The sequence below is a fragment of the Macaca fascicularis genome, chromosome X (genome assembly GCF_037993035.2).
Source record: "Macaca fascicularis isolate 582-1 chromosome X, T2T-MFA8v1.1".
Lineage (NCBI taxonomy): Eukaryota > Metazoa > Chordata > Mammalia > Primates > Cercopithecidae > Macaca > Macaca fascicularis.
The window spans coordinates 141525119-141596762 of record NC_088395.1 but is presented as its reverse complement, the minus strand read 5'-3'; the positions used below and the strand labels follow the sequence as shown (position 1 = coordinate 141596762).

At 41.0% G+C, this 71644-nt stretch overlaps 3 protein-coding genes and 1 pseudogene across 5 annotated transcripts; 3 read left to right on the top strand and 1 right to left on the bottom strand.

Moving 5' to 3' along the window:
• Positions 1-861: 861 nt before the first annotated feature.
• Positions 862-13598, bottom strand: LOC102122143 (cancer/testis antigen 55). The gene is made up of 6 exons (XM_005594654.5): positions 13505-13598; positions 12038-12222; positions 5011-5155; positions 2824-2936; positions 1622-1809; positions 862-1334 (listed from the first exon to the last, which is right to left on the bottom strand). The coding sequence occupies exons 1-6, from the start codon at positions 13596-13598 to the stop codon at positions 1265-1267; spliced, it is 795 nt and encodes a 264-aa protein (XP_005594711.1). The 3' UTR covers positions 862-1264.
• Positions 13599-23377: 9779 nt separating this feature from the next.
• On the top strand, positions 23378-48787 carry LOC123571231 (cancer/testis antigen 55-like). Of its 3 annotated transcripts, none has more exons than XM_045383990.3 (5): positions 23391-23830; positions 25296-25480; positions 38161-38305; positions 40415-40527; positions 41220-42171. In XM_045383990.3, exons 1-5 carry the CDS (start codon positions 23662-23664, stop codon positions 41409-41411), a joined length of 804 nt encoding a protein of 267 aa, XP_045239925.2. In that variant the 5' UTR covers positions 23391-23661; the 3' UTR covers positions 41412-42171. The 3 variants fall into 3 exon arrangements, with proteins under 3 accessions (XP_065394004.1, XP_045239925.2, XP_073885886.1); XM_074029785.1 differs by lacking the exons at positions 23391-23830; positions 25296-25480 and adding exons at positions 27364-28211; positions 35067-35117; XM_065537932.1 differs by lacking the exons at positions 40415-40527; positions 41220-42171 and adding an exon at positions 48072-48787 and having other exon boundaries at positions 23378-23830.
• A 1115-nt stretch (positions 48788-49902) lies between these two features.
• Positions 49903-52125, top strand: LOC135969087 (cancer/testis antigen 55-like). The gene is made up of 2 exons (XM_065537887.1): positions 49903-50514; positions 51806-52125. Exons 1-2 carry the CDS (start codon positions 50391-50393, stop codon positions 52003-52005), a joined length of 324 nt encoding a protein of 107 aa, XP_065393959.1. The 5' UTR covers positions 49903-50390; the 3' UTR covers positions 52006-52125.
• Positions 52126-61932: 9807 nt separating this feature from the next.
• On the top strand, positions 61933-62008 carry LOC123571549 (small nucleolar RNA U3; annotated as a pseudogene).
• Positions 62009-71644: the final 9636 nt, after the last annotated feature.

Genomic DNA, 71644 nt, shown 5'->3' with positions numbered 1-71644 from the left:
TGCATTATAACTCCCAGAGACCATTCTTCCACATCAACCAAACTGCAGAATTAAGTGGGAGGTAGTGAAGGTCATGGCCCTTGCATCTCTCAAGTCTAACGTGGACTGCTCTGTAATTCCACAGGGTGTGGGGCTGCTTTTGAATGACGACATTCACAGGCACCTGGTGTTGCCACATCTCCCGCTTGCCCCTTTCAATCATAGGAGCTACTGCTGCATGGGTCAGGAAGCCAAGGACGGTTAGGGGGTGGGGGCATTGAAAGAACACAAGTTCCATTAGGGCCTGGAATTTTGTCCTTTTGATTAAGGGTATAACTCTAGAGCCTCAACAGTGCCTGGCACATCAAAGAGAGTCAGTAGGATTTTGTAGAGTGAACCAATGAGTGAAAATGGGAATTTTACAAGACCTTCACCGTCCCTATCAAGTGGGAAACAAATCCCTGGATGACTGAGACGTCTCACTGGATCTGTAGTGTAAAGTAAAAACACAACTCTGTTTATTCAAGGACCAGTGGTAGTGGTGAAATTATGAATCACAGGACTCAGGGTAAGTTCACAACGACACTCAAGCTATGCTCAAAGGTCTGAATACATCCATTCCCCTGGGTCACAGCTACCTAGTTAAATGTTCTATTAGACGAAAGCATGAAGTTTCATGGGGTTTACTTGTGGAATTTTAGTATAACCTTTCCCAGTGGGTAAGTAGCTTATCCTTCCTTCGACGGGCTCTGTGTTTGTACGTTTCTTCGTGACTTCACATGAGCTGCACCCCTGCAGCAAAGTGGCTCACGGAGGCTCACGTACAGCAGAGTCGGCTTTCTATGGTTATTGGTGTTATTTAAAAATCGACAGAGGTCTTAATGCGTTGCTCAACAATTTTATTCCTAAGGAACCAGTGATGAATGAACCGCAGCTAAACATCATAGATGGCCCAATCATTCAGTCATAGAGCTTAATAACATTTTATGTTAGGCACTCTTCTAAGTGCTTGGAGATGCTTTAATGACAACAGAAAAAAAAAAGAACAACAACAACAACAACAAAAAGATCAAAACACATCCTGCCATTGTGGAGTTTACATTCTAGCATGGGGAATAAGGAACATATTGAAACAATAAACAGTGCGAGTTATGTGGGTGAAAGAAGATGAAAGAGACTATGGAACAATACAGATTGTACAGACAGCATAAAGGGGGCTCAAAACTGAAGTCAAATGGTAACTTTAAATCATGCCTTTAACATGCTGTCCCTGATGCCTTTTCAGTTAAATGCTTTGGCTCCGACGTTCCTTTTTGGGCCGTCCCAGGCCTCCATCATCCTGGAATCCGCTGCTGCTAATGGGAAATATGGAATTCAAATTTAATGGCAGTGTTCATTTTAATTAAGAACTCCTTTCCTCCAGTGACTAGCGAGCTATTTTCGCGTGGTTTTTAATTGATAAGGCACTTCCCTAAGCTGGGTTCATGGTCCAATTGAACTAGCCAGTATCTCAATTAGATTTACCAGAAAAGCCATATGTAAAATACTATTTAGGCTTATTAAGCTAACCTTTTCAGTTAAACCAGTCCCTTTACTGCTCATAAAAGGAAAGATAAACAGAATAAAAATGCTTTGTCATTACGATTTTTGAGCTGGGGTGACAGAAACCGCTCTCCAAATATAGCAGAACTGAATGCTCTCCACCATGACCACATTGACGATATCGTATACTTGAGGTATGTATCCATCAGGAAGTTTCACAGAATCCAAGGTGAAAAAGATAGTATAATCTATCACCCCATTTCTTCCATGTACGCTAGTAATGCAGACCTGTGAGTATAAATAATGGAAATGATTATGAGAAAGCCCAATAATCACTGTAACCAGCTTTGTACCTCCTCACTCTGGGTCCTGCGTGAGTGCAGGTCACTTCGATGCAAATCATTGATTTCCAAACTGGTTGGCCCGTCGCTAACACGAGGGGTGCTTTGTAAGAATACCCATGTCCACGCTCCACCTCAGAACAATTAAATCAGACTCTCTGGGAATGAGGCCTGGGTCTCAAATGAGAAATCCAGCTCTAAATATTACCAAAATATGTCCATTACCCTCTGTTGCCTTGAATTGCCTGCGCATATTCAGGCTTTAATACCCAAATCATCCTCAGCATTTACTGGTAAGCTCAAGTCCCACAACACATTCCGCTCATTCTTTCCCTAAAATTTTCTGGCACAAAGATTGTTTTTCTTCCTCCTGTCATTGGAAGATTCTAATAACACTTGGATATTGAGTAAAATGCACAATTTAGAACTTAATCAGGCCGGGCGCGGTGGCTCAAGCCTGTAATCCCAGCACTTTGGGAGGCCGAGACGGGTGGATCACGAGGTCAGGAAATCGAGACCATCCTGGCTAACACGGTGAAACCCCATCTCTACTAAAAAATACAAAAAACTAGCCGGGCGAGGTGGCGGGCGCCTGTAGTCCCAGCTACTCGGGAGGCTGAGGCAGGAGAATGGCGTAAACCCGGGAGGTGGAGCTTGCAGTGAGCTGAGATCCGGCCACTGCACCCCAGCCTGGGCGACAGAGCAAGACTCCGTCTCAAAAAAAAAAAAAAGAAAAAAAAAAAGAACTTAATCATGTGCTCGTTCTACGTAATTTTCTAATTATTTCCTTTGGAAGATCCTGCCTTTTCAATAAGAAAAGTGGCTCCTTTGTTGGCAAAGAATGTATTTCTTCATATTTTCTGTTATTCCCATTACACCCAACAGAATCCTGGTCACGTAAATTCTCACCAAAGGAAGGGTTATCAGAAACTGCTGACAGGAGCAACAGGAAAGAAATTACCTCTTCTGCATGAATACAACGGGTGGGCTTCACAGAAGTTGCCTTGATGTTTGAGATGCCTGGCTCAGTGGAATATTCAACTTCTAACAAGTCACCCTTATAAGGCACAAAATCTAAAACAGCCATGGAGAAATGTGAGTGTCATGATCTCTTAACTAGGTCACGTTTAATTTCACACGTTATTTGATAGTGTACTACTTTAAAGTCAGTTCTGCTAGAACTAAAGTCCATTTTGTGCATATTTAAACAGACACTGCAAATCTCTAAGTCCAAAAAGAAATTTATAATCCTTAGGCATTGATTCTCCTCTACTGATTTAACAAATTTAAATGGAGGAAAGTGTCAACTGTGCATCACAGCCAATCTGAGGGAGCGGCACAGGATTTACTAAACAACTGTTCGTGTTCACAATTGCTTAGTGAGAGGCAGTCAAACATGTAGGTAAGAGCACAAGTTTGACCCTGGCTACGTGGCTTCGAATCTTGACACTGCCACTCATTCAGTTTGCAACCTTAAGAAAGGTGGTTAAACTGTCTGTGCCTTGTTTTCTTCATCTATAAAATGAGAAGCACAGTAAGTAGCCTTCATGATACGCAGCTGCTGTGAGAATTAGTTGATATGTGCGATACACACAGAATCATTCCTGGTGCATAGTAACCACCAAATAACAGTTGATTGGTAGTAGTGGTAGCGGTACCACAAGAAAATGTTGTTACTTTCAGAATGAAGGAATTTCCCCTGGTGTTGTGTTCGGCTGATGAACTCTTAAGTATCTGCCTCACAGGTTACAGTTAAGACCACTGAGTTTCAAACAGAAGTTTGCAGTAAGTTAAAAGTGAGTCACAGGATAACAAAGTTACATGAAAGAATCTGGAGCAAATGGAAATCCCAACTGCAAGTGAGACAGTAAATTGCCACAATGACTCCAGAAAACTAGCAATATCAACAAAGTGAAACAATTCTCCACCTTAGGACCTAACACTGTAGAATGACACAGTGTTAGACCTCTTCTGTCTCTCTCTCTCTCTTTCTCTGATAATTTACATACATTTATTTTGTGTGGGTTTAACATATATCTATATGCTTATAACTCCAAAATGTATATACCTCCAGCTCTAACCAACCTCAGGATCAATTATCCTTATGCTTACACCAATCTAACATGTGTAAAGCTGAGTTGCTGGTATTCTCCGTATTCACCAACTTTTGTTTACTTCAGTCATCTACATCACAAACTGGCAACTCCACTCTCACCACTGCTCAAACCAAAAACTTTGGAGGTACCTTAGACTCATTTCTCCTCCACATCAAAGATCTAATCCATTACCTCCTGGGTTCTTCTCTAACTTCAAAATATATCCAGAGTCAACTCAATCCTTAGGTCCTCCACTTCTCCATTTTTCATTCACATCTCCATCATCTCTCACCAGGAATATTACAACATTTTCCTAACTGATTTCCTGACTCCACCCTTTCCCTCATAGTCTCTTCTCAACAAAGCAGACAGTGTCAACATCTTAAAACAAAATTCAGGTCAGAGTCCTGCTTTTGCACCTAAGAAAACAAACCAGTAAGCTGCCTGGGGAAGCAGAGCTAATCTCCCCATTTATACCCAAGCTATATGACAGCAGCAGTAGACAAAACAGACAAAAAAAATATCATTGGGTAGAAGCTAAATATTAGAATATATCTGCTGATTACAAAGAGAATTCAACAACAACAACACACACACACACACTCACAAGGCGCTATCTCCAATCCTAAATTTGAAGCATTTGAAGTGTATTCTTTTAAAATTTGGTAATCTACCCTGTCACTGAAACTTCTCTAGTAACCAACTACAGAAATGATCCCTTCAAGTATAGTCCTTGAAGGGTATTAAAAATAGTGTCTCTATGTACTTGTAGGATTGTTTCCATGATTAGAAATTAAATTCTTATGTGAATGAAAAATATATCCAGGCATTGCTGAGGGCATTGAACAAATGAACACACAATAGCCGACAGCACACAATTTATAATACTGTCTATTTGCCCCTATATTGTACCTAATTTTGATTGGAACGGTCTACTTCTAACATTGAAGAGCCATTGACTGAAGCCAAGTACACTGTAAAAGTTGTTCCAGGACTAAAATCCTCTCAAAAATTTAAGAATTAGATCGTATATCTCAAAATGTAAATCATACCTTCAGAAAAAATGTCTATGGAAAAATAAATGCTGTTACTAATATAAATAGTATCTTCACTTATAGAAGTAACACATCCAATTAAAACTCTGGTTCCTGAGTCTGAGGGTACAGCACCATAAAGGCGGTGAGGCACAACATCCACCTGTAAGATTTAGGAAAGAGTTACTTCAAAAATAATACAAATTTAAACATGGAAATTACATGATTAAAACACTTGTATTCAAAAATATTTTCAACAGCCATCCTAAACACTGGTGAATATAGTTCACTTGGCAAATGGACCATTGACTTGAGATGATGGTAAAAGTCATGTGTGTGCTTCAAGAATTGTGAAATGTATCCCAAAACATTAATTGCCTACCTGAGTTTAATGCTCCTGTACCATTAGATTCCAAGATTTAAAAAATACCGTCCTTAGCCTGCAGAAATTCACAATGAAATGACGGTAAAGTGGAAAGGTATGTAGTCATAAGCAGGTTGCGATGAAGGATATAAAACTAGTTCAAAATGGTTTCTGTGAATTATCTAGAGGGAGAACATTTCAGACAGGGAGAAAATAGGGGCATTGCTTGGGGGAAGTCAGATTTGTGCTGGGTTGTGAAAGAAGACAGAGGTGTAACCTTGTAAACAGGGGTAGAGGAGCACGGAGGCGGAGAGAAAAAAACAACAGAAGTTAGGAGCCTAGGGAGCAAAATCCTAACATTCGAGATCCAGGCCTAGGAGAGAGAAGCACAAGATAAAGTTGGAGCAATAACCTCAACTGGGGAAGGTTCAAAAAACCAAGCCAAATTAGGGCTTTACTTTATCTACAATAAAGAGGCATACAAACCTTTTTCCTTATTGGAAGTGCAATAGTCCTTATTTTATAATCCTTAAAACTAACAGAAATAATGCAAGTTCATTGTACTAAAAATAGGAAAAACAAAAACCAGATATGCAGACAGCAAAAGGCGGTTACCCCATAATCCATATTCCATTACCAAGAGACCACCAGGGACTACATTTTGGCAGTAACACTCATCCTGATGTTTTTGTCTGTGCACAAATATATATATACATATGTAAATGCCTGTTTTAAAAGCAAATTAGCATGGTATTCAGTATTAAAGTATCACATTAAATTAACACAAAGGTTTTTAAATAACAAGAAAGGACAGTAAGAGTCATAGGGAATCCCAATTAATGGATGTGCCATAATTTACTAACCCAATTCCACGTAATTAGACATTTCACTTGTATCCTAGCATTTGGGCTACTTGCCTGACTGAACTATAGGATAAACTCCTAGGGTTGGAATTTGCTGATCAAAGACTTCTGATGGAAACTTGAGCCACTGAGTTGTCAGTAATTTTTCATGGTTTTAAAAATAGCCTAGTTTGCTGCTATTCCCATTTCTTAACTGGTGCCTTTCCAACTGTCAATACCAATCTGATGTTTATTTTCCCCTCACCTACTATCATGAAGGAATGAGGCACCAGTCTCCTGCCCATGTATCTATCCCCACTTTTGACAGTATCCAAGTGGGTGATCCATAGGACCCTTGGACCTCTCTGAGCCTTGACTCCATGCCAACTCACAGACATATTGCAGACTAAAACTTTGCCCGCGTCTCATGGCTCCCAACTCTCTTTCTTATGCCTTGCAAATGCCACCAACACAACAGCAGGTACAAACAGATAATGTTGAGGGACAACTGAGTAGCCAGTAGTGAAACAAGATGTGGATCCTTCTCTCAGTCCTGCACATGAAAAGCAAACCCAGACTGGCTGTATGTTTAGATATAAATAAATGAATGACTTTCAGAAGAAAAGCTAAGTGAATACTCCTGTAAATTATGTCTTAGAATTAGCCTAAGGATACTTCCTGAACACAGAAGCCACGTGGACAAGATGGACATATTTATAGCATGTAAAAATTAAATAGATGGAGGAGGAGGGGAGCAAGAGGGAAAAATGGGACTCTCCAGTGATCGTCCTCCTGCAGAAACATCAATGTGAAAAACTATCCTTGTATGAAAATACCCTCATTTGACATAAGGAAACCAGATGAGAGACCATGGTACCCAGTTATAGCATGAAAATAAGAAAAGATGCATTGAAGAGGGTAGTAAGAACAGTTTTACATTACCCATATCACCCCTTCCCCGACCTTCAACAGCACAGCATAGAGAGAGATACCATCCACCCAGAGGAGAGAGATAGTAGCAAGCATAGGACATTGCCTGGGAACCCAATATCAGGTCACCACTTGACAGACGCCCATGGCCCCTGACTCTCAGATGGTACTTGTGGACAGAGTCTCTAGACCCACCCTGGCACCAGACAGAAAGCCACAACCACAGCAAAACAAACTCAATACCTGGTCTACATCTCTGTCGAGTGATTCCAGTGGCCTTATGCTCAGAATATTCTACAGCCACAGGGAGTTCTCAGTGAATGGAGGTTTGGATTCCAGTCTCACAAGGGACCAGCCTCCATAACCAAGGGAATCTCAGCCATTGTAGCATCTGTCGTTGTGTCCCTGGGAATAGGCAGCCCCCTAGGACTTCAATAGCTGCAGTGTTCACAAGCATAAGGACCAAAAGAGACCTATGTAGAGTTTCCGGACAGGCTTACTGCTAAAGGATGTCCCCTAAAAGCTAGACTGCAAAGACTGAAATGAATACCTACTTCTTCAATACACAGATACAAACACATGACCACAAAGATTAAGAACAATAAGGAAAACATGACATCACCAAACTGACAAAACAAGGCGCCAGTGATTGACCCTAGAGTGATAGGAATGTATGAGTTGTTTAACAAATAATTCAAAATATTTATTTTCCACATGCTATGTGAACCTTGAAAACAATTACACAGAAATGATTCGGAATTTATCAGAGTAATTTGAAAGAAAGATTGAAAGAATGTTTAAAAAACCAAGCAAATCCAGAAGTTGAAAAATACAATGAAGGAAGCACACAATAGAGAACATCCAAAGAACAACTGATCGAGCAAAATAAAGAATCTGGAAACTTGGAGATAGCTTCATTGAAAATATACAGTCAGAGGAGACAAAATTAAAAGGAATGGCACGGAAAGAAAAAAAAAAAAACTTACTGGATTTCTGGGACAGTATCAGAAGAGCAATAGTATGAGTCATTCACATTCAAGCGGGAGGAGTAAAAAGATCATTTAAAAAATAATAATGGAGAGCCATCCAATCTCAAATAATAATGGAGAGCCATCCAAACTCAGAGAAAGTTACAAACATCTAGGTACTGGATGACCAAAGTTCTGCATGCAGATACAATCCAAATAAGATTACCCCCTGACATGTTAAAATCAAACTGTCAAAGATGAAAAATAAAGAATCCCAAGAGCAGCAAGAAGAACGAAGAAAATCATATATAAGGCACTTCCAATATGCCTACCAGAAGACTTCTCAGCAGAAGCATAAAAGGCCAGGAAAGAGTGGGATAGTCTATTTTAGGAACGCAAGGAAAAAAATCTCTAACCAAGAATAATGTACCCAGAAGTGAAGGGGAGATAAAGACTTTTACAGAGAAATCACAGCTGAGAAACTTCCTCACCGCCACAACTGTCTTACAAGAAATGCTAAGGAGAGTTCTTCCAACTGGCATAAGGGACGCTAATGAGTAATGCAAAAACATTATATGAAGGTATAAAACTCACCAGTAAACGTAACTACACAAATTCAGAATATTCTAATAAGGTAATGGTGGTTTCCAGATCACTTATATCTTTCATGTAAAGGTTAAAGAACTGAACTAGTAAAAATAAAATAAGTACAATAATTAATTAAGGGATATAAAATATAAAAAATTGTAGTAAAGTGTGAAACAGAAAACCCAAAATCCATGGGTGGAGTTAAACGGTAGAGTGTTTGCATTTTGTGATCAAAGTTATGTTATCAGTAAAATAAACTGCTGTGATTATGTTTCTGTAAGCCTCATGCTATCCACAAAGAAAAAAATCCTATAATAGACACACTAAAACAAATAAAAAAGCAAAACATACTAATAGAGAAAAATCTCTTATCCATCAAGGAAAACAGTAAAAGAGGAAGAAAGGAAGAAATTACCTACAAAATAGGTAGAAAAAATTCTCTAAGTGACAACAGTAAATCCTTACCTATCAATAATTACCTTGATAGTAATGGATGACATCCTCCAACTAAAATGCACAGAGTAGCTGAATAAATTTAAAAAGCAACAACAGCAACAACCAAACCTATGAGAGACCCACTTCTCCTTAAAAGACATTTGTAAACTGAAAATGAAGGCATGAAAAAAGATATTCTTCCATGTAAAGGGAAACCAAAAGAGCGCAGGAGGTGCTAAACTGATTTCAAATAAAATAAGATTCATATCACAAACTGTAAAAAGAGATCAAGACCATTATATAATGATGAAGGAGTCAATTCATCAAGAGGATATAATGATTTCCAAAAATATGGACCCAACATAGCAGCACCTAAATATACAAAGCAGATATTAAGGTCTAAATGGTGAGGTAGAGTGCAATGCAATAATAGTAGGGGACTTCAACACCCAACTTGCAGCAATGAACAGATTGCCCCAACAGAACACTGACTCCACAAAAAGTGGAATTTATCTGCACTCTGGACCAAATGGACCTGACAGTCATTTACAGAACATTCCATCCAAATACTCCAAAACACATATTCTTTCCAACTGCATGTGGAACATTCTCGAGGATAGATTATGGGGCAGGCCATAAAACAGATACTAGCAAATTAAAGGAGTTTGAAATAAGATCAAATCAGTTCTCTAACCACAATGGTGAAGTATTAGAAATCAATAAAAGTAGGAACTGTGGAAACTTTAGAAGTGGATGGAAATTAAAAAACATGCTCCTAAATAACCAATGGATCAATGAAGAAATTAGAAGCAAAGTGTAAACATTTCTTGAGTTGAAGCAAAATGAAGGCACAACATATGAAAACCCATGAAATACAACAAAAGCAATTCTAAAAGTGAAATTTACATCAATTAAGCCTACCTCAAAAGAAAATATGCATCTTCAATAAACAACCTCACACTGCACCTTGAGGAACTAGACAAACAAGAAAAAATTGCAATGCAAAATTAGGGCCTAAATCATAAAGATCAGAGCAGAAATAAATGAAATAGAAATGAGAAGAACAATACAAATATCAATGAAACAATGACTTGGTTTCTTGAAGAGGTAAAGCAAATCAACAAAACTTTAGCTAGACTAAGGAAAAAAGAGAGAAGATTCAAATAACTAAAATCAAAGATGAAAAAGGAGACAGCACAACTGACATCACCAAAACAAAACGTATCATAAGGAAGATTATGAACAATCATCTGGCTACAAATAGGAGAAGTTAGAAGAAATGAATACATTCCTGGGCACATACAACCTGCCGAGATGTAATGGTGAATAAATAGAAAATCTGAACAGATCATTAATGAGTAAGGAAAGTGATTCAGTAATAAAAAATCCCCCATCAGTGAAGAGTCTAAGATAGAATGACTTCCCTTCCTAATACTACCAAATTTATATATAAAGAAGAATAATTAATAGCTATACTTTTAAACCTATTCCAAAAAAAAAAAAAAAAAAAAATGGGCAAGAGAGGAACACTTCCAAACTCATTCTGTCACAACGCATTACCCTGGTGGAAAACCCAGACAAGGAAACACAAAGAAGAGAAAACCGAAGAAAACTACATGCCAAAATTCCTGATCAACACAGTTGCAAAATCTTTAACAAAGTATTAGTAAAGCAAATTCCACAGCACATTAAAAAAATCATTCACCATGTTCTAGAGGGATTCAGCCCTGGGAAGCAAGGAATTTTCTACATACACAAATCAATAAATGTGCTATATCACATGAACAGAATAAAGGACAAAAGTCATAGGATCATTCCAATTTAAGCAGGATAAGAATTTGATCAAATTCCACACTCCTTCGTGATTAAAAACTCCACAAATTAGATATAGGAGGAGTGCACCTCAACACAATAAAGGTCATACATGATAAGCCCACAGGTAACAACATACTGAATGGGGAAATGTTCCAGGCTTTTCCTCTAAGACCGGGAACAGGACAGAAATGCCCACTTTTGCCCATTCTATCACACATACTTCTGGAAGTGCTAGCCAGAAAAATTAGGCAAGAAGAAACGAAAGGCATCCAAATTCAAAAGGAAGAATTTAGATTGACCCTGTTTGCAGACGGGAAGCTCTTATATATAAATAACCCTGAAAACATCACCAAAAAGCTACTAGGTCTAATAAACAAATTCAGGAAAGTGGCACGACACACAAACAACATACAAGAATCAGTAGCATTTCTATATAACAATAGGGAACTATCTGAGAAAGATATCAAGAAACAATCCCATTTACAACACCTTCAAAAAAATTAAAATAGGAATAAATTTAACCAAGGAGGTGAAGGATTGCAACACTGAAAACTATAAACCATTGACAAAGGAAATTGAAGGAGGCAGGAATGAATGAAAATACATCATATGTTCATGGACAGGAAGAATAAATATTGTTAAATGTCCGTAACCTAAAGCAATCTACAGATTCAATGCAACTCCTATGAAAATACAAATGACATTCTTCATGGAATTATAATTCCATGAAGCTCTTTTTAAAATATTTACATCGCACATGGTTTGACATAGAAATTCCACTGCTATGAATGCGCACTACAGAAAATGTTTTTTTACCTGATAAGGGAAGTTGCAGGATTATAAAGAGTTCAATAATTATTATTGTTACTCATATTGTTCAAAGATTAGAATAATAGATAAGTAATTTTTATGTTTTACAGCACAAATTACTACAACTATTAGAACAGAAGAACCCACAGATTCAGAGGGGTGGGGCTTCAAATTGCGGTCTACATCCCCTCTACGGATCACAGCAGAGATGTTGGATTAATACAAGAAAAGAAAGATGCAGAAAGAAAGCCCACTGGGATAAGACACAATTTCCAAACTCATGCACATCTCACCTTGATTGCTCTGAATCCATAAAGTGGTTTATCATCTTCCACAACCACATTTACTTTTTGTCCAACTTTTAGAGGCACGTTGCCACTCACAACATCACTACTGAAGAAGATCGACTCATCAATCATGCCATAATCACCACAGAAACTTGTGACAACTCCCTGCACAGTTTTCAACTGGGTGTCACCTACAAGATAAAGAAACTAGGTCATATTATTGGCCTCAAATGCAAACACCTACTACAAATAAGTCTTACACTCACCATCTGCATAACCCTGGACAGAGAAGTTTTATAACATCTCTGACCTCGTTTTCATCTGTCAATCCACAACAATCACAATTTCGACTAATAGGGTTGTTGTAGGTTTTTAAAATATTTTTAAAAATTTATCAAAATTTAAATGTTAAAATTTTAAATTATTTTTTAATTTTTTGAGCAGAGTCTGGCTTTGTCACCAAGGCTGCAGTGCAGTGGCGCAATCTGGGCTAGCAGCAACCTCCGCCTCCCAGGTTCAAGCGGTTCTCATGTCTCAGCCTCCCAAGCAACTGGGACTACAGGTGTGTGCCGCCACACCCAGCTAATTTTTGAATTGTTAGTAGAGATGGGGTTTAGCCATGTTGCCCAGTCTGGTCTCCACCTCCTGGCCTCAAGTGATCCACCTACCTGGAACTCCCAAAGAGCTGGGATTACAGGTGTGAGCCACCGAGCCCAGCTTGTGAATATTAATATTAACATACACACCAACTGTCGAGAGCTGTGAGTGCCTTGCACAAGAGTGTGTAAATGTTACCTGTTAGCACCATGTCTACATATGAGTCAAGCTTCTGCTCCTATTATGTTCCTTCATCATTATCACCAATTATGATGAGTAGCACTTTCTATAGATACTTAACTGTCTCAGCAGACTAAAAGATATCTGGAGATTGAAGGCTAGCCCAAAACGGCATCTGAATGGTTTTCTTTATTTTTTTTTCCTTCTTCTTTTCTTTCTTTTTTTGTTCTGCACAAGCCTAGCTGATCAGCAATACTTAGGGATCAAACCTCAGCAGTTGCCCCACAGGAGTTCTGTGCCTTCGGGATCGGATAAGTATAAGGTATCAACTTGGCTTCAAATTACATTCCCATTTGGGATACAAGCCTAAATTCACTCGCAAATTAGGGAGTTTCTCGCCTACTGGAAATATAAATAGGCATGTGCTGCACAACCACGTGGGGGGAAAGCACAGGAGGTACAGCCCCCAAGGTCTTCTCTGTCAACACCTTTCCCGCTTTAGATGGACAGGAGAGTTTGGGAGTTGGTTCTCAGGGACTTGTTGAGGACTAGGGTTGCCTCCCCATGCACACACAAGATGGAGCCGCCGTCACATGCTGTACCCGCCCGAGTTACCACAGCCTCATTCCAGGGGTGAGGAGAACCCCTACTGGGAGGCTTCTGGGGTGGGGGAAAAGTGGACACACAGAGGAATACCTTGTGGGAGCCCCTGCTGCTGTGGGCCCTGTTGCTCTGCAGGGTCGGCCGTTCTCCCGTAGAAGGCCAAAGCAAGTCTCAGAAGCCTGAGCATCGTCCCAGTTGTCACCACCAGCCTGGGCACCGCTTGTGACAGAGGAAGCACGAAGTCTCCTCAGTAAGGGAAGCCCTCAGGTCACGGCGTCTCCTCAGGGACTCACCTCCTGCTTCTCCTCCTCAGCCTCTGTGGCATGGGACCCAGCCGATAGTGAGCCCCCCTTGGGAGAGTCAGGGACATCGCAGCCTCCAAAGGAGCTCCCAGGTTCCCCTCTGACTTCTCCCTCTGAGCATGCGCTCATCAGGGCTCGCCTCTACCACTGTCCAGCCAATGGGCGTGCAGTGGGTGGGCGGGCAGGTTCCTGTGGCTATTAAAAGGTGATGGGTGGGAACATCGTCGCTTCTCCCACCAAGGCTGAGGGTGCCATTAGGATGGCCTGGGGGAAATGGCTTGGGAGCTTGGGTTCTCCATATACTAAGGAGGTACAGGGCTCTTCTCTTGGGTTCCCTGGGAGGATGGGTGCCTAAAACACCGTCTGTGCAGCCAAACATCCTTCTCTTGCCCCTGTATTCGTGGTGCTTAGTATAAGGAGTCACCACTCAGTGGGCAGTCAATAGTTAGTCCTCACCAGGGATCAATTTTGTGGAGAAAAGGCATCATTTGGGTAGGCAATGTTTTAGTGATGGCAAGTACGTGTCTTTTGTGCTAGGACTCCCATTTTGAGTCCAGTGATAATTTATAATAGAATCCTTTTATGATCATTGCTACCATGAACTCATCGCTTACCTGGTTATACTTACATTACTCTGCTATACACATTACCCTTATTCATTCATTCAGCAAAACTCGTAGGGCACTAACTGTGAGCCAGACACTGTTCTGTGTTCTTAAAATTTGTTAGTGAATGAAAGAGTCAAGAATCTTCACCCCGTGAGGGTAGTTTTTTCACAGGATGACAAAAGGGTGACACTAAGCATCACATAATAAAATATATGATATGTTGGAAGGCAATAAATGCCGAGGAAAAATATAGCAGGACAAGGGAGATCCACAGTGCTGGGCATGGGGGGTTGGATTGCACTTTACAATAGCATGGTCAGAGTAGCCCTCATTGGAAAGCAATAGTTGAGAAAGATGTTGGAGTTAGCCAGGCAGCTATTTTGGTGGGAGCCGTTCAGATGGAGGGTGCAGTTTGTGCAAAGACCATACAGCAAGACTGTGCCTGATGTACTCAAGGAAAAGCCAAGTGATTAGAGCAGAGGCAGTGAATAGCTAGAAGAGTAGGAAGTATGGTAAAAGAGGTAATAGAGGTTCAGGCTGCATGTGGGATAGTGGGACACTGGAAGTCCTTTCACTTTTATTGTCCATGATGTGTAAAGTCCCTGAAGGATTTGGAGCCTTCCAGGGATCACAGGTGCTTGGTTGTGAACAGGCTGGAAGAGGTCAGAGCAGGAAGCAAAGAGAACAGTTTGGATGATTCTGCTGCAACCCATGGGCACTGTGCATGAAAGCTGTTTGTCTTTCCTCTCCTACTATGAGAACAAGTAAGAGCCTTGCCAAAGTTTAGCATCTGGTTAACAGGATCGGTTGAGGGTTATCTATGTCTCAAGATGCAACACAGCTGTGTTAATTTCCTAGGGAGGCCACAGCACATTACTACAACTGCGTGGCTTTAAACAACAGAAATTTATTCTCTGGCAGTTTTGCAGGCTATGAGTCTGAAATCAAGGTTTCAGTGAGGTTGGTTCTTTCTGGCAAGCTCTGAGGGAGAGTTTATTCCAAGATTCTGTAGGTTGCCAGTAGTAATTGGTTGGCTTTCCTTTGGTTGTAGATGCATCACTCCAGTCTCTTCCTCCTTCATCCCATGGTGTTCTTCCCCATCTGTCTGTGTGTCCGATGTACCTCTTCTTATAAGGACACCACTCATTGGATTAGGGATGTATGACTAATCCCAATGCTGTAGGACCTCATCTTAACTTGATTTTTTTTTTTTTTTTTTTTTTTTTTGCAAAGACCCTATTTCCAAATAGTCACATTCATAGGTACTGGGGCTCAGAACTTGAGCATATCTCTTTCAGGGCAAAATTCAACCCACAGCAACTGCTCTTGTACATTTTGATTACTCCAATATTCTACGATTATCAATGAAAAATTAAGACACACAGGTACGCAGACATTTCCTCTTATTTCTCTGAGAAAACACAGGCCGCGAAACAGGAGCCCCTCTGTGAACCTCCTGACACCCATCCTGGCTCTCTCTTCCTTCTCTCTTGTAACAGTGGAAGGACATCGCAGCCCCTGGCCAGGGCTGACACTCCACTGAGCACATAGAACCATTCTCTTGACACATTTTCTCTGAGAATGTTGTTTCTATTGCTATTGCCTCTCTTCATTCTGCATCAACAATCTTTTTTTTTAATCTTTGCCTATAACAGAATAACATACAAACATACACAAGAATCACCCATCTTAAAAACTTCACAAATAACTCCCATCTTCAAAGTGTACATAGATAAATAAGCTTCCTTGACCTCATTTCCCCTTCAGTCCCATTCTTCTGTATCCTGTCCCCCACAGCAAATGCTATTTCAAGAATCACCTCTACTCACTTCCTGAGCTCTCATTCCCTCCTTATTCCTCTGGCATTAGGCTTTTATCCCCATCATGCCCCTAATTTGCTCTTAAGATGACAGGAAACCTCCACGTCACCAAATCCAGTGGTCAATATGCTAAGCTCTCATCACTCAACCTCTTAGTGTTTGACACAGTTGAGGACTCCCCATTTCTTGTAACAAGTTCTTCAGTCTTCTGTGTGACCACCCTCTCCTAGAAAGACTCCTTCTCAGCCTCTTTTGGGAGATGTTCCTCCTATCAGGATCCCACAAGACTGCTCCAGAACTCAGGCCCTGAATGGCTTCTCTCTCCACATGCCAGCCCCATGGCATCTACATTCAGGTACTCCCAATCCCGTGTATATACTGAGTTATACACATCGTTATCCCATAGATATCTCAAGGGTAAGGTGTCCAAAATTCCACATGTCCTGAGCTTCCTTCAACCCTTGCGCTTCCTTAAATCTTCCCCATCTCAGATGATGCCAGCTCAGTTCAAACAGTGGGTTAACATCATATCCCTGCCAAAACCCTTAGTTTTCTCCATTTTCTTTACACACTCCATGCCATCCATCAGCAAAAACTATCAATCCTTTGAAAACATACCTGTAGTCTCACCACCTTTAAAGAATGATTGAAAAATATCAATGGCTTAAATTTGTTAGTTTCAATCATGGCACAGAAGAAAGTAGAAAGAACCAAAGAGACAGCAGCCATTCAGACATGAAAACATGCCCAAAACCCTTCCATGTATACCTGCTGGCACAAATAGAGCTAATAATGGATGCTGCAGCAAGAGATTGGTGCTAAGAAATAGCCTTAGAAAGAGGTAAGAAACAGCCTTCTCTGGCAAACTTCACTAAGTAAGACTCAGCCTCCTCTGCAGGGATCAAACTTGCTGGCAGAGAAGCTACAGGTAGATTCCAGCACCAGGAAGACAGGTCCCTGCTGAGAGAATACTGCAGAACAAAGAAGGGGCTCTTCTCTACCACCCTGCTGAAAACATTGTGAATGATCTCTTGTGGTGGGAGGTGCCTCCAGAGGCCGGGAACACATCAGATAAGAAATGGCTGCTGGGCCTGAATGTCAGGGGATGAATTCCACTGGGCCACAGAGCAGCTGTGTGCCCCATCTTGCCTGTTTGTGTCCCTGACTTGGCTGTAGAATGGACACGACGCTACTGGGACTTCCTTCATAGGATTCTTTGTGAGGATTAAATGACGTGTGTGCCCCAAGGCCTTAGCCCAGTGCATGCCATATACAGATGCTCGACACAAAGTAATTTAACAGCAATTCTGAACAGGGATGCCATGCACCCCATTAAACCTTTGCACATTTTAACTGTCTCCTATGAACAAAATGCACACCTTCACAAGTATCCATGAAGCAACCATTCAGTGCCAGATTCCAGCAGAGATATAATCATGTGATTTGCCTTCTTGGCTTCTAATGACCTGCATGTTTCACCCTCAAATCAGGGAAACTGACTCCGACTGAAAATATTGAAAACAATCTGTCCGTGGTCACTGCCTTCAAAAACCTCTTATCACAAACACCTGCTTACTTTTCTTTATGTCACTAACTGCTAGACAGAAATTCTTACTTATTCATATGCTTATCCGAGTGTTGTCTGTCTCTTCCCACTTGTATGTCAGCTTCATGACTGCAGAGCTTTTGTTCGTTGTTGCTTTTTCCATCTGCTGGGCGTTAAGCATCTAGAACAGTGCTGGGCCCATGGTAGGTTTTCAATAAATACCACAGCAATTAATTGAATCACAAAAGGGTAACATCCTGAACCATTCCAGGCAACCTGAGAAAGAATCTGGCTTTAAGGCAATTCACACCAAATCTGAATACTTTGCTTTCCTACATGCATCTATCTAAACAGTATTTGGCCTCATTCAGGGTAATGTTACAGCTGGCTGTAAAGGTAAGAGCTGTAGTTCGGAAGACATTAGATCCCGGCTCAACTCAGCTTTTTCCTGGCGTTGCAACCTGTCCTCAGGGTCTGACCACAGCAGCACCTTGTAAGTAAAATCGGCCAACAAATTGGGTTTTCTTGCATATCAGTGATTCAGCCTCCCTTGTGTACATGAGTTGCACCATGGAGTAAAATGTTACTTCTTCCATTACAAAAGCTACACTGGCAATAAGTATTGGACTAGTGTTTAGACAAATATTTCTGTAAGAATAGAGTGACAAGACTTTAGAAGACATGTATCAATAAGTATATTATTCATTATGATTTAATGGATGGGGACAATTCCCATCCATGGGAAATTTGGAATTCTCATGTGATGGGAGTTTTTCCAATTCATATCTTTGGTTTTCAAAACACAATGAGTGTTTAGATTGCTTTTATTTGTTACAGAATGTCAATGTCAGCTCTCTGTTGTCTTAGCTTTGTTGGCTATAACACAATACCACAGACATTTATATTGCACAGTTCCGGAGGCTGGCAGGTCCAAGAATAAGATGCTGACTGATTTGATTTAGGGCAAGGGCCCTCTTTCTGGCTAGAAGATTGTCAACTTCTGGCTGTTTCCTCCCATGGAGGAGTGGGAGCAAACGCTGGCTTCTCCTCTTCTTCTAAGGATACTACTCCCATTATGGGACTCTACTCTCATAACCCATCTAAGTCTAATAGCATCCCAAAGTCCCCATCTCCATATAGATCACATTGGGGATTACGGTTTCAACAAAGGAGTTTTAGGAGAACACAGATGATCAGTCCCCCTAACCACTGTGAGGCAAGTTCTTTATGCTGTCAAAATAAATTGTACCTTTTGTTTCCTTTCTTTTTTTTTTTTTTTTTTTTTTTTTTTTGAGATGGAGTCTCCCTCCGTCATCCAGGCTGGACTGCATTGGCATGATCTTGGCTCACTGCAACCTCGGCCTCCTGGGTTCAAAGGAATCTCCCGCCTCAGCAAGCCCAAGTAGCTGGGACTACAGGCACCCAACACCAGGCCCAGCTAAATTTTTTTGGATTTTTAGTAGAGATTAGGTTTCATCATGTTGACCAGGCTGGTCTCAAATGCCTGAGCTCAGTCCGCCTCGGCATCCCAAAATGCTGAGATTACAGGCGTGAGCCACCATGCCCAACCACCTTTTGTTTCCTTTCAAAGGAACTTCAACAACAAGGTTTTGCTTTTCATCTTTGGTATATACAATAGGCCTTCAACTATCCATAGGATTTGGGGAATGAAGTTTCTAATTCACATCATTTAGGGTTAACTGGGGCAATGCTCTTAGGAAGTGAAACCACTGTAGGATGAAGTTGCCCCAGAAGGGTGAACTCACTTCCTCCCCCTTATGAGACCAACAAGAGTGCTAACTAATCTGAGTCCTCAGTTGTGGATGTTTAGACCGATAGCCCTTAACCAACCCCAACACTTCGCTCCTCTGGCCAGGCCATCAGCTCTGGAAACAAACTCATGAAACACTTAACCCAGGCGGTCCTAGGTGACTATTACAATGACGTGGTGACTAAAAGCCAGTTCTGTGAGGAGTTCCAAAGGCAACGGAGAGCCTTTTTCTCTAGCCCTCCCATCTCTGTAGAGCAGGGCACCCAAGTTTAGGAAGGCAGGCAGGGAGTCTGCCAAAAAATGTTTCCAAGGAGGCCTTGTGCAAGCCAGGGTCCATGAGAACAGGGAGTTAGAGTACAGATGGAAGGCTGCCCAGAGTAGGAGAGTATATATGGCAGGATTGCACAAAGAAGTAAATACACAAAGGATAATGGAAGGTAGGGTTCTCCAAAGCTGAGAAGGAAACAATACACGTGGAAAGATGGAAAGAAAGGAAAACATAGAATAAACTCTGTATTCCTGGGATGGTACTAGAGGTGTACGTGCAACCTCAATTTGCCAATAGAAATAAGAACGTCAATTTGAAACACCATATTCTCCAACACGAAAGGAACAGGGATCCTTGTAAATATGGCTGATTAAGCAGAATTTGAAATTTTGACAAAACGGAGAACTACACACTAAGCATAACAAAGAGGAGTTGTTTACGTTCACAGAGCGTATCTCTTCTGCAGATGTACAGTTAAAGATTTATCCATCTCACAAGAGGAGTGAAATGATGAACCAGAACCTCTAGAAAACTACAAGTGGTTAGAGGATGAAACCACGATCATGATGAGAGACTTCAAGGTGCCCCTTTGATTAACAGTGTGCATAATCATGACGGCAAGAACACTAGGTTCAATCTATTGGGCCAAGATTAGGCTCCAGGTACCTAAATAGAACTTTATGTTTTGAGAATCATTGCAGGCATCAGGCCAGAATTGGCATAAGGACCATAGTTTGCCAAACCAGGCTAAAGATCATTATCTTATTTCATTTTCTTTATTGCATGTATCCCTAAATGAGCTGAGAAGCATCGGATATCAGCACATCTGCAACGCTTTCACGGTGTGCCAATTGGATGCTCCGTGGCAGAACACTGGAGCCCCAGAAACTCGTGGTGACAGGTCCCTGTATTTTCAAACCAATTCTTTCACATGCGGGGAAAGCACATTTCTGACAGAGTCCACTATTTCCTACTCCCTGGGTCCTTCTGTCCTTGTGCTGTGAGGTCATCCATTTAGGGACACAGCTGTGATGAGGGTGAGATGATCAAGGACCATTCATTCTCAATTGTGGTAAACAGCCTTGGCGTTTACACATCCCTGAGGCAACATATTCAAAATGTACTGCCCCTTGGTCTGCCTTATGAAAGCAAAGTGGTTCTGGGCTTTGCTATTTGCTATTTGAAAGAAGATAGAGGAAATGTATCCAATCCCTATCGGGAGAACCCGCTCCCGATGTTTTTCGTGTGTTCTTTTCTATTTCCTAGGTGTCTCAGCTGGTTTGAGAAATGAACGGAAAGAGCACAAGAGAGAGAAATGTAAAGCTGGGTGTCCGGGGGAGACATCACATGTCGGTAGCATCCATGATGTTCCCCGAGCCGTAAAACCAGCAAGTTTTTATTAGCGATTTTCAAAAGAGGAAGGAGTGCACGAATAGGGTGTGGGCCACAGAGATCACACACTTCACCAGGTAATAAAATATCACAAAGCAAATGGAGGCAGGGCGAGATCACAGGACCACCAGATGAGGCGAAATTAAAATTGCTAATGAAGTTTCGGGCATGCATTGTCCTTGATAAGATCTTATCAGGAAACAGGGTTTGAGAGCAGACAACCTGTCTGACCAAAATTTATTGGGCAGGAATTTCCTCCTCCTAATATGCCTGGGAGCAGTACAGGAGACCGGGCTCATTTCATCCCTTTGGCTTCGACCATAAAAGACGGCATGCCTTAAAGGGGTCGTCTATAGGCCTATCTTCAGGGCACATTCTCTTTCTCAGGGGTGTTTCTTGCTTAGAAAAAGAATTCAGCAATATTTCTCCTATTTGCTTTTGAAAGAGGAGAAATATAGCTCTGTTCCGTCAGGCTTACCGGTGGCCAGTTCAAAGTTACCTCTCTTGTTCCCTGAACATCGCTGTTATCCTGTTCTTTTTTCAAGATGCCCAGATTTCATATTGTTCAAACACACATGCTCTACAAACAATTTGTGCAGTTAATGCAATCACAGGGTCCTGAGGCGACATTCATCCTCCTCAGCTTACGAAGAAAATGACCGGATTAAGAGATTAAAGTAAAGACAGGCATAGGAAATTAAAAAAGTATTAATTTGGGGAACTAATAAATGTCCATGAAATCTTCACAATTTATGTTCTTCTGCTGCGGCTTCAGCCGGTCCCTCCGGTCCCTCTGTTCGGGGTCCCTGACTTCCCGCTACAAATCCCCGCCTCACCGCCCAGCTGAACTGCTGCCTCCCAGGTGATCCTCAGTCCGGTGAGGAAGTTTGTGAAACACCGGCTGTGACTGAATCACCAGCTGATTGGGCTTATCATAATGCATTATAACTCCCAGAGACCATTCTTCCACATCAACCAAACTGCAGAATTAAATGGGAGGTAGTGGAAGTCATGGCCCTTGCATCTCTTAAGTCTAACGTGGACTGCTCTGTAATTCCACAGGGTGTGGGGCTGCTTTTGAATGACGACATTCACAGGGACCTAGTGCTGCCACAGCTCCTGCTTGCCCCTGTTTGCCTTGCTTCATGCTGTGACCTCTTCCAGCCTGTTCACAACCAAGCACTTGGAGTGATCCCTGGAAGGCTCCAAACCCTTCAGGGACTTTACACATCATGGACAATAAACGCCAGAGATACTCCAGTGCCCCACAAGGCCATGCGCAGCCTGAAACACTATTACCTGTCCGACCATACTTCCTACTCTTCTAGCTCTCACTGCCTCTGCTCCAACCACTTGGCTTTTCCTTGAACACATCAGGCACAGTCTTGCTGTATGGTCTTTGCACAAACTAAGCCCTCTGTCTGAATGACTCTCCCCAAAATAGCTGCCTGACTAACTCCAACATCTTTCTCAACTATTGCTTTCCAATGAGGGCTACTCTGACCATGCTATTGTAAAGTGCAATCCAACCCCCCATGCCCAGCACTGTGGATCCCTCTTGTCTTGCCGTATTTTTCCACGGCATTTATTGTCTTCCAACATATCATACATTTTATTATGTGATGCTTAGCGTCGCCCTTTTGTCATCCTGTGAAAAAACTACCCTCACAGGGCCAAGATTCTTGACTCATTCATTCACTAACAAATTTTAAGAACACAGAACAATGTCTGGCTCACAGTTAGTGCTCTATAAATTTTTGCTGAATGAATGAATAAGGGTAATGTATATAGCAGGATAATGTAGGTATAATTAGGTAAACAATGAGTACATGGTAGCAGTGATTATAAAAGGATTCTACTATAAATTATCACTGTACTCAAAATGGGAGTCCTAGTACAAAAGACACATACTTGCTATCACTAAAACATTGCCTACCCACATGATGCCTTCTCTCCACAAAATTGATCCCTACTGAGCAGTAACGATTGACCACCCACTGAGTGGTCAGTCCTTATGCTAAGCACCATGAATACAAGGGCAGGAGCAGGATTTTTGGTTGCACAGTCAGTGTTTCAGGCACCCATCCTCCCAGGGAACCCAAGAGAAGAGCCCCATATGCCCTGAGTACACGCAGAACCCAAGCCCCCAAGCCATTTCCCCCAGGCCATCCTAATGGCGCCCTCAGCCTTGATGGGAGGAGCCATGATGTTCATGCCCATCACCTCTTAGTGGCGACAGGAACCTGCCCGCCCACCCACTGCATGCCCATTGGCTGGACAGTGGTAGAAGCAGACCCTGAGGGGCGCATGCTCAGAGGGAGGAGCCAGAGGGGCACCTGCCAGCTCCTCAGGTGGCTGTGGTTTCTCTGGCTTTCCTGAGGGGGGCTCACTAACGGCTGGATCCCATCCCACGGAGGCTGAGGAGGAGAAGCAGGAGGCGAGTCCCTGAGGAGACGCCGTGACCTGAGGGATTCCCTTACGGAGGAGACCTCGTGCTTCATCTGTCACAAGTGGTGCCCAGGCCGGTGGTGACAACGGGGACGATGCTCAGGCTTCTGAGAAGTGCTTTGGCCTTTTTCCGGACTACGGCTGACCCCACAGAGCAGCAGCGACCACAGCAGCAGGGCCCACAGCAGCAGGGTCCACAGCAGCAGGACCCACAGGAGCAGGGTCCACAGCAGCAGGGCCCACAGCAGCAGGGGCTCCTAGAAGGTATTCCTCTGTGTGTTCCCTTGTCTCCCACCCCAGAAGCCTCCCAATAGGGTCTCTCCTCACCCCCGATATGAGGATCCGGTGGCTCTGGCGAGTACAGCACGAGACGGCGGCTCCATCTTCTGTGTGTGCATGGGTAGGCGTCCTGCGTCCCCAACAAGTCCCTGAGAACCAACTCCCAAAGTCTCCTGTCCATCTAAAGTGGGAAGGCGCTGTCAGAGACCACCTTGGAGACTGTACCGCCTGTGGCTTCCCCCAACGTGGTTGTGCAGCACATGCCTGTTTATATTTCCAGTAGGCGAGAAAATCCCTAATTGCGAGTGAATTTAGGCTTGTATCCCAAGCGGAAATTTAATTTGAAGCCAAGTGGATGCCTCATACATATCTGATCCTGTAGGAGAGCAGAGAACCCATCGTGCGGGTGGGCTGCTGAGGTCAGATCCCTAAATATTGCTGGTCAGCTAGGCTTGTGTAGAATAAAAAAAGAGAGAGAGAGAGAAGAAAGAAAGAGAGAGAGAGAGAGAGAGAGAGAGAGAGAGAAAGAAAGAAAGAAAGAAAGAAAGAAAGAAAGAAAGAAAGAAAGAAAGAAAGAAAGAAAGAAAGAAAGAAAGAAAGAAAGAGAAAGAAAAGGGAGGAGCAGGAGGAGGAGGAGGAGGAGGAGAAGGAGAAAGAGAAGGAGACCTAGACCTTTTGGATGCCGTTTTGGGCTGGCCATCAATCTCCAGATACCTTTTAGTGCTTTGTCTGCTGAGATGGTTAAGTATCTATACAAGATGCTACTCATTATGTTGGTGATAATGAGGAAGGGATATAACAGGAACAGAAGCTTAAAGACTCTCATATGTATATATGGTGATAACAGGTAACATTTACACTCTTTTGTGCAAGGCACTCCACAGCTCTCAACAGTTAATGTGCATATGCCAGTTAATACAAGGTGGGCAGGTGGCTCATGCCTCTATTCCCAGCTCCTTGCGAGTTCCAGGCTGGTGAATCACTTGAGTCCAGGAGTTTGAGACCAGCCTGAGATAACATGGCAAAATCCTGTCTCTACTAAAACACAAAAATTAGCCGGGTGTGGTGGCACGCACCTGTAGTCCCAGCTACATGGGAGGCTGAGACATGAGAACCACTTGAACCTGGGAGGCGGAGGTTGCTGAGAGCTGAGATCGCGCCACTGCACTCCAGCCTGGGTGACAGAGCCAGACTCTGCTCAAAAAATTAAAAATTAATTGAAAATTTAAAAATTAAAAATATTAGAAATTTTTTAAAATTAAAAAAAGAAAACTACAACAACGCTATTAGGCGAAATTTTGATTGTTGTGGATTGACAGATGAAAATAAGATCAGAGATGTTAAAAAACTTCTCTGCCCAGGTTTATGCAGATGGTGAGTGTAAGACATATTTGTAGTAGATGTTTGTATTTGAGGCTAATAATGTGACTTTTGTTTCTTTATCTTGTAGGTGACACTGAGTTGACAACTGTGCAGGGAGTTGTCACAAGTTTCTGTGATGATTATGGCATGATTGATGAGTCGATCTACTTCAGTAGTGATGTTGTGACTGGCGACGTGCCTCTAAAAATTGGACAGAAAGTTAATGTGGTTGTGGAAGAAGATAAACCACTTTACGGATTGAGAGCAATCAAGGTGAGATGTGCATGAGTTTGGGAATTGTGTCTTATCCCAATGGGTTTTCTTTCTCCATCTTTCTATTGCATTAATCCAGCATCTCTGCTGTGATCCATAGAGTGGATGTCAACTGCAATTTGAAGCCCCACCCCTCTGAAGTTGTAGGTTCTTCTGTTCTAATATTTGTAGTGATTTCTGCTTTAAAACATAAAAATTACTTATCTAGTCTTCTAATCTTTAAACAATATGGGTAACAATAATAATTATTGAACTCTATAAAATCCTGCAACTTCCCTTATCAGGTAAAAAAACATTTTCTGTGCTGTGCATCCATAGCAGTGGAATTACTATGTGAAACCATGTGCCTTGTAAACATTTTAAAAAGAGCTTCATGGAGGTATAGTTCACAAATCACAGAACTCTCTTAAGGGTACAATTCAATAATATTTGGCAGATTTACGGAGTCCTGAGAATAGCACCTGAGTCCAGATATTTACCCATTCAGTGGCTATTATGAAATTATTCTTCAGCTCTACTGTACTAATTGATTCTCTCAGCAATAGGTGGTGAGACTGCCCATCTGCCCATATAGGCAAGGACAACAATACTATCAATCTGAAATCTTTGCAAATATGAGAAGGGAAAAGCAGTCACATTGCTCATTTGGAATTATTAAGGATTTTAATGAGATTACAGCAAGTTTCCTTTCTTGGACCTACTTATACAATAGGGACATTTACAGCTGTCTCTATGGTAGAAAAATTAGATTTTTAATAGGAAAGTCTGTATATGAAGCCCTTGTAGTATTTCCTCCGATACCATCTTTTGTCTTTACTTTATGTCTTTCATTCTTTTACAGCTTTATTGAGATATAAGTCACGTGATTCACCATGCAATTCACCCATCTACAGGGTACAATTCAGTGGTTTTTAGTTTGTTCACAGGGTTAGGCAACCATCACCACAAACAATTTTAGAACATTTTCATCACTCAAAAAGGTAGCTCCATAACCATTCATAGTCTTTTCCCATTTCTGCCTGCTCCCCCAACTGTCCTCTCCCCCCGCAACATCCAGCCCCAGGAAATCACTTATCCATTTTCTGTTTGTATATATTCACCCATTCTGGACAGTAAAAAAGATTCCTTCTATATAACGGTAATGATATGTCCTTTCACCAACATCTCCTTATTCCTCCATCAACCCTAACAACCCAAGCATCTAGCAACCACCATTCTACTCTACACTGCTATTAGGTCAAATTTTTATATTCTGCATATGAATGAGCCCATGCAGTTATTTGTGTTTGTGTGACGGGCTTATTTCACTTACATTCTCCAGGTTCATCCATGTTGTCCCAAATGGCAAGATTTTGTTCTGTTTTATGGCTGAATAGTATTCCATTGTGTATTTATACCACATTTCCTTTATCCACTCATCCGTAGATGGACACTTAGATTGCTTTCATTTCTTGGCTATTGTGAATAGGGCTGCAATAGGCATGGAAGTGATGATATCTCTTTGACACATTGATGACACTCTCTTTGGATACATGCTCAGTAGTTCATGGATTCATGTGATTCATGGGTTCATTTGATAGTTCCACTGTTAACATTTTGGAGAACTTCCATACTGTTTTCCATAATGACTGTAACAACTTACATCCCACCAACCGTGCATAAAGGTTCCAATTTCTCCACATCCTTGCCAATACTTGTTATCACTTTTCTTTTTAATGTTAGCCATTGTAATATGTGTCAGGCGGTATCTCTGTGGTTTTGATTTGCATTGTCCTGGTAATTAGAAAACGTGAGCGTTTTTTTTTGTTTTGTTTTGTTTTTTCATATGCCTGTTGGCCATTTGTATGTCTCCTTTTGAGATATGGCTATTCAGGAATTTGCTCATTTTTAATAGGATTATTTGTTTTCTTGCTATGAGTCGTTGGAGTTACTCATACATTTTGGAAACTGACCCCTTACTAGATGCATAGATTGCCAACGTGAGGGAAGAGAGAGACCCTCTCATATTGTTTTATGTTGTTTTATGCTCAGAAAAGGAAAGAGAAGTGAAACTAAAGGCAGGTAGTCTGGCCCCTAGAAACCAGACTCGAAACCAAGGAATCAGACCTGTGCCTGCCTGACCTAAGCCTGGTAGTTAAAATTCGACTCCTGACCTAGCAACTGATGTTATCTACAGATTCCAGACATTGTATGAAAGGACACCGTGAAACCTCCCGTTCTGTTCTGTTTCACTCTGACCACCGATGCTTGCAGCCACTGTCACGTACCCCCTGGCTTGCTCAATCAATCACGACCCTCTCACATGGACCCCCCTTAGAGTTGTGAGCCCTTAAAAGGGACAGAAGTTGAGCACCTGATAAGCTTGGATTTTAAGATGCTAGCGGGCCGATGCTCCCAGCTGATTAAAGCCACTCCCTTCACTATCTCAGTGTCAGAGGGGTTTTGTCCGCGGCTCATCCTACTACATTTCTTGGTTCCCTGACCGGGAAGCGAGGTGATTAATGGACAGTCGAGGCAGCTCCTGAGGCGGCTTTAGCCTGCACAGTGGAACATCCCTGAGGGGGACTCCAACCAGCTGGAGCAACGCGGATCCTGAGAGCGCTCCGGGTAGGCATTTGCCCCAGTGGGATGCCTCGCCAGAGCAGTGTGTGGCAGGCCCCCGTGGAGGATCAACGCAGTGGCTGAACACTGGGAAGGAACTGGCACTTGGAGTCCAGACATCTAAAACTTGGTAAGACTAATCTTTGGAACTTGCCCACTCCATTTGAGTGGAAGCGTGGCCTGATCACCCACGCCATGCCTTTATTGGCACTTTGGTTTTGGTTTTGATTTGGTTTGAATTGCTTGACAGGACTGGTCTTGGGAACTTGCCTACTCCATTTGAGTGGAAGCTGGTCTGATCACCCACGACGTGCCTGTACCAGCACTTTGGTTTTTGTTTTTGACTTGACTTGGATTGCTTGATACTTTGGTTTTGGTTTTGACCTGGCTTGGATTTCTTGATACTCTGATTTTGGTTTTGATTCTGGTTTGGCGTAAACGATAAAAGTGTGTGTGTGCCCTTTTACCCGTTCTTTGTTTTGTAGTGTGCATGTGGTGTGAGTGTGGTGTTTTGTTTCGAGGAGACATGGGTCAGGCACAAAGTAAGCCCACCCCACTAGGAACTATGTTGAAAAATTTCAAGAAAGGATTTAAGGGAGATTACGGTGTTACTCTGACACCAGGAAAACTTAGAACTTTGTGTGAAATAGACAGGCCAGCATTAGAGGTAGGTTGGCCATCAGAAGGAAGCCTGGACAGGTCCCTTGTTTCAAACGTATGGCACAAGGTAACCTGTAAGCCAGGGCAGGCAGACCAGTTTCAGTACATAGAGAGTTACAGCTGGTTTTAGACCCCATTCCCCCACGGTAGTTAAGAGAACAGCAGCATAAGCGGCTGGCAGAGGAAAGGAAAGACCAGCAGAAAAAAAAAGAGGAAAGAGACAGAGAGAAAAAGAGCCAAAGAGAGAGAGGAAAAGACAGAGAGGAAGAGACAGAGAGACAAAGAAGGAGTCAAGAAAAAGAGAAAGAGAGAAATATACAAGCAGTTAAGAAAAAAACAGTATACCCTATTCCTTTAAAAGCCAAGGTAAATTTAAAACCGCTACAATTGATAATTAAAGATAGCCTCCATAACCCTGTAACACTCTATTACCACTTTGTTGTCAGTGTAAACAAGGGCGTATCCCGAAAGTACTGAGGCCTTTCTGTCAAAAATTCTTAACCCAGTAACCCGTGGATGGCCCAGATGCATTCAATCTGTAACGGCAGCTGCTTTGCTAACAGAAAAAAAAATTAAAAAGTAACTTAAAAGAAACCTCATTGTAAGCACACCTCACCAGTTCAGAAGTATCTGAAAAACAAAGGCGGGGGTGTGGGCCATCTATACCAATTCTAAGTTAATTTAGACTAAACAAGGTCTTATTAACAGCAAAGGATAATTGAAATCCCAAACTTACAAGGTTTTCAACAAAAGTAAAGTCTGCTAAAAGTTAACAGTGTAACATGTATTATAGTAACTTCTAATCTTGTGACCTTAGACAGTCTAGTCCACAGACATAAAAAAAGTTCACTTAAAAAAGAAAAAAAAGAATGGTTATCTTCAAAAAAAAAAAAAAAAAGGAAAAAAGGGGGGAGGCGAAATTTATGTAAAAAGAGTGTTATATGGTAAATTCTTGTCCTGAAATAAATTAACTGGTTGTTTAAAGAAAAAAAGTTGGCCGGGCGCGGTGGCTCAAGCCTGTAATCCCAGCACTTTGGGAGGCCGAGACGGTGGATCAAGAGGTCAGGAGATCGAGACCATCCTGGCTAACACGGTGAAACCCCATCTCTACTAAAAAATACAAAAAACTAGCCGGGCGAGGTGGCGGGCGCCTGTAGTCCCAGCTACTCAGGAGGCTGAGGCAGGAGAATGGCGTAAACCCGGGAGGTGGAGCTTGCAGTGAGCTGAGATCCGGCCACTGCACTCCAGCCTGGGCGACAGAGCAAGACTCCGTCTCAAAAAAAAAAAAAAAAAAAGAAAAAAAGTTTGTAATAAGTCAGAAAGTTGAGACATGTCAAAGAATTGTCTGCGAAAACTGTGAAAGCAAAAATGTTATAAAAAAATTTATGCAAAAAATGTTGTATAATTTAAAAGTAATAAAGCCTCCTGAGTACTATTGAAGAAAGAGTTTACGTGCAAGGTGTATAAGAAAAGTAAAATATGCCTTTGGTAAAGGGATTATAAAGAGGCATAAGAATGTGGATTTTTACCTACATTAAAAGGTTAAAAAATTATTGTTTTGAAAGTTTAAACAAGTTTTAAAACATTAATTGTAAAGAAAATTCTGTGTGTAAACATATTAGCTAAAGTTAAAAAGCTATTGTCCAGTTTCCTGTGAACTGGACATTAAAGTAAGAATGCAAGAGTTTTTTCTTAAAGCACTAACCTGCTCTTCAACAAAGATTATAAAAGGTTAAAAATAGTCTATAAAATCTTACCTTATGGTCAAACATGAAAAATTAGATGAATATGTCTACAAGGTTTTATTAAAATTAAGTTTAACATTAATAACACTAATATAAAGGTAAAATTTAGCTTATCTGGTATAAAAATCATACAAGAAGCATTATTAAATATAAAATGGTGTTTAGCTTTCTTTGGTGTAAAAACTAATAAGTGCTAAAGGAAACATTCATTTTACTAGGGGATCATAGAAGTTGAAGACTTAAAACAAACTTTGGCAATTAAAACAGCATACCAAGATGCAAATGGCTGGTTGGAATGGATCAAATATTCCATCCACACGTTAAACAAAAGCAATTATTATACTTGTGCACATGGCAGGCCAGAGGCCAAGATTGTCCCCCTTTCACTAAGGTGGCTCCTCCAGTCGACCAGGCATGGGCTGCACGGTAGCTCTTTTCCAGGATTCTACAGCCTGGAGTAACAAGTCATGCCAAGCTCTCTCTGCTATATCCCAAAGTCCAGCACCCTGTGGGTCAGCCCCCAAGGGTCTTCCAGCCTCCGTCTCCCAACACTAAGTTCACTTCGTGTCTCTCACAACAGGGAGGAAACTTAGCATTCCTTGGAGACCTGAAGGTATGCGATGAGCTTAAGAATTTTCAAGAGCTTATCAGTCAGCCCTTGTTCATCCCCAAGTGGATGTGTGGTGGTATTGTGGTGGACCTTTACTGGGCACTCTGCTGAATAATTAGAGTGGCACTTGTGCTTTAGTCCATTTGGCTATCCCTTTTACCCTGGCATTTCATCAACCAGAGGAAAAAAAAAAAAAAGACATCGTAAAGTGAGAGAAGCCCCTTATAGGTCTTTCAATTCTCACATCTATTTAGACGCAACTGGAGCCCCGCAAGGAATACCAGATCAGTTTAAAGCTTGAAATCAAAGAGTTACAGGATTTAAGTCAATATTTTGATAGATGACAGTTAATAAAAATATAAATTAGATAAACTACATCTATTACAACCAACAGCAACAAGCTTTTCATGAGTTAGAAGAAAAACTCAGGTTGGCCCCAGCCCTGGGGCTACCTGACCTGACAAAACTTTTTACACTCTGTGTGTCAAAAAAAAAAAAAAAAAAAAAGGCAGTTGGAGTTTTAACCTAGACTGTAGGGCCCCGGCCAAGGCCAGTGGCCTATCTCTCAAAACAACTAGACGGGGTTTCCAAAGGCTGGCCCCCATGTCTAAGGTCCCTGGCAGCAACGGCCCTGTTAGCACAAGAAGCAGATAAGCTGACTCTTAGGCAAAACCTAAGGCTTCGTCAATGGTTTATAGTTTTCGACATTGCAATCCTTCACCTCCTTTGTGAAATTTATTCCTGTTTTATTTTTTTGAAGGTGTTTTAAATGGGATTGTTTCTTGATGTCTTTTTCTGATAGTTCTCTATTGGTGTATAGAAATGCTACTGATTCTTATATGTTGGTTGTGTATCGTGCCACTTTCCTGAATATGTTTATTAGACCTTGGAGGTTTTTGGTGGTGTCTTCAGGGTTATTTATATGTAAGAGCTTCCCATCTGCAAACAGGGCCAATCTAAATTCTTCCTTTTAAATTTAGATGCCTTTTGTTTCTTCTTGCCTAATTTCTCTGATTAGTACTTCCAGAACTATGTGCGATAGAAAGGGCAAAAGTGGGCATTTCTGTCTGTTTTAGGTCTTAGAGGAAAAGCCTGCAACATTTCCCCATTCAGAAAATGATGTTACACGTGGTTTTATCATATATGACCTTTACTGTATTGAGGTGCACTCCTCCTATATCTAATTTGTGGAGTTTTTATCATGAAGGGATGTGGAATTCGGTTAAATGCTTTTCCTGCTTAAATTGGAATGATCCTATGGCTTTTGTGCTTCATTCTGTTCATGTGATATAGCACATTTATTGATTTGTGTATGTTGAAACTTTCTTGTATCCCAGGGATGAATCCCTCTAAAACATGATGAATGGTGTTTTTAATGAGCTGTGTAATTTGGTTTACTAACACCTTCTTCACGATTTTTGCAACTGTGTTCGTCAGGAATTTTGGCATGTGGTTTTCTTTGCTTTTCTCTTCTTTGTGTTTCCTTGTATGGGTTTTCTACCAGGGTAATGCGGGTGTGATAAAATGCATTTGGAAGTGTTCCTTTCTTGTCAGTTTTTTTTTTTTTTTGGAATAGTATTAAAAGTATAGCTATTACTTCTTCTTTATATATAAATTTTGGTAGTATTAGGAAGGGAAACCATTCTGTCTTAGACTCTTCATTGATGGGGGATTTTTTTATTACGGAATCACTTTCCTTACTTGTTAATGGTCTGTTCAGAATTTCCATTTCTTCACCATTACTTCTCGGTAGGTTGCATGTGTCCAGGAATATATCCATTTCTTCTGGCTTGTCCTACTGTAGACAGATGATTGTTCATAATAGTCCTTATGATGCGTTTTATTTTGGTGATGTCAGTTTTGCTGTCTCCTTTTTCATCTTTGCTTTTATTTATTTGAATCTTCTTACTTTTTTCCTTAGTCTGTCTAAAGTTATGTTGATTTGGTTTACCTCTTCAAGAAACCAAGTCATTGTTTCATTGATATTTGTATTGTTCTTCTCATATCTATTTGATTTATTTCTGCTCTGTCCTTTATGATTTCTGTCCTCCTACTTTCGGATTGCATTTTTTTTCTAGTTCCTCAAGGTGCAGTGTGAGGTTGTTTATTGAAGATATATCTTTTCTTTTGAGGTAGGCATTATTGATGTAAACTTCACTTTTAGAATTGCTTTTGCTGTATTTCATGGGTTTTCATATGTTGTGCCTTCATTTTGCTTTATCCCAAGAAAGGTTTACACTTTGCTTTTAATTTCTTCATTGACCCGTTCGTTATTTAGGACATGTTATTTAATTTCCATCCACTTCTAAAGTTTCCAAAGTTCCTACTTTTATTCATTTCTAGTATTTTACTATTGCGGTTAGAGAAGTGATTTGATATTGTTTCAAACTCCTTTAATTTGCTAAGACCTGTTTTATGGCCTGACTCATAATCTATCCTCCAGAATGTTCCACATGCAGTTGGAAGAATATGTGTTTTGGAGTATTTGGATGGAATGTTCTGTAAATGACTGTTAGGTCCATTTGGTCTGGAGTGCAGATAAATCCGACTTTTTTGGGGTCAATGTTCTATCGGTACAATCTGTTCATTGCTGCAAGCTGGGTGTTGAAGTCCCCTACTATTATTGCATTGCACTCTATCTCACCATTTGGACCTTAATATTTGCTTCATATATTTAGGTGCTGCTATGTTGGGTGCATATTTTTGGAAATCATTATATCCTCTTGATGAATTGACCCCTTCACCATTATATAATGATCTTCTTGGTCTCTTTTTACAGTTTGTGATTTAAAGCCTATTTTATTTGAAATTAGGTTAGCTGGTCCTGCTCTATTTTGGTTTCCCTTTACATGGAAGAATGTCTTTTTTCATGTCTTCACTTTCAGTTTACGAATGTCCTTTAAGGAGAAGTGGGTCTCTCCTAGGTTGGTTGTTGTTGTTGTTTAAATCCATTCAGCTACTCTGTGTATTTTAGTTGAAGAATGTCATCCATTTCTATCAAGTTAATTATTGATAGGTAAAGATTTACTGTTGTCATTTAGATTTTTTTCTACTTATTTTGTTGGTAATTTCTTCCTTTCTTTCTCTTTTACTGTCTTTCTTGATGGATAAGAGATTTTTCTCCATTAGTATGTTTTGTTTCCTAGATATTTTAAAATGTGTCTATTACTTGATTTTTTTCTTTGTGGTTAGCATGGGGCATACAAAAACATAATCACAACAGTTTATTTATTGATAATATAACTTTGATCACAAAATACCAACACTCTACCATTTAACTCCATGCCCAGATTTTGAGTTCTCTATTTTACACTTTACAAATTTTTATATTTTATATCCCTTAATGGGTTATTGTACGTATTTTATTTTTACTAGTCCCATTTTTAACCATTACATGGAAGATATACGTGATCTGGACACCACCGTTACCTTAATAGAATATTGTGAATGTGTGTGGTTACTTTTAATAGTGAGTTTTATACCTTCAGATATTTTTGCATTACTCATTAGCATCCCTTACGTCAGTTGGAAGAACTCTCCGTAGGATTTCTTGTAAGACAGTTGTGGTGGTGAGGAAGTTCCTCAGCTATGATTTCTCTGTAAAAGTCTTTATCTCCGCTTTACTCCTTGGTACATTATTCTTGGTTAGATATTTTTTCCTTGATCTCCTTGAATATATCATCACACTCTCTCCTAGCCTGTTATGCTTCTGCTGAGAAGTCTTCTGGTAGGCATATTGGAATATGTGATTGGCTTCTTTCCTCTTGCTGCTCTCAGGATTTTTTCTTTATTTTTCATCTTTGAGAGTTTGATTTTAATATGTCATGAGGTAATCTTATTTGGATTGTATCTGAATGCAGAACTTTGGTCATCCAGTACCTAGATGTTTGTAACTTTCTCTGGGTTTGGATGGCTCCCCATTATTATTTTTTAAATAACCTTTCTACCTCTTTTTCATTCCTCCCTCTAGAATATGAATGACTCATACTATTGCTCTGCTGATAATTGTCCCAGAAATTCAGTAAGTTTTTTTCATTCCGTGTCCTTCCTTTTAATTTTGTCTCCTGTGACTGTATATTTTTAATGAAGCTGTCTCCAAGTTTACAGATTCTTTATTCTGCTCGATCAATTTTCCTGTGGATGTTCTCTATTGTGTACTTCTTTCATTGTATTTTTCGACTTTTTGATTTGTTTATTTTTTTAAAATTCTTTCAATCTTTCTTTCAAATTACTCTGATAAATTCTGAATCATTTCTCTAATTATTTTCAAGGTTCACATAGCATGTGGAAAATAGATATTTTGAATTATTTGTTAAACAGCTCATGCATTCCTATCTCTCTAGGGTCAATCACTGGCACCTTGTTTTGTCAGTTTGGTGATGTCATGTTTTCCTTATTGTTCTTGATCTTTGTGGTCATGTGTTTATATCTGTGTGTTGAAGAAGTAGGTATTCATTTCAGTCTTTGCAGTCTAGCTTTTAGGGGACATCCTTTAGCAGTAAGCCTGTCCGGAAACTCTATATAGGTCTCTTTTGGTCCTTATGTTTGTGAACACTGCAGCTATTGAAGCACTTGGGGGCTTCCTAATCCCCGGGACACAGCGACAGATGCTACAATGGCATGCATTCCCTTAGCTATTGAGGCTGGTGCCTTGAGAGTCTGGAATCCAAGGCTCCATTCAGAGGACTCCCTGTTGCTGTAGAATATTCTGAGCATAAGGCCAGTAGAATCACTGGCAGAGATGTGGGCCAGGTATTGAGTTTGTTTTGATGTGGCTGTGGCTTCCTGTCTGGTGCCAGGGTGGGTTTAGAGACTTGGTCCACAAGTACCATCTCAGCATCTGGGGCCACGTGCCATGGGCATTTGTCAAGTGGTGGCGTATAGTGTGGAAGGCCTGATACTGGGTTCTCAGGCAATGTCCTATGCTTGCCACTCTCTCTGTCCTCCAGGTGGATGGTATCTGTCTCCATGCTGTGCTGTTGAAGGTTGGGGAGGGGGTGATATGGGTAATGTAAAACTGTCTTTACTACTGTCTTCAATGCATCTTTTCTTATTTTCATGCTATAACCGGGTACCATGGCCTCTCACCTGGTTTTCTTCTCTCAAGTGACGGTATTTTCATACAAGGATAGTTTTTCACATTGATTTTCTGCAGGAGGATGATCACTGGACAGTTCCATTTCTCCATCTTGCTCCCTTCCTCCTCCATCTGTTTAATTTTTACATACTATAAATATGTCCATCTTGTCCATGTGACTTCTGGGTTCAGGAAGTTTCCTTAGGCTAATTCTAACACATAATTTACACAAGTATTCACTTAACTTTTCTTCTGAAAGTCATTAATTTATTGATATCTAAACATACAGTCAGCCTGGGTTTGCTTTCCATGTTCAGGACTGAGAGAAGGATCCGTGTCTTGTTTCCCTACTGGCTACTCAATTGTCCCTCAACATTAATAGGATAATCCACTTTGACCCTATTTTATTGAAATGCCACTTATGACATGCAATGCATTATTGCAAACATTTCCATCTGTTTGTACCTGCTGTTGTGTTGGTGGTATTTCCAAGGCATAAGAAACAGTGTTGGGAGCCATGAGACATGGGCAAAGCTTTAGTCTGCAGTATGTCTGTGAGTTGGTGTGGAGTTAAGGAACAAAGAGGTCCGAGGGTGCGTGGATCATCCACTGGATACTGACGGAAGTGGTGGTAGATACGTGGACGGGAGGCTAATGCCTCATTCCCTCATGACAGGAAGTGAGGGGAAAATAAACATCAGATTGGTACTGACAGCTGGAAGGACACCAGTTAAGAAATGGGAATAGCAGCAAACTAAGCTATCTTTAAAACCAGGGAAAATTATTTACAACTCAGTGGCTCAAGTTTCCATCAGAAGTCTTTGATCAGCAAATTCCAACCCTAGGAGTTTATCCTATAGTTCAGTCAGGCAAGTAGTCCAAATGCTAGGACACAAGTGAAATGTCTAATTATGTGGAATTGGGTTAGTAAATTATGGCACATCCATTAATTGGGATTCCCTATGACTCTTTCTGTCATTTCTTGTTATTTAAAAACCTTTGTGCTAATTTAATGTGATACTTTAATACTGAATACCATGCTAATTTGCTTTTAAAACAGGCATTTACATATGTATATATATATTTGTGCACAGACAAAAACATCAGGATGAGTGTTACTGCCAAAATGTAGTCCCTGGTGGTCTCTTGGTAATGGAATATGGATTATGGGGTAACTGCGTTTTGCTGTCTGCATATCTGGTTTGTTTTTTTCCTATTTTTAGTACAATGAACTTGCGTTATTTCTGCAAGTTTTAAAAATTATAAAATAAGGACTATTACACTTCCAATAAGGAAAAAGGTTTGTATGCCTCTTTATTGTAGATAAAGTAAAGCCCTAATTTGGCTTGGTTTATTCAACCTCCCCCAGTTGAGGTTATTGTTCCAACTTTATCTCGTGCTTCTGTCTCCTAGACCTGGATCTCGAATGTTAGGGTTTTGCTCCCTAGGCTCCTTAATTGTGTTGTATCTCCTCTCTGCCTCCCTGCTCCTCTACCCCTGTTTACAAGGTTACACCTCTGTCTTCTTTCACAACCCAACACAAATCTGAATTCCCCCAAGCAATGCCGCCATTTTCTCCCTATTTGAAATGCTCTCCCTTTAGATAAGTCACAGAAACTATCTTTGAACAAGTTTTATATCCTTCATCGCAACCTGCTTATGACTACATATCTTTCCACTTTACCGTCATTTCACTGTGAATTCCTGTAGGCGAACGACAGTAGTTTTTAAATCTGGGAATCTAATGGTACAAGGGCGTTAAACTTGGGTATGCAATTAATGTTTTGGGATACATTTCACAATTCATAAGGCACACACATGATTTTTACCATTATCTCCAGTCTATGGCCATTTAGCACATGAACTGTATTCACCAATGTTTAGGATGGTTTTTGAAAACATTTTGGAATACCAGTGTTTTAACCATGTAAGTTCCTGTGTTTAAATTTGTATTATTTTCAAAGTAACTCTTTCCTAAATCTTACAGGTGGATGTTGTGCCTCACCCTCTTAACGGTAATGGACCCTCAGACTCAAAACTCAGAGTTTTAAATGGATGTGTTGCTTCTATAAGTGAAGATACTATTTATATTAGTAACATCATTTATTTCCCTATGGACATTTTTTCTGAAGGTATGATTTGCGTTTTGTGATATATGATGTAATTCTTAATTTTTTGAGAGGATTTTAGTCCTAGAACAAATTTAACAGTGTACTTGGCTTCAGTCAATGGCTCTTCAATATTCGAGGTAGACCTTTCCAATTAAAATTATGTACAATATAGGGGCAAATAGGCAGTATTTTAAAATGTCTGCTATCATCTATTGTGTGTTCATTTGTTCAATACCCTCAGTAATGCCTGGATATATTTTTCATTCACATAAGAATTTAATTTCTAATCATGGAAACAATCCTACAAGTACCCAGAGACGCTATTTTTAATACCCTTCAGAAACTATGCTTGCAGGGATCATTTCTGTAGTTGGTTACTTGAGAAGTTTCTGTGACAGGGTGGAGTACCAAATTTTAAAAGAATACACTTCAAATGCTTCAAATTTAGGATTGGAGACAGTGCTTTGTGGCTGTGTGTGTGTGCGTGTGTGTGTGTGTTGAATTCTCTTTGTAATCAGCAGATATGTTCTAATATTTTGCTTATAACCAAAGATACACTTTTTTTTTTTTTTTTTTTTTTTTTTTTTTTTTTTTTGCTATTTTTGTCCATTGCAACAGTTGTATAGCTTGGGTGTAAAAGGGTAGATTAGCTCCGTTTCCACAGGCAGCTGGCTCGTTTGTTTTCTTGGGGGCAAAAGCAGGACTCTGACCTGAATTTTGTTTTAAGATGTTGACTCTGTCTGCTTTGTCGAGAAGAGACTATGAGGGAGAGGGTGGAGTCACGAAATCAGTCAGGAAACCGTTGTTATATTCCTGGTGAGAAATGATGGAGATGTGAATGAAAGTGGACAAGTGGAGGACCTGAGGATTGAGTTGACTCTGGATATATTTTGAAGTTAGAGAAGAACCCAGGAGGTAATGGATTAGATCTTTGATGTGGAGGAAAGATGAGTCCAAGGTACCTCCAAAGTTTCTTGTTTGAGCAGTGGTGAGGGTGGAGTTGCCAGTTTGCAATGTAGACATCTGAGGCAGACAAAAGTTGGTGAATACGGAGAATACCAACAACTTAGCTTTACACATGTTAGATTGGCGTAAGCATAAGGATAATTGATCCTGAGGTTGGTTAGAGCTGGAGGCATATACATTTTGGAGTTATTGGCCCATAGATATATGGTACACCCACACAAAAGAAATGTATGTAAATTAACAGATACAGAGAGAGAGAGAAGAGGTCTAACGTGGTGTCTTGTGTCATACTACAATGCTGGATCCTAAGGTGAAGAAATGTTTCACTTTGTTGATATTGCTAGTTTTCTGGAGTCATTGTGGCAATTTACTGTCTCAGTTGCAGTTGGGATTTCCATTTGCTCCAGATTCTTTCACGTACCTTTGTTATCCTTGAGTCAGTTTTAACTTATCGTAAACTTGTGTTTCAACCTTGATGGTCTTAACGGTAACCCTGAAGGCACAGACTTAAGAGTTCATCAGTGGAACACAACACTAGGGGGAATGGATTCATTCTGAAAGTAACAACATTTCCTAGTGGTACTGCTACCACTACTACCAATCAACACTTATTTGGTGGTTACTATGCACCAGTGATGATTCTGTGTGTATCAACAATATCTATTAAGTGTCACAGCAGCTCAGTATCTTGAAGGCTATTAATCGTGCTTCTCATTTTATAGATGAAAAAAATGAGGCACAGAGAGATTAAACATCTTGGCTAAGGTTGCAAACTGAGTGAGTGGCAGTGTCAAGATTCGAAGCCATGTAAGCAGGTTTAAACTTGTGCTCTTATCTACATGTTTGACTGCCTCTCACTAAGCAATTGTGAACACGAACAGTTGTTTAGTAAATCTTGTGCTGCTCCCTTAGATTGGCTGTGATGTACAGTTCACACTTTCCTCCATTTGACTTTGTTAAATCAGCAGAGGAGAATCAGTGCCTAAGGATTATAAACTTCTTTTCGGACTTAGAGATTTACAGTGTGTCTGTTTAAATGTGTGCAAAAATGACTTTAGATGTTGCAGAACTGACTTTAAAGTAGTACACTATCAAATAACGTGTGAAATCCAAATGACCTAGTTAAGAGATCATGACACTCACATTTCTCCATGGCTGTTTTAGATTTTGTGCCTTATAAGGGTGACTGGTTAAAAGTTGAATATTCCACTGAACCAGGCTTCTCAAACTTCAAGGCAAGCTCTGTGAAGCCCACCCGTTGTATTCATGCGGAAGAGGTAATTTCTTTCCTGTTGCTCCCATCATCGGTTTCTGCAAACCCTTCCTTTCATGATAAATTTCATGCCCAAGATTCTGTTTGGTGTAATGGGAATTCCAGAAAATATGAAGAAATACATTCTTTGCCAACAAAGGAGCCACTTTCCTTATTGAAAAGGCAGGACTTCCCAAAGGAAATAATTTGAAAATTATGTAGAACAAGCACATTAATTGATTAAGTTCTAAATTGTGCATTTTACTCGATACCCAAATGTTATTAGAATCTTCCAACAACAGGAGGAAGAAAAACAATCTTTGTGCCAGAAAATTGTAGGGAAAGAATGAACGAAGTGTGTTGTGGGACTTGAGCTTAACAGTAAATGCTGAGAATGATTTGGGTGTTGGAGCCTGAATATGACCAGGAAATTCAGGGCAATAGAGGGTAATGGACATATTTTGGTAATATTTAGAGCAGGATTTCTCATCAGAGACCCAGGCCTCATCCCTGGAGAGCCTGATTTAATTGGTCTGTGGTGGAGCATGGACATGGGGATCCTTACAAAGCACCCCTGGTGTTAGCAACGGGTCAACCAGGTTGGGAATTATTGATTCGCATCGAAGTGACCGGCAGGACCCAGAGTGAGGAGGTGAACAGCTGTTTACAGTGATTATTGGGCTTTCTCATAATCATTTCCATTATTTATACTCACAGGTCCGCGTTACTCACATACGTGGAAGAAATGGGGTGATAAGTAATAATATCTTTTTCACCTTGGATTCTGTGAAACTTCCTGATGGATATGTACCTAAAGTAGATGATATCGTCAATGTGATTATGGTGGAGAGCACTCAGTTCTGCTTTAAGTGGAGAGCGGTTTCTATCATCCCAGCACAAAAATTGTAATGACAAAGCTTTTTTTATTCTGTTTATCTTTCCTTCTATGAGCAGTAAAGGGGCTGGTTTAACTGAAAAGGTTAGCTTAGTAAGCCTAAATAGTATTTTACATATGGCTTTTCCGGCAAATCTAATTGAGATACTGGCTAGTTCAATTGGACCATGAACCCAGCTTAGGGAAATAACTTATCAATTAAAAAGCATGCTAAATTAGCTTGCTAGGCACTGGAGGAAAGGAGTTCTTAATTAAAATGAACACTGCCATTAAATTTGAATTCCATGTTTCCCATTAGCAGCAGCAGATTCAGGATGGCGGAGGCCTGGGGCGGCCCTAAAGGGAACCTCGGAGCCAAAGCATTTAACTGAAAAGGCAGCAGGGACAGCATGTTAAAGGCATGATTTAAAGTTACAATTTAACTTCAGTTTTGAGTCCCCCTTATGCTGTCTGTACAATCTGTATTATTCCATAGTCTCTTTCATCTTCTGTCATTCACATAATTTGCAATGTTTATTGTTTCCTTGTGTTCCTTCTTCCCCATGCTAGAATGTGAACTCCACAATGGCAGGATGTGTTTTGGTCTGTTTTTTCTTTCTTTCTTTTTCTTTTTTCTTTCATTAAAGCATCACCAACACTTAGAAGAAGGTGTCACAGACTCAAGGAGCAGATAAAATGTTATTAACTTCAATGACTGAATGATTGGGCCAGCAATGATATTTAGCTGTGCTTCATTCATCACCGGTTCCTTAGTAATAAAATTGTTGAGCAATGCATTAAGACCTCTCTTGACTTTTTAACACCACCAACAATCACGGAAAACAGACTCTGCTGCAAATGAGCCTCTGTAAGCCACTTTGTTGCAGGGGTGCAGCTCATGTGCAGTTATGAAGAAAAATACAAACACAGAGCTTTTGAAGGAAGGACAACCTGCTTACCCACCGGGAAGGGTTATACTAAAATGCAACAAATATATCCCATGAAATTTCATGCTTTCGTCTAACAGAACAGTTAACCGGGTAACTGTGACCTAGGGGAAGGGATGTATTCAGACCTATGGGCGTAGCTTGAATGTGGTTGTGAACTTACCCTGACTCCTGTGATTCATAATTCCACCATTACCCCCAGTCCTTAAATAGAGTTGTGTTTTAACTTTCCACTACAGATCCAGTGAGACCTCCCAATCATCCAGGGATTTGTTTCCCACTTGATAGGAACAGTGAAGGTCTCGTAGAGTTCCCATTTTCACTCATTGGTTCACTCCACAAAATCCTACTGACTCTCTTTGGTGTGCCAGGCACTGTTGAGGCTCTAGAGTTATACCCTTAATCAAAAGGACAAAATTCCAGGCCCTAATGGAACTTGTGTTCTTTCAATGCCCCCACCCCCTAACCGTCCTTGGCTTCCTGACCCATGCAGCAGTAGCTCCTATGATTGAAAGGGGCAAGCGGGAGATGTGGCAACACCAGGTGCCTGTGAATGTCGTCATTCAAAAGCAGCCCCACACCCTGTGGAATTACAGAGCAGTCCACGTTAGACTTGAGAGATGCAAGGGCCATGACTTCCACTACCTCCCACTTAATTCTGCAGTTTGGTTGATGTGGAAGAATGGTCTCTGGGAGTTATAATGCATTATGATAAGCCCAATCAGCTGGTGATTCAGTCACAGCTGCTGTTTCACAAACTTCCTCACCGGACTGAGGATCACCTGGGAGGCAGCAGTTCAGCTGGGCAGGTGGTGGGGATTGGACACATTTCCTCTACTTTCAAATAGCAAAGCCCAGAACTGCTTTGCTTTCATAAGGCTGACCAAGCGGCGGTGCATTTTGAATATTTTGCCTCAGAGATGAATTAACTCCAAGGTTCTGTCCCACAACTGAGAATGAATTGTGTTTGATCATCTCACCCTCATCACATCTGTGTCCCTAAATGTATGCCCTCATGGCACAAGGACAGAAGGACCCAGGGAATAGGAAATAGTGGACTCTGTCAGAAATGTGCTTTTCTCACATGTGAAGGAATTGGCTTGAAAATACAGGGACCTGTCACCACGAGTTTCTGGGACTCCAGTGTTATGCCACGGAGCTTCCAACTGGCACACCATGAAGGTGTTGCAGATGTGCTGATATCAGATGCTTCTCTGCTCATTTAGAGATACATGCAATGAAGAAAACGAAATAAGATAATGATCTTTAGCCAGGTTTGGCAAGCTCTGGCCCTTCTGCCAATTCTGGCCTGATGCCTGCAATGATTCTCAAAACATAAAGTTCTGTTTAGGTACCCAGAGCTTAATCAGGGCCCAATAGATTGAACCCGGTGTTCTTGTTGTCATGATTATGCACACTGTTAATGAAAGAGGCACCTTGAAGTCTCTCATCATGATCGTGGTTTCATCCTCTAACCACTTGTAGCTTTCAGAGGTTCTGGTTCATCATTTCACTCCTCTTGTGGGATGCATAAATCTTTAACTGTACATCTGCCAAAGGGATATGCTCTGTGAATGTAAACAACTCCTCTTAGTTATGCTTAGTATGTAGTTCTCTGTTTTATCAAAATTTCAAATTCTACTTAATCAGCCATATTTACAAGGATCCCTATTCCCTTGGTGTTGGAGAATACGGTGTTTTGAATTGAACCTCTTACATCTTTTGGTGAACTTGAGGTTGCACCTAAACCTCCAGTAACAGCCCAGAAATATAGAGTTTATTCAGTTTTCCTCTCTTTCCACATTTCCACGTGTATTGTTTCCTTCTCAGCTTTGGAGAACCCTACCTTCCATTAACCTCTGTGTATTTACTTCTTTGCACAATCCTGCCATATATGCTCTCCTACATTGGGTACCCTTCCATCTGTTCTCTAACTCCCTCTTCTCATGGACCCTGGCTTACAGGAGGCTTCCTTGGAACCATTTTTTGGCAGGTTCCCTGCCTGCCTCCCTAAGCTTGCGTACCCTGGTTTCCAGGGAAGGGAGGGCTAGAGAAAAAGGTTCTCTGTTGCCTTTGGAACTCCTCACAGAACTAGCTTTTAATCACCATTTCATGGTATTAGTCACCCAGGACAGCCTGGGTTAAGTGCTTCATAGTTTCTTTCCAGATCTGCTGGCCTGGCCAGAAGAGTGAAGTCTTGGGGTTGGTTAAGGGCTATCGGTCTAAACATCCACGACTGAGGACTCTGATCAGTTAGCACTCGTATTGGTCTCATAAGTGGGAGGAAGTTAGTTCACCTCATCTTACAGCTGTTTCACTTTCCTAAGAGCATTGCCCCAGTTAACCCTAAATGATGTGGATTAGAAACTTCATTCCCCAAATCCTCTGAATAGTTGAAGGCCTACTGTCTATACAAAGGGTAAAAAGCATAACCTTGTTGTTGAAGTTCCATTGAAAGGAAGCAAAATGTGGCCAGGCTTGATGGCTCATGCCTGTAATCCCAGCGTTTTGGGAAGCCGAGGCAGGGGGAATCACCTGAGGTCAAGAGTTTGAGACCAGTCAGGCCAATATGGTGAAACCTCATTTCTAGTAAAAACACAAGAAAATTTAGCTGGATGTGATCGCTCTCCTGCACTCCAACCTGGGTGACATAGGAAGACTCCATCAAAAAAAAAAGAAAAAAAAAAAAAAAAAGGAAAAAAAAAGAAAACAAATGGTACAAGTAATTTTGACAGCATAAAGAACATACCTCACAGTGGTTAGGGGGACTAAACATCTGTGTTCCCCAAAAATTCCTTTGTTGAAGCCATAATCCCCAATGTAATCATATATGCAGGTGGGGCCTTTGGGAGGCGATTAGGCTTGGATGGGGTCATGAGAGTAGAGCCCCATAATGGGATTTGAATCCTTAGAAGAAGAGGAAAAGAAGTCAGCACTTGCTCCAACTCCTCCATGGAAGGAAATAGCGAGAAGGTGACCATCTTTGAGCCACAAAGAGGGCCCTTGCCCAGAACCGAATCAGTCAGCACCTTCTTCTTGGACCTCACATCCTCCAGAACTGTGCGATATAAATGTCTGTGGTGTTGTGTTACAGCAGACCAAGCTAAGACAACAGAGAGCTGACATTGACATTATGTGACAAATAAAAGCAATCCATACACTCATTGTGTTTTGAAAAACAAAGGTATGAATTGGGAAAACTGCCATCACATGAGTATCCCAAAATTCCCATGGATGGGAATTGCCCCCATCCATTAAATCATAATGAATAATGTATGTATTGGTACAGGTCGTCTAAAGCCTTGTCACACTATTCTTTTTTTTTTTTTTTTTTTTTTGAGACGGAGTCTAGCTCTGTCGCCCAGGCTGGAGTGCAGTGGCCAGATCTCAGCTCACTGCAAGCTCCGCCTCTCGGGTTCACGCCATTCTCCCGCCTCAGCCTCCCGAATAGCTGGGACTACAGGCGCCCGCCACCTCGCCCGGCTAGTTTTTTTGTATTTTTTTTAGTAGAGACGGGGTTTCACCGTGTTAGCCAGGATGGTCTCGATCTCCTGACCTCGTGATCCACCCGTCTCGGCCTCCCAAAGTGCTGGGACTGCAGGCTTGAGCCACCGCGCCCGGCCACACTATTCTTAAAGAAACGTTTGTCTAAACACTAATCCAAAACTTATTTCCAGTGTAGCTTTTGTAACGGAAGGAGTAACATTGTATTCCATGGCGCAACTCATGTACACAAGGGAGACTAAATCACTGACATGCAAGAAAACCCAATTTATTGGCCGATTTTACTTACAAGTGTCGCTGTGGTCAGACTTCTGAGGACAGGTTGTAAAGCCAGGAAAAAGCTGAGTTGAGCCGGGATCTAATGTCTTCCGAACTACAGCTCTTACGTTTACAGCCAGCTGTAACATTACCCTGAATGAGGCCAAATACTGTTTATATAGATGCAGAATTGAAAGCAAAGTATTCAGATTTGGTGTGATTTGCCTTAAAACCAGATCCTCTCACAGGTTGCCTGGAACGGTTCAGGATGTTACTCTTTTCTGATTTGATTATTTGCTGCGGTATTTATTGAGAACGTACCATGTGCCCAGCACTGTTCCAGATGCTGAGGCCCCAGCAGACAGAAAAAGCAACAATGAACAAAAGCTCTGCAGTCACGAAGCTGATACACAAGGGTGAAGAGACAGACAACACTCTGACAAGCATATGAATAAGTAAGAATTTCCGTCTAGCAGTTAGTGACATAAAGAAAAGTAAGCAGGTGTTTGTGATAAGAGGTTTTTGATAGCAGTGACCACGGACACATTGTTTTCAATATTTTCAGTGTGAGTCAGTCTCCCTAATTTGAGGGTGAAACATTCTACAGCCAAGTCAGAGACACAAACAGGAAAGAGAGGGCACACAGCTGCTCTGTGGCCCAGCGGAATTTATCCCCTGACACTCAAGCCCAGCAGCCATTTCTTATCTGATGTGTTCCCAGCCTCTGGAGGCACCTGCCACCACAAGAGATCATTCACAATGTTTTCAGCAGGGTGGTAGAGAAGAACCCCTTCTTTTTTCTGCAGTATTCTCTCAGCAGGGACCTGTCTTTCTGGTGCTGGAATCTACCTGTAGCTTCTCTGCCAGCAGAGTTTGATCCCTGCAGAGGAGGCTGAGTCTTACTTAGCGAAGTTTGCCAGAGAAGGCTGTTTCTTACCTTTTTCTAAGGCTATTTCTTAGCACCAACCTCTTGCTGCAGCATCCATTATTAACTCTATTTTTGCCAGCAGGGACAAGAAGAGTTGTGGGCATCTTTTCATGTGTCTGAGTGGCTGATCTCTCTTTGATTCTGGCTGCTTTCTTCTGTGTCATGATAGAAACTAACAAATTTGACCCAATGATTGTTTTTCAATTACTCTTTAGAGGTGGTGGGACTACAGGTATGTTTTCAAAGATTGATAGTTTTCACTGATGGATGGCATGGAGCGTGTAAAGAAAATGGAGAAAACTAAGGATTTTTGGCAGGGATAAGATGCTAACCCACTGTGTGAACTGAGCTGACATCGTCTGAGATGGAGAAGATTTAAGGAGCTATGAGGGTTGATGGAAGCTCGGGACATGTGAAATTTTGGACACCTTACCCTTGAGATGTCTATGGGACCACCAAATGTGTGACTCAGTATATACATGGGACTGGGAGTTACCTGCATTTAGATGCTATGGGGCTGGCGTGTGGATAGAGAAGCCATTCAGGGCCTGAGACCTGGAGCACTCTTGTGGGATCCTGATAGGAGGAAGATCTCGACAAAGAGGCTGAGAAGGAGTCTTTCTAGGATAGGGTGGTCACGCAAAAGACTGAAGAACTTATCTCAAGAAATGGGGAGTCCCTAACGGGGTCAAACAGTAAGGTTGAGTGATGAGAGTCTAGTATATTGATCACTGGATTTGGCGACCTGGAGGTTTCCTGTCATTTTAAGAGCAAATTAGGGGCCTGACGGGGATAAAAGCCTGATGCCAGAGGAATAAGGAGGGAATGGGAGCTCAGGAAGTGAGCAGAGGTGATTCTTGAAATAGCATTTGCTGTGGGGGGCAGGATGAACAGGAATGGGACTGAAGGGGAAGTGAGGCCAAGGAAGCTTATTTATCCATGTACATTTTATAGAAGGGAGTTGTTTGTCTATGAAGTTTTTAAGATGAGTGATTCTTGTCTATGTGTGTATGTTATTCCATTAGAGGCAAAGATTAAAAAAAAGATTGTTGATGCAGGAGGAAGAGAGGCAGTCGTAATAGAAGCAACATCCTCAGAGAAAATGTGTCAAGAGAATGGTTCCATGTGCTCAGTGGAGTGTCTGCTCTGGCCAGGGGCTGCGATGTCTTTCCATTGTTACAAGACAGAAGGAAGAGAAAGCCAGGATGGTGCCAGGAGGTTCACAGAGGAGCTCCTGTCTCACGACCTTTGTTTTCTCTGAGAAATAAGAGGAAATGTCTGCTTATCTGTGTGTTCTACTTTCCAGACAATCGTAGAATATTGGAGTAATCAAAATGTACAACAGCAGTTGTTGTGGGTTGAATTTTGCCCGTAAAGACATATACACAATTTGTGAGCCCCAATAACTGTGCATGTGACTTTATTTGGAAATAGGGTCTTTGCAAAAAAAAAAAAAATCAAGTTAAGATGTGGTCCTACAGCATTAGGATTAGTCATAAACTCCTAATCCAGTGAGTGGTGTCCTTATAAGAAGAGGGATATTGGACACACAGACACATGGAGAAGAGCACCATGGGATGAAGGAGGAAGTGATTGCAGTGATGTATCTACAACCCAAGGAAAGCCACCAATGACTACTGGCAACCTCCAGAAACTTGTAATAGACTCTCCCTCAGAGCTCACCAGAAGGAACCAACCTCGCTGACACCTTGATTTCAGACTCATAGCCTGCAGAACTGCCGGAGAATAAATTTTTGTTGTTTTAAGACACAAAGGTGTAGTAATGTTTTTTGGTCTCCTTAGGAAATTCACACAGCTGTGTTATATTTTGAGACATAGATAACCCTCAACCGATCCCATTAACTAGATGATCATCTTTGGCAATACTTTTACCTGTTCTCACTGCAGGAGAGGAAAGACAAACAGCTTTCATCCACAGTGCCCATGAATTGCAGCAGAATCATCCGAACTGTTCCGCTTGCTTCATGCTCTGACCTCTTCCAGCCTATTCACAACCAAGCATCTGGAGTGATTCCTGGGAGGCTCCAAACCTCTCAGGGACTTTACACATCATGGGCAATAAAAGCCAAAGAACGTCCAGTGTCCCACTGTCCCACATACAGCCTGAACCTCTATTACCTCTCTTACCATACTTCCTACTCTTCTAACCCTCACTGCCTCTGCTCCAACCACTTGGCTTTCCTTGAACACATCAGGCACAGTCTTGCTGTATGGTCTTTGCACAAACTGAGCCTTCCATCTGAATGGCTTCATCAAATACAGCTGCCTGGCTAACTCCAACATCTTTCTCAACTATTGCTTTCCAATGAGGGCTACTCTGACCATGCTATTATAAACTGCAATCCAACCCACCATTCCCAGTACTGTGGATTCCCCTTGTCCTGCTATATTTTTCCATGGCATTTTTGCCTTCCAACATATCATATATTTTATTATGTGATGTTTAGTGTCTCCCTTTTGTATCCTGTGAAAAATCTACCCTCACAGGGCGAAGATTCTTGATTCTTTCATTCACTAACAAACTTTAAGAACACAGAACAGTGTCTGGCTCACAGCACTTCACAAATTTTGCCAAATGAATGAATAAGGGTAATGTGTACAGCAGAGTAATGTAAGTATAAATAGGTAAGCGATGTGTGCATGGTAGCAATGATCATAAAATGATTCTATTATAAATTATCACTGGACTCAAAATGGGAGTCCTAGTACAAAAGACACGTACTTGCTATCACTAAAACATTGACTACCCACATGGTGCCTTCTCTTCACAAAATAGTTACTCCTGGTGAGGAGTAACTATTGGCCACTCACTGAGTGGTAAGTCCTTATGCTAAGCACCACGAATACAAGGGCAAGAATAGGATTTTTGGTTGCACAGCCGGTGTTTCAGGCACCCATCCTCCCAGGAAACCCAACAGAAGACCGTGTATCCCCTGAGTACACGCAAAACCCAAGCCCTCAAGCCATTTTCCCCAGGCCGTCTTAATGGTGCCCTCAGCCTTGATGGGAGGAGCCACGAGGTTCCCGCCCGTCACCTTTTAATAGCCACAGGAACCTGCCCACCCACCCACTGCACGCGCATTGGCTGGACAGTGGTTGAGGGTGGGCCCTGATGAGCGCATGCTCAGAGGGAAAAGCCAGAAGGGTACTTGTGAGCTCCTTTGGTGACTGCGGTTTCCCTGACTTTCCTGAGGGGGGCTCACTTACGTCTGGGTCCCATCCCACAGAGGCTGAGGAGGAGAAGCGGGAGGCGAGTCCCTGAGGAGACGCCGTGACCTGAGGGCTTCCTTTACTGAGGAGGTCTTGTGCTTCATCTGTCACAAGCGGTGTCCAGGCTGGTGGTGATAACTGGGACGATGCTCAGGCTTCTGAGACTTGCTTTGGCCTTTTTTCGGAGGACGGCTGACCCCGCAGAGCGGCAGGGCCCACAGCAGCAGGGTCCACAGCAGCAGGGCCCACAGCAGCAGGGGCTCCCACAAGGTATTCCTCTGTGTGTCCCCTAGTCCCCCACCTCAGAAGCCTCCCAATAGGGGCTCTGTCACCCCTGGCATGAGGCTGTGGTGACTCGGGCTGGTACAGCACATGACGGCGTCTCCATCTTCTGTGTGTGCATGGGGAGGTGTCCGGAGTCCCCAACAAGTTCCTGAGAACCAACCCCCAAACTCTCCTGTCCATCTAAAGTGAGAAGGTGTTGACAGAGAAGACCTTGGAGACTTTACCGCCTGTGCTATTTCCCCACGTGGTTGTGCAGCACATGCCTATTTATATTTCCAGCAGGCGAGAAACTCCCTAATTTGCGAGTGAATTTAGGCTTGTATCCCAAATGGGAATGTCATTTGAAGCCAATGGGACGCCTCATACTTATCTGATCCCATAGGAGGGCAGAGAACCCGTTGTGTGGGCAGACTGCTGAAGTCAGATTCCTAAATGTTGCTTATCAGCTAGGCTCGTGTAGAATTTTAAAAAATAAATAAAAATAAATAATAATAATATGAAGAAGACAAAAGAAAGAAAACCATTCAGACTTTATTTTGGGCTAGCCTTCAATCTGCAGATATCTTTTAGTGTTTTGTCTGCTGAGATGGTTAAGTGTCTATAGAAGGTGCTACTCTTCATGTTGGTGATAATGATGAAGGGATATAATAGGAGCAGAAGCTTAAAGACTCTCATATGTAGATATGGTGATAACTCTCTTGTGCAAGGCACTCACAACTCTAGACAGTTGATGTGCATGTGTCAGTTAATATTCACAAACTGGGCACAGTGGCTCACACCTGTAATCCCAGCTCTTTGGGAGTTCCAGGTGGGTGGATCATTTGAGGCCAGGAGTTGGGGACCAGGCTGTGCAACATGGCAAAACCCCGTCTCTACCAATAATTCAAAAATTAGATGGGCGTGGCTGCACGCACCTCTAGTCCCAGCTAGTAGGGAGGCTGAGACATGAGAACTGCTTGAACCCAGGAGGCGGAGGTTGCCACGAGCCCAGATTGCGCCATTGCTCTCCAGCCTGGGCAGTGGAGCCAGACTCTGCTGAAAAAATTAAAAATTAATTGTAAATTTAAAAATTAAAATTTCAATAAATTTTAAAAAATGTACAACAACCCTATTAGGCAAAATCGTGATTGCTGTGGATTGACAGATGAAAACAAGATCAGAGACATTAAAAAAGCTTCTCTGCCCAGGTTTATGCAGATGGTGAGTGTAAGACATATTTGTAGTAGATGTTTGCATTTGAAGCTAATAATGTAACTTTTGTTTCTTTTCCTTGTAGGTGACACCCAGTTGAAAACTGTGCAGGGAGTTGTCACAAGTTTCTGTGGTGATTATGGCATGATTGATGAGTCGATCTACTTCAGTAGTGATGTTGTGACTGGCAACGTTCCTCTAAAAGTTGGACAAAAAGTTAATGTGGTTGTGGAAGAAAATAAAACACTTTATACATTGAGAGCAATCAAGGTGAGATGTGCATGAATTTGGAAATTGTGTCTTATGCCAGTGGGCTTTCTTTCTGCATCTTTCTTTTCTTATATTAATCCAGCATCTCTGCTGTGATCCATAGAGTGGATTTCAACTGCAATTTGAAGCCCCACCCCTCTGAAGCTATAGGTTCTTCTGTTCTAATATTTGTAGTGATTTCTGCTTTAAAACATAAAAATTACTTATCTATTCTTCTAATCTTTAAACAATATGGGTAACAATAATAATTATTGAACTCTATATAATCCTGCAACTTCTTTCATCAGGTAAAAAAAAAAACATTTTCTGTAGTGTGCATTCATAGCAGTGGAATTGCTGTGTCAAACCATGTGCTTTGTAGACATTTTTATTTATTTATTTATTTATTTATTTATTTATTTATTTATTTATTTATTTTTGAGATGGAGTCTCACTCTGCTGCCCAGGCTGGAGTGCAGTGGCCGGATCTCAGCTCACTGCAAGCTCTGCCTCCCAGGTTCATGCCATTCTCCTGCCTCAGCCTCCCGAGTAGCTGGGACTACAGGCGCCCGCCACCTCGCCCGGCTAGTTTTTTGTATTTTTTTAGTTGAGATGGGGTTTCACCGGGTTAGCCAGGATGGTCTCGATCTCCTGACCTCGTGATCCGCCCGTCTCGGCCTCCCAAAGTGCTGGGATTACAGGCTTGAGCCACCGCGCCCGGCCTGTAGACATTTTTAAAAGAGCTTCGTGGAGGTATAATTCACAAACCACAAAACTCTCTTAAGGTAAAATTCAATAACATTTTGCAAGTTTAAGGAGTCCTGACAATGTCACCTGAGTCCAGATATTTATCCATTCAGTGGCTACTACAGAATTATTCTTTAGCTCTATTGTACTGATTGATTCTCTCAGCAATAGGCTGTGAGACTGCCCATCTGCCCATATAGGCAAGGACAGCAATATTATCAATCTGAATCTTTGCAAATATGAGAAGGGAAAAGCAGTCTCATCATTCATTTGGAATTATTAAGGGTCTTAATAAGATTATAGCAAGTTTCCTTTCTTAGAACTACTTATACATTAGGGATATTTACGGCTATCTCTGTGGTAGGAAAATTAGATTTTTAACAGGAAAGTTTGTATTAGAAGCCCTTGTAGTGTTTCGTCCGATACCATCTTTTTCCTTTGCTTTAAGTCTTTCATTCTTTTACAGCATTTATTGAGATATAAGTCACAAGACCATGCAATTCACTCATTTAAAGGGTACAATACAGTAGTTTTAATTTGGTCACAGAGTTAGGCAACCATCACCACAAACAATCTTAGAACATTTTCATCACTCAAAAAGGAAACTCCATAACCATTCGTAGTCTTTTTCCATTCCTTCGTGCTCTCCCAACTGTCCCCTCCCCCCGTAACATCCAGTCCCAGGCAATCACTTATCCAGTTTCTGTTTGTATATATTTGCCCATTCTGGACAGTTAAAAAAGGTTCCTTCAATTTTTAATAAATTGGAAAGTTGGGTTAGATTAAAAAAAAAAGGTTCCTTCTTTATAACTGTAATTATATCTTCTTTCAACAACATCTCCTCATTCCTCCATCCACCCTAACAAACCAAGCATCTGGTAATCACTATTCTACTCTACACTGCTATAAGAGCAACTTCTTTATAATCCTCAATTTAATGTGACTATGCAATATTTGTCTTTGTGTGACTGGTGTATTTCACTTACATATCATTCTTCAGGTTCATCCATGTTATCCCAAATGGCAAGATTTAGTTGTGTTTTATGGCTGAATGGTATTCCATTGTATATTTATACCACATTTCCTTTATCCACTCATCCGTATATGGACGCTTAGTTTGCTTTTGTTTCTTGCCTATTGTGAATAGGGTTGCAATAAACATGGAAGTGATGACATCTCTTTGACACACTGATGACACTCTCTTTGAATACATGCTCAGTAGTGGGATTCATGGATAGTGTGATAGTTCCATTGTTAAAATTTTGGGGAACCTCCATACTGTTTTCCTTAATGGCTGTAACAATTTATATCCCACAAACCGTGCATAAATGTTCCAATTTCTTCACATCCTTGCCACCACTTGTTATCTCTTTTCTTTTTAGTGTTAGCCATTTTAACATGCGTGAGGTGGTACCTCTATGGTTTTGATTTGCATTATCCCAATGTTAAAGAAGGTGAGCATTTTTTCATATGCCTGTTGGCCGTTTGTATGTCTCCTTTTGAGAAATGTCTATTCAGGTCTTTTGCTAATTTTTAATAGGATTATTTGATTTCTTGCTATTGAGTTGTTGAAGTTATTCATACATTTTGGAAACTGATCCCTTACTAGATGTATAGATTGCCAATGTTTTCTCCTGTCCTATAGATTATCTCTCCACTCTTTGATGGTTTCCTTTGTGGTATCAAAGCTTTTTAGTTCGATGTAACCTCCCATTGGTCTGTTTTTTTCTTTTGTTGCCTTTGTTTTTGAGGTCCTATTTTTGAAATATCATAGCCCAGAACAGTGTCATGGAGCTTTCCCCCTATGTCTCATTCTTGTAGTTTCATAGGTTTGTGTCTTCCTTTTAAAGCTTTAAGTCATTTTGAGTTGATTTATATACATGCTGAGAGATAAGGGTGGAAATTCATTTTTCTCAGATGAATATTCAGTTATTTTCAACATCATTAATTGAAGAGACTGTACTTTCTCAACATTATGTGTTCTCGGGCCTTTTGTCGAAAATCAGTTGACTGTAAATGCACGAATTTCATTCCAGTCTGTGTATTCTGCTCCATTGGTTGATGTATCTGTTTTTATACTGGTACTATGCTGTTATGCTTACTATAGCTTTGTCATATGTTTTGACATCAAGTAGTGTGATGCCTCCAGCTTTGTCTTTGTATTTCAGACTGCTTTGGCTATCTGGAATCTTTTGTGGTTCCATACAAATTTTAGGAGTGTTTCCTCTATTTCCAAGAAGAATGTCATTGGTATTTTCATAGCAGTTGCATTGAATCTGTAGATTTCTTTAGGATACAGACATTTTAACAATATTTATTCTTCTTGTCCATGAACACATGATACATTTCCATTCATTCCTGCCTCATTCAATTTCCTTCGTCAATGGTTTATATATAGTTTTCGGTGTTGCAATCCTTCACGTCCTTGGTTAAATTTATTCCTATTTTATTTTTTTTGAAGTTGTTCTAAATGGGATTGTTTCTTGATATATTTTTCTGATAGTTCAGTATTGGTGTGTAGAAATGCTACTGATTCTTGCATGTTATTTGTGTGTTGTGCCACTTTCCTGAATTTGTTTATTAGACCTAGAAGCTTTTCGGTGGTGTCTTCAGGGTTATTTATATGTAAGAGTTTCCCGTCTGCAAACAGGGCCAATCTAAATTCTTCCTTTTAAATTTAGATGCCTTTTGTTTCTTCTTGCCTAATTTCTCTGGCTAGCACTTCCAGAACTATGTGTGATAGAATGGGCAAAAGTGGACATTTCTGTCTTGCTTTAGGTCTTAGAGGAAAAGCCTGCAACATTTCCCCCATTCAGTATTATGTTACCTGTGTGTTTACCATATATGACCTTTATTGTGTTGAGGTGCACTCCTCCTATATCAAGTTTGTGGAGTTTTTATCACAGAGGGATGTGGAATTCGGTCAAATGCTTTTCCTGCTTAAATTGGAATGATCCTATGGCTTTTGTGCTTCATTCATGCGATATGTCACATTTATTGATTTGTGCATGTTGAAACTTCCTAACATCCCAGGATGAATCCCTCTGGAACACGATGAATGATGTTTTTAATGTGCTGTTGAATTTGGTTTACTAATACTTTCTTAAAGATTTTTGCAACTGTGTTCATCAGGAATTTTGGCATGTAGTTTTCTTGTTTTCTCTTTTTTCTGTCTCCTTGTCTGGGTTTTCTACCAGGGTAATGCAGGTGTGATAGAATGCATTTGGAAGTGTTCCTTTCTTGTTTTGTTTTTGGTTTTGGTTTTGGAATAGTTTTAAAAGTAGAGCTATTAATTCTTCTTTATTTATAAATTTGGTATTATTAAGATGGGAGGTAATTCTGTCTTAGACTCTTAATTGATGGGGGATTTTTTATTACTGTATCACTTTCCTCACTCGTTAATTGTCTGTTCAGAGTTTCCATTTCTTCACCATTACATCCTGATAGGTTGTATGTGTCCAGGAATGTATCCATTTCTTCTGGCTTGTTCTATTTGTAGGCAGATGATTGTTCACAATAGTCCTTATGATCCATTTTATTTTGGTGATGTCAATTGAAAAAATCCTTTTTCAACTTTGATTTTATTTATTTGAATATTCTTTTTTCCTTAGTCTAGCTAAAGTTTTGTTGATTTGCTTTACCTCTTCAAGAAACCAAGTCATAGTTTCATTGATATTTGTATTGTTCTTCTCATGTCTATTTCATTTATTTCTGCTGTGACTTTTATGATTTATGTCCTACTACTTTTGAATTATATATTTTTTCTTGTTCCTCAAGGTGCAGTGTGAGGTTATTTATTTAAGATGTATCTTTTCTTCTGAGGTAGGCTTTATTGATGTAAACTTCACTTTTAGAATTGCTTTTGCTGTATTTCATGGGTTTTCATGTGTTGTGCCTTCATTTTGCTTTATCTCAAGAAATGTTTTACACTTTTCTTTAAATTTCCTCATTGACCCATTGGTTATTTAGGAGCATGTTGTTTAATTTCCATCTACTTTTAAAGTTTCCAAAGTTCCTTCTTTTATTGATTCCTAGTGTTTTACCATTGTGGTTAAAGAAGTGATTTGATGTTATTTCAAACTCCGTTAATTTGCTAGTACCTGTTTTGTGGCCTGCCCCATAATCTATCCTCCAGAATGTTCCACATGCAGTTGGAAAGAATATGTGTTTTGCAGTATTTGGATGGAATATTCTGTAAATGACTGTTAGGTTCATTTGCTCCGGGGTGCAGATAAATCTCACTTTTTGTGGGGTCAATGTTCTGTCTGAACAATCTATTCATTCTTGCAAGTTGGATATTGAAGTCACCTACTATTATTGCATTGCACTCTATCTCAGCATTTGGACCTTAATATTTGCTTCATATATTTAAGTGCTGCTATGTTGGGTGCATATTTTTGAAAATCATTATATCCTCTTGATGAATTGACCCCGTCATCATTATATAATGATCTTCTTGGTCTCTTTTCACAGTTTGCGATTTAAAGCCTATTTTGTTTGAAATCAGTTTAGCTGCTCCTGCTCTCTTTTGGTTTCCTTTTACATGGAAGAATGTCTTTTTTCATGTCTTCACTTTCAGTTTACGAATGTCCTTTAAGGAGAAGTGGGTCTCTCATAGGTTTGGTTATTGTTGTTTTTAATCCATTCAGCTACTCTGTGTATTTTAGTTGGAGAATGTCATCCATTTCTATCAAGGTAATTATTGATAGGTAAGGATTTATTGTTGTCATTTAGACGATTTTTTTCTACTTATTTTGTAGGTAAATTCTGCCTTTCTTCTTCCTCTTTTACTGTCTGTCTTGATGGATAAGAGATTTTTCTCTATTAGTATGTTTTGTTTACTTGATATTTTAAAATGTGTCTATTACATGATTTTTTTCTTTGTGGTTAGTATGACGCTTACAAAAACATAATCACAACAGTTTATTTTACTGATAACATAACTTTGATCACAAAATAAAAACACTCTATCATTTAACTCCACCCTCGGATTTTGAGTTTTCTGTTTTACACTTTACACCTGTTTATGTTTTATATCCCTTAACAAATTATTGTGCTTATTTTATTTTTACTAGTTCCGTTCCTTAACCATTATGTGAAAGATATAAGAGATCTGGACACCATTGTTACCATATTAGAGTATTCTGAATTGGTGTGGTTACTTTCACTAGTGAGTTTTATACCTCCAGATGTTTTTGCATTACTCATTAGCACACTTATGTCAGCTGGAAGAACTCTCCATAGGCTTTCTTGTAAGACAGTTGTGGTGGTGATGAAGTTTCTCAGCTGTGATTTCTCTGTAAAAGTCTTTATCTCCCCTTCACTTCTTGGTACATTATTCTTGTTTAGAGATTTTTTTTTTTTCCTTCAGCTCTTTGAATATATCATCCCACTCTCTTCTGGCCTATTACGCTTCTGCTGCGAAGTGTTCTGGTAGGCATATTGCAACTGCCTCATATGTGATTCACGTCTTTCCTCTTGCAGCTGTCGGGATCCTCTCTTTCTCTTTCATCTTTGACACTTTGATTTTAATATGTCATGACGTAATCTATTTGGATCGTATCTTACTGCAGAACTTTGGTCTTCCAGTACCTAGACGTTTGTAACTTTCTCTGGGTTTGGATGGCTCTCTGTTATTATTTTTTAAATAATCTTTCTACCCCTTTTTCAATCTCTCCTTCCTCTTGAATGTGAATGACTCATACTATTGCCCTGTTGATATTGTCCAAAAATCCAATAAGTTTTTTTTCCTTTTGTGTCCCTCCTTTTTCTTTTGTCTCCTTTGACTGAGTATTTTCAATGAAGCTGTCTCCAAGTTTACAGATTCTTTATTTTGCTCAATCAATTTTCCTGTGGATGTTCTCTATTGTGTACTTCCTTCATTGTATTTTTTGATTTCAGGATTTGTTTGGCTTTTTAAGTTCCTTCAATCTTTCTCTCAAATTACTCTGGTAAAGTCTCAATCATTTCTCCGTAATTGTTTTTGAGGTTCACAGAGCATGTGGAAAATAGATATTTTGAATTATTTGTTAAACAACTCATACATTCCTATCACTCTAGGGTCAATTGCTGGCGCCTTGTTTTGTCAGTTTGGTGATGTCATGTTTTCCTTATTGTTCTTGATCTTTGTGGTCATGTGTTTATATCTGCATATTGAAGAAGTAGGTATTCATTTCAGTCTTTGCAGTCTAGCTTTTAGGGGACATCCTTTAGCAGTAAGCCTGTCCGGAAACTCTATATAGGTCTCTTTTGGTCCTTATGTTTGTGAACACTGCAGCTATTGAAGCACTTGGGGGCTTCCTAATCCCAGGGACACAGTGACAGATGCTTCAATGACATGCACTCCCTTAGCTATTGAGTCTGGTGCCTTGCAAGACTGGAATCCAAGGCTCCATTCACTGACAACTCCCTGTTGTAGTAGAATATTCTGAGCATAAGGCCAGTGGAATCACTGGCAGAGATGTGGGCCAGGTATTGAGTTTGTTTTGCTGTGGCTGTGGCTTCCTGTCTGGTGCCAGGGTGAGCCTAGAGATTTGGTCCACAAGTACCATCTTGGAGTCAGGGGACATGGGCTTCTGTCAAGTGGTGGCACATAGTGTGAAAGGCCTGCTATTGGGTTCCAAGGCAATGTCCTATGCTTGCTACTCTCTTTCCTCCAGGTGGATGGTATCTGTCTCCATGCTGTGCTGTTGAAGGTTGGGGAAGGGGTGATATGGGTAATGTAAAACTGTCTTTACTACCCTCTTCAATGCATCTTTTCTTATTTTCATGCTACAACTGGGTACCATGGCCTCTCACCTGGTTTTCTTCTCTCAAGTGACGGTATTTTCATACAAGGATAGTTTTTCACATTGATGTTTCTGCAGGGGGACCATCACTGGACAGTCCCTTTTCTCCATCTTGCTCCCCTCCTCCCCCATCTGTTTAATTTTTACATACTATAAATATGTCCATCTTGTCCATGTGACTTCTGTGTTGAGGAAGTAACCTTAGACTAATTCTAACACATAATTTACATGAGTATTCACTTAGCTTTTCTTCTGGAAGTCATTAATTTATTTATATCTAAACATATAGTCAGCCTGGGTTTGTTTTCTGTGTATACGACTGAGAGAAGGATCTGCGTCTTGTTTCATTACTGGCTATTCAGTTGCCCTCAACATTAATTGGATAATCCACTTTGCCCCTATCGTACTGAAATGCCACTTATGTCATACAACACATTGCCACAAACATTTGTATCTGTTTGTACCTGCTGTTGTGTTGGTGGTATTTCCAAGGCATAAGAAACAGTGTTGGGAGCCACGAAACATGGGCAAAGCTTTAGTCTGCAGTATGTCTGTGAGTTGGTGTGGAGTCAAAGAACAGAGAGCTCCAAGGGTGCTGTGGATCATCCACTGGGATACCGACGGAAGTGGTGGTAGATAGTGGACGGGAAGCTAATGCCTCATTCCTCATGACAGTAAGTGAGGGAGAAATAAACATCAGATTGGTATTGACAGCTGGAAAGACACCAGTTAAGAAATGTGAAGAGCAGCAAACTAGGGTATTTTTAAAACCATGAAAATCAATTACGACTCAGTGGCTCAAGTTTCCATCAGAAGTCTTTGAACAAAAAATTCCAACCCTAGGAGTTTATCCTATAGTTAAGTCAGACAAGTAGTCCAAATGTTAGGACACAAGCAAAATGTCTAATTACGTGGAATTGGGTTAGTAAATTACAGCACATCCATTAACTGGGATTCCCTATGACTCCTTCCCTTCTCGTGTTATTTAAAAACTTTTGTGTTCATTTTAGGTGATATTTTAATACCGAATACAGTGCTAATTTGCTTTTAAAACTGATATATATGTATTTGTGCACAGGTGAAACATAAGGATGAGTGTTACTGCCAAAATGTAGTCCCTGGTGGTCTCTCGGTAATGGAATATGGATTATGGGGTAACTGCTTTTTGCTGTCTGCTTATCTGCTTTTTTTTCTACTTTTAGTATAATGAACTTGCATTATTTCTGTAAGTTTTAAGGATTATAAAATAAGGACTATTACACTTCCAGTAAGGAAAAAGGTTTGTATGCCTCTCTATTGTAGATAAAGTAAAGCCCTAATTTGACCTGGTTTATTGAACCTCTCCCAGTTGAGGGTATTGTTCCAACTTTATCTTGTGCTTCTGTCTCCTAGGCCTGGATCTCAAATGTTAGGGTTTTGCTCCCTAGGCTCCTAACTTCTGTTGTTTTTCCTCTGTCTCCCTGCTCCTCTACCCCTGTTTACAAGGTTACACCTCTGTCTTCTTTCACAACCCAGCACAAATCTGACTTCCCCCAAGCAATGCCGCTATTTTCTCCCTGTCTGAAATATTCTCCCTCTAGATAATTCACAGAAACCGTCTTTGAGCTAGTTTTATATCCTTCATCGCAACTTGCTTACGACTAGGTATCTTTCCACTTTACTGTCATTTCACTGCAAATTCCTGCGGGTAAAGGATGGTATTTTTTAAATCTGGGAATCTAGTGGTTCAAGGGCATTAAACTTGGGTACGCAATTAATATTTTGGGATACATTTCACAATTCATGAAGCACACACATGATATTTACCATCATCTCAAGTCTGTGGTCCATTTACCACATGAACTATATTCACCAGTGTTTAGGATGGCTGTTGAAAATATTTTTGGATACCAGTGTTTTAACCATGTAAGTTCTCATGCTTAAATTTGTATTATTTTTGAAGTAACTCTTTCGTAAATCTTACAGGTGGATGTTGTGCCTCACTGTCTTTACGGTGCTGGACCCTCAGACTCAGGAACCAGACTTTTAATTGCATGTGTTACTTCTATAAGTGAAGATACTATTTATGTTAGTGACAGCATTTATTGCTCCATAGACATTGCTGCTGAAGGTATGATTTAGATTTTGAGATATATGATGTAATTCTTAATTTTTTGAGAGGATTTTAGTCCTAGAACAACCTTTACAGTGTACTTGGCTTCAGTCAATGGCTCTTCAATATTAGAGGTAAACCTTTCCAGTTGAAATTATGTGCAATATAAGGGCAAATAGGCAGTATTTTAAAATGTCTGCTGTCGTCTATTGTGTGTTCATTTGTTTGATTCCCTCAGTAATGCCTGGATATATTTTTCATTCACATGATAATTTAATCTCTAATCAAGAAAACAATCCTACAAGTACATAGAGACACTATTTTTAATACCCTTCAGAGACAATACTTGCAGGGATCATTTCTGTAGTTGGTTACTAGAGAAGTTTCTGTGACAGAGTAGACTACCAAATGTTAAAAGAATGCTTTAAACAGAATTGGAGATAGTGCCTTGTGGCTGTGTGTGTGTGTGTGTGTGTGTGTGTGTGTGTGTTGTTGAATTCTCTTTGTAATCAGCAGATGTGTTCTAATATTTAGCTTATACCCAAAGATACACTTTTTTTGTTACTTTTGTCTATTGCAGCTGTCATATAGCTTGGGTAAAAAGGGGGAGAATAGTTCTGCTTCCCCAGGCAGCTTGCTAGTTTGTTTCTTTTGTGCAAAAACAGGACTCTGACCTGAATTTTGTTTTAAGATGTTGACTCTGTCTGCTTTGTCAAGAAGAGACTATGAGGGGAAGAGTGGAGTCAGGAAATCAGTCAGGATAATGTTGTAATATTCCTGGTGAGAGTTGATAGAGATGTGAATGAAAGTGGAGAAGTGGAGGACCTAAGGATTGAGTTGACTCTGGATATATTTTGAAGTTAGAGAAGAACCCAGGAGGTAATGGATTAGATCTTTGATGTGGAGGAAAGATGAGTCCAAGGTACCTCCAAAGTCTTTTGTTTGAGCAGTGGTGAGGGTGGAGTGGCCAGTTTGTGACGTAGACGACTGAGGCAAGCAAAAGTTGGTGAATACTGAGAATACCAACAGCTCAGCTTTACACACCTTAGATTGATGTAAGCATATGGAGAATTGAACCTGAGGTTGGTTAGAGTTGGAGGCATATACATTTTAGAGTCATTGGCCCATAGATATACGGTACACACACACTAAAGAAATGTGTGTAAATTAACAGAGAGAGAGAGAGAGAGAAGAAGTCTAACACTGTGTCTAGTGTCATTCTACAATGCCGGATCCTAAGGTGGAGAATTGTTTCACTTTGTTGATATTGCTAGTTTTCTGGAGTCATTGTGGCAATTTACTGTCTCACTTGCAGTTGAGATTTTCATTTGCTCCACATTCTTTCATGTAACTTTGTTATCCTGTGACTCACTTTTAACTTACTGTAAACTTCGGTTTGAAACTCCGTGGTCTTAACTATAACCTGTAAGGCACAGCCTTAAGAGTTCATCAGCTGAACACAACATCAGGGGAAATTCATTGATTCTGAAAGTAACATTTCCTAGTGGTACTGCAACCACTACTACCAATCAACAGTTATTTGGTGGTTACTATGCGCCAGCGATGATCCTGTGTGTATCGCACATATCAACTAATTCTCACAGCAGCTGCATATCATGAAGGCTACTTATCGTGCTTCTCATTTTATAGATGAAGAAAATGAGGCACAGACAGATTAAGCACCTTGGCTAAGGTTGACAGCTGAGTGAGTGGCAGTGTCAAGATTCGAAGCCACGTAGCCAGGTTCAAACTTGTGCTCTTACCTATACTTTTGACTGCCTCTCACTAAGGAGTTGTGAACAGGAACAACTTGTTTGTTTAGTAAATCCTGTGCTGCCCCCTTAGATTAACTGTGATGCATGGTTCACACTTTCCTCCATTTGACTTTGTTAAATCAGTAGAGGAGAATCAATGCCTAAGACTTATAAACATCTTTTCGAACTTAGAGATTTACAGTGTATCTGTTTAAATATGTGCAAAATGGACTTTAGTTCTAGCAGAACTGACTTTAAAGTAGTACACTAGCAAATAACGTGTGAAATTAAACGTGACCTAGTTAAGAGATCATGACACTCGTATTTCTCCATGACTGTTTTAGATTTTGTGCCTTATAAGGGTGACTTGTTAGAAGTTGAATATGCCACCGAGCTAAGCATCTCAAACATCAAGGCAAGCTCTGTGAAGCCCACCCGTTGTATTCATGTGGAAGAGGTAATTTCTTTCCGGTTCCTCCCGTCATCAGTTTCTGATAACACTTCCTTTGGTGGTAATTTTGGTGCCCAGGATTCTGTTGGGCATAATGAGAATAACAGAAAATATGAAGAAATACATTCTTTGCCAACGAAGGAGCCACTTTTCTTATTGAAAAGGCAGGACTTCCCAAAGGAAATAATTAGAAAATTATGTGGAACAAGCACATAATTTTTAGCACAAGTTCTAAATTGTGCATTTTACTCGATACCCAAATGTTATTAGAATCTTCCAACAACAGGAGGAAGAAAAACAATCTTTGTGCCAGAAAAATTGTAGGGAAAGAATGAGCGGAGTATATTGTGGGACTTGAGCTTACCAGTAAATGCTGAGAACGATTTAGTTATTGGAGTCTGAATATGAGCAGGCAGTTCAGGGCAATAGAGGGTAATGAACATATTTTGGTAATATTTAGAGCAGGATTTCTCATCAGAGACTCCGGTCTCATCCCTGGAGAATCTGATTTAATTGGTCTGAGGTGCAGCATGGACGTGGGTATTCTTACAAAGTACCCCTGGTGTTAGCAATGAACCAACCAGGTTGGGAATCATTGATTTGCATCAAAGTCGCCTGCACTCATGCAGGACCCAGAATGGAGGAGGTGCACAGCAGGTTACAGTGATTATCAGACTTTTTCATAATCATTTCCATTATTTGTACTCACAGGTCCGCATTACTAGCGTACATGGAAGAAATGGGGTGATAGATTATACTATCTTTTTCACCTTGGAGTCTGTGAAAATTCCTGATGGATACGTACCTCAAGTAGACGATATCGTCAATGTGGTCATGGTGGAGAACGTTCAGTTCTGCTGTAATTGGAGAGCGTTTTCTATCACCCCAGCGCAAAAATTGTAATGACAAAGCATTTTAATCTGTTTATCTTTCTTTATAAGCAGTAAAGGGGTTGGTTTAACTGAAAAGGTTAGCTTAGTAAGCCTAAACAGTATTTTATATATGACTTTCCTGGCAAATCTAATTGAGATACTGGCCAGTTCAATTGGACCATGAACCCAGCTTAGGGAAATAACTTATCAATTAAAAAGCATGCTAAATTAGCTTGCTAGTCACTGAAGGAAAGGAGTTCTTAGTTAAAATGAACACTGCCATTAAATTTGAATTTTATGTCTCTCATTAGGAGCAGCAGATTCCAGGATGACAGAAGCCTGGGACGGCCCAAAAGGGAACGTCGGAGCCAAAGCGTTTAACTGAAAAGACAGCAGGGACAGCATGTTAAAGGCATGATTTAAAGTTACAATTTGACTTCAGTTTTGAGCCCCGTTATGCTGTCTGTACAATTTGTATTGCTCCATAGCCTCTTTCATCTTCTGTCACCCTCATAACTTGCGATGTTTATTGTTTCCCTTGTTCCTTCTTCCCCATACTAGAATGTAAACTCCACAATGGCAGGATGTCTTCTGGTCTGTTTTTTGTTTGTTTGTTTGTTTTTTGTTTTTTTCTTTGTTTGTTTGTTTTTTCTGTTTTCATCAAAGCATCACCAAGCACTTAGAAGAGTGCCTGGAAGACTCAAGGGGCAGATAAAATGTTAAGTTCAATGACTGAATGATTGGGCCAGCAACGATGTTTAGCTGTGGTTCATTCATCGCTGGTTCCTTAGGAATAAAATTGTTGAGCAATGCATTAAGACCTCTGTTGATTTTTAAACAACACAAACAACCATAGAAAGCCGACTCTGCTGTACATGAGCCTCTGTGAGCCACTTTGTTGCAGAGGTGCAGAATAGTTGAAGTCATGAAGAAACGTACAAACACAGAGTCCCTCGAGGGAAGGACAAGCTGCTTACCCACTGGGAAGGGTTATACTAAAATCCCACAAGTACACCCCATGAAACTTCATGCTTTCGTCTAACAGAACATTTAGCCAGGCAGCTGTGACCTAGGGAAAGGGATATATTCAGAGCTTTGGGCACAGCTTGAGTGTCATTGTGAACTTACCCTGAGTCCTGTAATTCATAATTTCACCATTGTTGAAGTTCCATTGAAGGAAAAGAAAAGGTGGCCAGGCACATGGCTCATGCCTGTAATCCCAGCATTTTGGGAGGCCAAGGTGGGCAGATCACCTGAGGTCAAGAGTTTTACACCAGCCTGGTCAACATGGTGAAACCTCATCTCTACTAAAAATACAAGAAAATGTATGTGAGCTTGGTGGCACGCACCTGTAGTCCTAGCTACTTGGGGAGGCTGAGGCAGGAGAATCCTTTGAATCCAGGAGGCCGAGGTTGTAGCAGTGAGCCAAAATTGCACCACCACACTCCAGCCTGGGTGACATAGGGAGACTCCATCTCAAAAATAAATAAATAAATAAATAGAAAGGAAACAAAAGGAAAGGTACAAGTTATTTTGACAGCATGAAGAACATACCTCACAGTGGTTAGGGGGACTGAACATCTGTGTTTCCCAAAAATTCCTTTGTTGAAGCCGTAATCCTCAATGTGATTGTAGATGGAAGTGGGACCTTTGGTAGGCTATTAGGCTTAGATAGGGTCATGAGAGTAGAGCCCCATAATGGGATTAGTATCCTTAGAAGAAGAGAAAGAGAAGCCAGCATTTGCTCCCACTCCTCCACGGGAGGAAACAGCCAGAAGTTGACAATCTTCGAGCCAGAAAGAGAGCCCTTGCCCAGAACCCAATCAATCAGCACTTTCTTCTTGGACCTCCCATTCTCCAGAACTGTGCAATATAAATGTCTGTGGTACTGTGTAATAGTGGACCAAGCTAAGACAACAGAGAGCAGATATTGACATTCTGTAACAAATAAAAGCAATCCATACACTCATTGTGTTTTGAAAAACAAAGGTATGGATTCAGAAAACTCCCATCCCATGAGGATCCCAAAATTCCCATGGATGAGAATTGTCCCCATCCATTAAATCATAATGAATAATATAGGTATTGGTACATGTCATCTAAACCTTGTCATTTTATTTTTATAGAAATGTTTGTCTAAACACTAGTCCATACTTATTTCCAGTGTAGCTTTTGTAATGGAAGGAGTAACATTTTACTCCATGGCGCAGCTCATGTACACAAGGGAGACTGAGTCACTGATATGCAAGAGAACCCAACATATTGGTCTATAATCATTATAAGTTTCTGCTGTGGTCAGACTCCTGGGGACAGGTTGCAAAACCAGGAAAAAGCTGAGTTGAGCTGGGATCTAGTGTCTTCGGAGCTACAGCTCTTACGTTTACAGCCGGCTGTAACATTACCCTGAATGAGGCCAAATACTGTTTAGACAGATGCACATAGGAAAGCAAAGTATTCAGATTAGGTGTGAATTGCCTTAAAACCAGATCCTTTCTCAGGTTGCCTGGAATGGTTCAGGATGTTACCCTTTTCTGATTCAATTAATTGCTGGGGTATTTATTGAGAACCTTCCATGTGCCCAGCACTGTTGTAGATGCTGAGGTCCCAGCAGACAAAAAAGTGACAACGAACAAAAGCTCTGCAGTCATGAAGCTGACACAAAAGGGTGAAGAGACAGACAACACTCTGATAAGCATATGAATAAGTAAGAATTTCTGTCTAGCAATTAGTGACATAAAGAAAAGTAAGCAGGTGTTTGTGATAAGAGGTTTTTGATGGCCATAACCACGGACAGATTGTTTTCAATATTTTCAGTCGGACTCAGTCTCCCTGATTTGAGGGTGAAACATGCAGGTCATTAGAAGCCAAGAAAGCAAATCACATGATTATATCTTTGCTGGAATCTGGCACTGAATGATTGCTTCATGGATACTTGTGAAGGTGTGCATTTTGCTCATGGGAGAAGTGAAAAAGTGAGAAGGTTTAATGGGGTGCGTGGAATCCCTGTTCAGAATTGCTGTTAATCTACTTTGTGTCCAGCCCTTGTATATGCCAAGCACTGGACTAAGGGCCTTGGGACACACACGTCATTTAATCCTCACAAAGAATCCTATGAAAGAAGTCCCAGTGGTGTCGTGTCCATTCTATAGCCAAGTCATGGATGCAAACAGGAAAGAGAGGGCACACAGCTGCTCTGTGGCCCAGTGGAATTCATCCCCTGACATTCAGGCCCAACAGCCATTTCTCATCTGATGTATTCTCAGCCTCTGGAGGAATCTCCAGCCACAAAAGATCATTCATAATGTTTTCAGCAAGGTGGTAGAGAAGAGCCCCTTCTTTGTTCTGCAGTATTCTCTCAGCAGGGACCTGTCTTCCTGGTGCTGGAATCTACCTGTAGCTTCTCTGCCAGCAGAGTTTGATCCCTGCAGAGGAGGCTGAGTCTTACTTAGTGAAGTTTGCCAGCGAAGGCTATTTCTTACCTTTTTCTAAGGCTATTTCTTAGCACCAATCTCTTGCTGCAGCATCCATTATTAGCTCTATTTGTGCCAGCAGGGACACATGGAAGGATTTTGGGCATGTTTTCATCTGTCTGAGTGGCTGCTTTCGCTTTGGTTCTTTCTACTTTCTTCTGTGCCATGATGGAAACTAACAAATTTGACCCAATGATTTTTTTTTTCAATCATTCTTTAGAGGTGGTGGGACTTCAGGTATGTTTTCAAAGGATTGATAGTTTTTGCTGATGGATGGCATGGAGTGTGTAAAGAAAATGGAGAAAACTAACGGTTATGGCGGGGACATGATGTCAACACACTGTGTGAACTGAGCTGACATTGTCTGAGATGGAGAAGATTTAGAGGTGCAGGGGTTGAAGGAAGCTCAGGACATATGAAATTTTGGACACCTTACCCTTGAGATGTCTATCGGACAACCTGTGTGTGTCTCAGTATACATATGGGATTGGGAGTTACCTGCATTTAGATGCCATGGGGCTCGCATGTGGATAGAGAAACCATTCAGGGCCTGGGCCCTGGAGCACTCTTGATCCTGATAGGAAGAAGATCTCACAAAAGAAGCCAAGGAGGAGCATTTCTAGGAGAGGGTGGTCACACAGAAGACCGAAGACCTTATTGCAAGAAATGGGGAGTCCTCAGCTGCGTCAAACACTAAGAGGTTGAGTGATGAGAGCTTAGCATATTGACCACTGGATTTGGTGATGTGGAGGTTTCCTGTCATCTTAAGAGCAAATTAGGGGCATGATGGGGATAAAAACCTGATGCCAGAGGAATAAGGAGGGAATGGGAGCTCAGGAAGTGAGTAGAGGTGATTCTTGAACTAGCATTTGCTGTGGGGGCAGGATGCACAAGAATGGGACTGAAGGGGAAATGAGGCCAAGGAAGCTTATTTATCTATGTACTTTTTTTAAGATGGGAGTTCCTTGTCTGTGACGTTTTTAAGATGGGTGATTCTTGTGTATGCTTGTATGTTATTCCATTAGAAGCAAAGATTTTTTAAAAAAATGGTTGTTGATGCGGGATGAAGAGAGGCAACAGCAGTAGAAGCAACATCCTCAGATAAAATGTTTCAAGAGAATGGTTCCATCTACTCAGTGGAGGGTCAGCCCTGGGAAGGGGCTGATATGTCCTTTCATTATTACAAGAGAGAAGGAAGAGAAAGCCGGGATGGGTGTCAGGTGGTTCGCAGAGGAGCTCCTGTCTCACGGCCCTTGTTTTCTTTTTTTACATTTTTTAAATTATTATTTGAATTGGACTCTCGCTCTGTCCCCCAGGCTGGAGTGCAATGGTGTGATCCTGGCTCACTGCAACCTCTGCCTCCTGGGATCTAGCAATTCTCCTGCCTCAGCCTCCTGAGTAGCTGGGATTACAGGCACACACCGTGCCCAGCTAAATTTTTGTATTTTTAGTAGAGATGGGTTTTCACCATGTTGGTCAGACTGGTCTCAAACTCCTGACCTCAGGTGATCCACCTGCCTCAGCCTCCCAAAGTGCTGGGATTACAGGCGAGAGCCACGGCGCCCAGCTATGGCCTTTGTTTTCACAGAGAAATAAGAGGAAATGTCTGCTTATCTGTGTGTCCTAATTTTTCATTGAAAATTGTAGAATATTGGAGTAATCAAAATGTACAAGAGCAGTTGTTGTGGGTTCAGTTTCGCCCCTAAAGATATGCTCAAGTTCTGAGCCCCAGTACCTGTGAATGTGACTTTATTTGGAAATAGGGTCTTTGCAAAAACATAAAATAAAAAACAAAAAGTCAAGTTAAGATGAGGGCCCGCAGCATTAGGATTAGTCATACTCCACTAATCCAGTGAATGGTGTCGTTATAAGAAGAGGAATATCGGACACACAGACACACAGTAAGAGCACCATCGGATGAAAGAGGAAGTGATTGGAGTGATGCATCTACAACCCAACAAAAGCCACCAATGACTACTGGCAACCTCCAGAAACTTGTAATAGACTCTCCCTCAGAGCTCACCAGAAGGAACCAACCTCGCTGACACCTTGATTTCAGACTGGTAGCCTGCAGAACTGCCAGAGAATAAATTTCTGTCGTTTTAAGCCACCCAGTTGCAGTAATGTGTTTTGGCCTCCCTAGGAAATTAACACAGTTGCGTTACATTTAGAAGCATAGATAACCTTAGATTGTGGAAAATCATACTTACTGGGGGTAATACAGTAGGATCATTGGGTAGTATTGAGTGGCCCCTGTGAAATGTGTGTCCCTATTTTGGTATGGGTCTATATAGCTGCATCTAGTGCTATAATTTATGCAGCAGAGTTCTGTTAGTTGGGTGCGGGGGGAGAATAGTTGGATAGCTGGGCCTTACTAGACTCTAGTTTTGCCAGCGGAGAATGACAAAGTGAATGAAGTTTGACAGGTGATGGTGTTTGCAAGGGAGAAGAAGCAGAGAAGGGAGGGTTGGGGATGAGAAATGAAACTTGAAGGGAAGCCTGAGGTTTGACTGTGAGGATAAGCAGAGTCGGGGAGCGGAGAGGCCGGAGTGTCTTATGGGTCATCCACTAGGAGAGTGACACAAGTAGTGGTATAGAGAGACGCAAGAGCTTGGTGCACAAGACCTCAGTGAAAGCAAATGCGGGGTAAATACCACAACATTGGTATGGACGGTTGTAAAGACACTAATTGTGAAGTGGTATGGGCTATGAACTAGGTTATTCAAATAAGAAACATGAAAAGTGATTTAAAACTCAATGGATTGAATCTTCATCAGAAAGCTTTGAACAGGAAATTCCACTCCTAAGAGTTTATGTTGGAAACGTAAATGAAGCAGGAGAAGTTGTGTGTGTGTGTATGATAACATATATGTTAATATGTACATACATGCATACACACACACATATACATACATGTATATTATGTGTCTTCATTATCAACCTATGATCATTTGTGTTCCATGTAAGCCACCTCCTCTTTTTAAGAAACATCATGAAATGTTTCACGTCTGTACATATGAAGATGTACATACAGCCTACTTGGCCAGCCTCACTGACCCTGATACCCTGCACAGTCTGCGCAGATAGGCCACAATGGCCACTGCCCAGTCATAGTGTGACCTCCTGAAACATGTGTCTGCCTGCTTTAAGCCCACCAATTAAAACTCCCCATGGGAAGCCGGGCACGGTGGCTCAAGCCTGTAATCCCAGCACTTTGGGAGGCTGAGACGGGCGGATCACAAGGTCAGGAGATCGAGACCATCCTGGCTAACCCGGTGAAACCCCGTCTCTACTAAAAAATACAAAAAACTAGCCGGGCGAGGTGGCGGGCGCCTGTGGTCCCAGCTACTCCGGAGGCTGAGGCAGGAGAATGGCGTAAACCCGGGAGGCGGAGCTTGCAGTGAGCTGAGATCCGGCCACTGCACTCCAGCCTGGGCGACAGAGCCAGACTCAGTCTCAAAAAAAAAAAAAAAAACTCCCCATGGGAAACCTGTTTGGATA

Coding starts and splice junctions, on each gene's coding strand:
- LOC135969087 (XM_065537887.1), top strand. CDS start 50,391: ATGCTCAGGCTTCTGAGACTTGCTTTGGCCTTTTTTCGGAGGACGGCT. Junction 50,515..51,805: donor GCAGCAGGGGCTCCCACAAG/GTATTCCTCTGT, acceptor TTTTCCTTGTAG/GTGACACCCAGTTGAAAACT.
- LOC123571231 (XM_045383990.3), top strand. CDS start 23,662: ATGCTCAGGCTTCTGAGAAGTGCTTTGGCCTTTTTCCGGACTACGGCT. Junction 23,831..25,295: donor GCAGCAGGGGCTCCTAGAAG/GTATTCCTCTGT, acceptor TTTATCTTGTAG/GTGACACTGAGTTGACAACT. Junction 38,306..40,414: donor TATGGACATTTTTTCTGAAG/GTATGATTTGCG, acceptor TGGCTGTTTTAG/ATTTTGTGCCTTATAAGGGT.
- LOC102122143 (XM_005594654.5), bottom strand. CDS start 13,598: ATGCTCAGGCTTCTGAGACTTGCTTTGGCCTTCTACGGGAGAACGGCC. Junction 12,223..13,504: donor GCAGCAGGGGCTCCCACAAG/GTATTCCTCTGT, acceptor TTTATCTTGTAG/GTGACACCCAGTTGAAAACT. Junction 2,937..5,010: donor CATAGACATTTTTTCTGAAG/GTATGATTTACA, acceptor TGGCTGTTTTAG/ATTTTGTGCCTTATAAGGGT.